This window comes from Lepidochelys kempii, chromosome 13, assembly GCF_965140285.1.
Source record: "Lepidochelys kempii isolate rLepKem1 chromosome 13, rLepKem1.hap1, whole genome shotgun sequence".
NCBI classification, from domain to species: domain Eukaryota; kingdom Metazoa; phylum Chordata; order Testudines; family Cheloniidae; genus Lepidochelys; species Lepidochelys kempii.
The window spans coordinates 16598675-16670402 of NC_136392.1; the positions used below are offsets into that span (position 1 = coordinate 16598675).

General features: G+C 43.3%; 2 protein-coding genes across 4 annotated transcripts in view; both read left to right on the forward strand.

The window, feature by feature from the left end:
* Nucleotides 1-10823: 10823 nt before the first annotated feature.
* PEDS1 (plasmanylethanolamine desaturase 1) lies at nt 10824-43466 on the forward strand. 2 transcript variants are annotated; one of them, XM_073309437.2, is made up of 6 exons: nt 10824-11208; nt 17531-17650; nt 35601-35692; nt 36420-36564; nt 37385-37597; nt 42263-43466. In XM_073309437.2, exons 1-6 carry the CDS (start codon nt 11046-11048, stop codon nt 42382-42384), a joined length of 855 nt encoding a protein of 284 aa, XP_073165538.1. In that variant the 5' UTR covers nt 10824-11045; the 3' UTR covers nt 42385-43466. The 2 variants fall into 2 exon arrangements, with proteins under 2 accessions (XP_073165538.1, XP_073165539.1); XM_073309438.2 differs by lacking the exon at nt 42263-43466 and adding an exon at nt 38492-42255.
* Nucleotides 43467-54759: 11293 nt separating this feature from the next.
* The window catches only part of UBE2V1 (ubiquitin conjugating enzyme E2 V1), a 17818-nt gene continuing 849 nt past the window's right edge, over nt 54760-71728 (forward strand). Inside the window, exons 1-5 of one of the 2 annotated variants that reach the window (XM_073309441.1) lie at nt 54801-54868; nt 64720-64767; nt 66367-66515; nt 70300-70425; nt 70789-71728. The exon at nt 70789-71728 is cut by the window's right edge and continues 849 nt beyond it. In XM_073309441.1, the coding sequence (XP_073165542.1) occupies nt 66471-66515; nt 70300-70425; nt 70789-70935 (318 nt within the window). In that variant the 5' untranslated portion in view covers nt 54801-54868; nt 64720-64767; nt 66367-66470 and the 3' untranslated portion in view covers nt 70936-71728. Of the gene's footprint in view, nt 54869-64719; nt 64768-66366; nt 66516-70299; nt 70426-70788 lie in introns of both variants that reach the window. The other variant, XM_073309440.1, reaches the window with a different exon arrangement.

Below are 71728 nucleotides of genomic sequence, written 5' to 3' on the forward strand. Positions count from 1 at the left end.
GTGTCCGTTGGGGCCACACCTGCACTCTTTGCCTCCTCAAGGGCATAAATGGCAGAGTGGCGGCAACATTCCCTCAGGTCCCTCTTACTGCCGGTGGCAGCAAGGTGGAACCTGGTGACTGCCTGGTTTACTTACTAGTCCTTAGGTTTAGCTAATTTTCTTCAGACCCTTCATAAAATTACAAGAACTTTTCTGATTCTCTGCCATATGATCACTGTGAATGATCGTCAACCCATCAGGACTATTTATAGTCAGGCCCCCCGTACAGGGCTTCTCAACATGGGCAGATTTGAAACCTGCAAGCTTCAAGCTCTGCCCATCCCGTGATGAGCTGGTTGCATTGAAAGATGGACACAGCAGGAACCTCTTCTGTTTAGGAAAGTCCCACGTACTGAGCAGACGCTCTGTGTACTTTCATTTTCCACAAGAAGGTGTATGTTGTGGGATATGCAGCTGAAGCTTTATCTCCTGGAGCAATCTTTGAAGGGCTCCTCAGATCCTGGGGCAATGAACTCCAGGGTCCAGACAGCAGACAAGCCAGCTTTATTCAGTACGCCATCTAGCAGGTAAGTGACTCTGAAGTGCTGACCCACCAAGGAAGGTGGAATGGAAACTCCCTAACAAGGGGTACAGCCTACTGAAATTCCCTGATACCAGGGATAAGAACTATGAATCTGGGAGTCAGCTCAAAGCCCCATGTGAGGTTGACAGAGTACTGTTTATAAGACATGTGGTTTACTTTGGAAGGTGTGGGGACTATATATGACCCAGCACCAAACTTCGACCCTGACAGTGATGGAGTGCACATGTCTGGGGCTGCTGAGCCACTTGTCAGCAGGCACATGCATGACGTTGCTTGCCGGACTTCATCTGAGGCCCTTGCAATTGCGGCTGAAGTCTGTGTACTTCCTGTCAAAGTATCCCCTGGCCAAAAGAGTCAGGCTTCTGCCTCAAGTCCTACAACACCTCTGAAACTGGGTCTCTGGGCTCTAGCACTCCTGTTTCCCACACCATGAGCTCCGCCTGGCAAGTCCAACTGAGGTGGACACCTGGTCAGAGACTTTTACGCTTTGCAGGGACCAGTGCACCTCAGTGAGTTTTTGCAGTGACACTTGGCAGCTGTTTCAAAACACAGTAGGTTTAATTAGTCCACTGGAATGCAGCATCAGAAAGTCCTTGCATTGAGAGGCAAAGGTTAAAACACAGTGCATATTGGACAAGCCAGAACTTCCTTGAGCCATGCTGCTATCAAGAAAACATCTTGGTTTCCTCTCTCGGTCTCTGTCCCTTTGTCTCCCAGTCCTAGGTGAGCCCACATGTCTGCCCAAGGGCCAGCTCTTATCCTAGCCTCCTGTTACCTCTTGGTCCATTGTTCTCCTTCATGTTGAGTTCACATGTTCTGTCTGCCAGAATTTCTTACAGATAAGTGTCAATTGTTCAGTTGGTTCTGGAACCTTCATTCACCTGGGTTGATTTCAGCCAGACCTTTAACGACTTGCTCATACCACAACAGACAGTTATGTGACACAAACACCTCATGTCAACTGATCTGCCCCAAGAGCAGCTTTTTAACCCTTTACACTCTGTGCATAGCAATGCAATACACAGAGGGAAATCGAGGCATGTATAGGAATCATAAAACTATTACCAAAATTCCCCATTTGTCACAAGGTTTAATATAGTAAACATGGAGACTTCAAGAGCCTTAATTAATTCCAAAACCAGAGATAATGATTACCTAAAAATCCATCTATTAATAGTTTTTGGTGGGTCTTTGTCCATTTCCCAGTGCAAATCACATCACAAGACCCAACATTACAACTGGTACTTGTCACCAGTCACAGAGGCCATTGGGCCAAGTATTGAATGGGCCATGGAGACTAAACTCCCCTTTCACCACTAGAGGCTATTCCAGTGGTTCTCAGACTTTTGTACTGGTGACCCCTTTCACACAGCAAGCCTCTGAATGTAACCCCCTTATAAATTAAAAACACTTTTAAAATATTTAACCCTATTATAAATGCTGGAGGCAAAGCAGGCCATGGGGTGGAGGCTGACAGCTCGTGACCCCCCACATTATAACCTTGTGACCCCCCTGAGGGGTCATGACCCCCAGTTTGAGAACCACTGGGCTATTCCTTGGGTCAGGTTTGAGGTGAATTGCTGGGGCAGTGTGTGTGGGAAGTGGGCACTGTTAGCACCTATTCTGTAGTCATCTTGTGGATAAATAGAGGACTTTGGTCTCTGGGCTATCAATCACCACCTTCCTCCAGCACTGAAATGGAGGCTTTTCTATTATAAACCAAACAAGGGCCTAATCCTGCTGTCATTTAAGTTAATAGCAACTCACCCCTTGGCTCTAGTGGGAACCTCTGGGATCAGTCCCAAACAAAAAACAAGTCAGAACTCTGACCCTAAGTATAATTCATCAGATATCATTATGAAACATGCAAAAACAAAAAAAAAAAGTCTTTTAGGGAGGGGGCCTTGTATTATTAAGAAGTTAAAGGTGCCTTCAACTTAAAATAATGTAATTATCAACACTGGGATCCAGCAATGAAAAACTGAAGTAAGTCTTGTTGTGGGGCCCAATCGTGCAAGGTGCTAAGTACCCATGGGGAAAGCTGAGGGTCCTTAGCTTGCGCTGATTCACTGTGTTGCAGGATTGAACAGCCACCACAACCTGTGTGAGAATCTGTATAAGATGCAACCTGACCAAAACACACTTGAGAATCTGAATTTATTTCTAACACATACAACACTTTTCCTGTTTAGAATGAGCTTTACAGCACATCAGATCAGTCCTTGAGAACTCATATTCATGTGCTAGGTAACCACCAAGTATGTGTGAATCACTCTTTGGACTAAAGAAAAGGAGTATTTGTGGCACCTTAGAGACTAACCAATTTATTTGAGCATGAGCTTTCGTGAGCTACAGCTCAAAGCTCATGCTCAAATAAATTGGTTAGTCTCTAAGGTGCCACAAGTACTCCTTTTCTTTTTGCGAATACAGACTAACACGGCTGTTACTCTGAACTCTTTGGACTGTCATAGACCAAGTGCGCCACAAGATGGAGTTGCAGTGGATATTGTCACTGGTAATAATGAGGGTGGTACAGCTGTGCACAAAGCTCTGGTTTTGAGCGTAAGAGGTGATTTTTGTCTTTGGCTGTGAGGTTGTTCCCCCTTAGAAGATCTGGCCCCAGAGCCGTACCTAAACATTTTAGCACCCGGGGCAAGCAGTTGTATCTGCGCCCCTTAGAGGTGATGCATAGTGGGGACACACGGGATCACATGCCCACCCCCAGATTTCTGCCTATTTATCAAAGGTTTTCAAACTGTGGGGCTCACCACCTGCCAGGAGCCAGCAGATCAGAAGCTAGTGGGAGCTTCCGAACCCTGTGGTTCTCCGTGCTGTGGGAGCCAGGGCGCTGGCTGGCTGCCTGGCAGCCCTCCCTGCCCTGCTCCCCAAGCCGGCTGCCTTTGCACAGCCGGGCGCTTGTAGTGTAGTAAAGTGCTCTCGGTAGTAATGGGCTACTTACAGTGTACTAAGCATGCTCAGGTTTCAGAGTAGCAGCCGTGTTAGTCTGTACCTGCACAAAGAACAAGAGTACTTGTGGCACCTTAGAGACTAACAAATTTAATGGTCTCTAAGGTGCCACAAGTACTCCTGTTCTTTTTGAGCATGCTCAGTTCATCTGCTGAAGCCACTGCCCTTCAACCCTGCCCTTATTAGCCATAGGATTCTGTGGACTGCTTTTGACAGAGGTTAAAAAGTGGCAAAGGGGGCGAATCGGAGCAGGGTGGGTGGCCAGGGTCTGAGCAGGGGGTGGAAATTTACTGGTCAGGGGGGTCAAGCAGCTGGAGGCAGGATTAGGAGAGGGGCTAAAGGGCAAAATCAGGAATGAGGGGGGGAGGAGGTAGAGTTAAGCCCAGGAGTCAGGCGCTGGCAGAGGGCAAAACCCGGCACAGGCAAGGGCACAGTGGGTAACAGTTACCTCAGTGGGACTGAGACACCAGTGTTTGCAAAAATGGTGGGGGGCAAAGGGGCTTTTTTTATTTCCACTCTCACAGACAGCACCTCTCAGCATCGGCTTCCCAGGGCTGGGTTCTTAAAGGCACAGGCATCCCAATGCCTAGTCAATGCAACTCCTCTTGGTCTGATCTAACCTACTGAGGCTATGTCTACACTACAAAGTTAAAAGCGCTGCTGCGGGTGCCAGTCCTCCTGGTAATCCACCTCGACCAGGGGATTAGCTCTGAGCACTGGGAGCCGAGCCTGTCCACACTAGCGCTTTAAAGCACTCAACCTTGCTGCGCTCGTGGGGGTGGGGGTGTGATTTTTCATACCCCTGAGCCAGCAAGTTAGAGCGCTTTAACTTGCCAGTGTAGATAATCCCTGAGACTTAATTCAGTGACACATTTTACATATATCCCCTCAGAAACAAAGAATCCCTTATCGCTGTATCTGAATGCATAGAGTCTCCTAGCAGTTTCCCAAGTTGTCTTATGTGCTACTGGGATTCCCTGCATTTTTAAATTTAATTTTTTCTTCTCATTTTAGAGCTGACTGAATTTCTGGCCTAGTGTCAAAACTTTGTTTTGAGTCAATCCACTGATGGCGGTTGCATTTTTGCAACTGTTATTTTGCCTCTCAGTCTAGCCCTTAGTGTTTTTCCACATGCCATTGTGTACAACTTGATTCTCAAATATTCAATAAAGGCAGTATACTATCTCCTATAATGTCTTTCTCCCTGGAAAAAAGTCTGTTCTAATTTTTGCAGAAAATTAGAACTGCCATCGTGGGTCAGACCAATAGTCTGCCTAATGTAGTATCCTGTCTTGTGACAGTGTCTTGTGACAGTGGCCAGGTGCTTCTAAGGGAATGATCAGACCAGGCAATGACTCAGTGAACCATCCCATTGTCCACTCCCAGCATCTGGCACTCAAAGGATTATTTAGGGACATGCAGAGCATGGGCCTGCATCCCTGATTATCTTGGCTAATCCAAGATATGTCAGCATAGAGTCACTATGGTTACTATGTCTACCCAACCTTCTAAACCCACCTTGCCTCAGTGGCTACTGCCAGTCATCATCAAGCGCCCACTCACTGGGGCAGAGTGCAGTCTGTCATGGCCACTCATCATTGGCAAGGGGTTAGGACCTGCTGCCTTTGCCTATCCCCGGGCTGCCCTCTGCAGCCCCAGTACTTTTGCATAGGCCTTCATCAAGGCCTGCAGCCTGGGGGTTTACCAGGCTGGAGCTCCCCAGCACTGCTCCACTTCAGGTACTGTGCTCCCCTTCCCACTCCAGAGCTAGAGTGAGACTTCTCCAGCTTCTGGCCCACAGCCCTCTTATCAGGGCCAGTTGGGCCCTAATTGAGCTGGCCACAGCTGTGGCTGCTTCCCCCAGTCAGCCTAGCTTGGCTGCTTTTAACCCCCTGCTTATCAGAGTGGGGAAGCCGTCCCACTACAGGCACAGACACAACTTTTTTTGTGTAGTGATGTGCCCCGTGAGGGTTAATGTGTATACATTAGCTATGTTGGCACCAAGAAGAAAGTCAAGGAAAGTGTGGGCCCCTTACTGAATGAGGGAAGCGACCTAGTGACAGAGGATGTCGAAAAAGCTAATGTACTCAATGCTTTTTTTGCCTCTGTCTTCACAAACAAGGTCAGCTCCCAGACTGCTGCACTGGGCAGCACAGTATGGGGAGGAGGTGACCAGCCCTCTGTGGAGAAAGAAGTGATTTGGGACTATTTAGAAAAGCTGGACAAGCACAAGTCCATGGGGTCGGATGCGCTGCGTCTGAGGGAGCTAAAGGAGTTGGCGGATGTGATTGCAGAGCCATTGGCTATTATCTTTGAAAACTCATGGTGATCAGGGGAGGTCCCGGATGACTGGAAAAAGGCTAATGTAGTGCCCATCCTTAAAAAAGGGAAGAAGGAGAATCCAAGGAACTACAGGCCAGTGAGCTTCACCTCAGTCCCTGGAAAAATCATGGAGCAGGTCCTCAAGGAATCAAATCTGAAGCATTTAGAGGAGAGGAAAGTGATCAGGAACAGTCAGCATGGATTCACCAAGGGCAAGTCATGCCTGACTAACCTAATTGCCTTCTATGACAAGATGACTGGCTCTGTGGATGAGGGGAAAGCAGTGGACGTGTTATTCCTTGACTTTAGCAGAACTTTTTATATGGTCTCCCACATTATTCTTGCCAGCAAGTTAAAGACGTATTGGCTGGATGAATGGACTATAAGGTGGATAGAAAGCTGGCTAGATCATCGGGCTCAACGGGTAGTGATCAATGGCTCCATGTCTAGTTGGCAGCCGGTATCAAGTGGAGTGCCCCAAGGGTCGGTCTTGCGGATGGTTTTGTTCAATATCTTCTTTAATGATCTGGAGGATGGCGTGAACTGCACCCTCAGCAAGTTTGCAGATGACACTAAACTGGGAGGAGAGGTAGATACGCTGGAGGGTAGGGATAGGATACAGAGGGACCTAGACAAATTAGAGGATTGGGCCAAAAGAAATCTGATGAGGTTCAACAAAGACAAGTGCAGAGTCCTGCACTTAGGATGAAAGAATCCCATGCACTGCTACAGACTAGGGACCAAATGGCTAGGCAGCAGTTCTGCAGAAAAAGACCTAGGGGTTACAGTGGATGAGAAGCTGATATGAGTCAACAGTGTGCCCTTGTTGCCAAGAAGGCTAACGGCATTTGGGCTGTATAAGTCAGGGCATTGCCAGCAGACCAAGGGACGTGATCATTCCTCACTATTTGACATTGGTGAGGCCTCATCTGAAGTACTGTGTCCAGTTTTAGGCCCCACACTACAACAAGAATGTGGAAAAATTGGAAAGAGTCCAGCAGAGGGCAACAAAAATGATTAGGGGGCTGGAGCACATGACTTATGAGGAGAGGCTGAGGGAACTGGGATTGTTTAGTCTGCAGAAGAGAAGAATGAGGGGGGATTTGATAGCTGCTTTCAACTACCTGAAAGGGGGTTCCAAAGAGGATGGATCTAGACTGTTCTCAGTGGTAGCAGACGATAGAACAAGGAGTAATGGTCTCAAGTTGCAGTGCGGAAGATTTAGGTTGGATATGAGGAAAAACTTTTTCCCTAGGAGGGTGGTGAAGCACTGGAATGCGTTACCTAGGGAGGTGGTGGAATCTCCTTCCTTAGTGGTTTTTAAGGTCAGGCTTGACAAAGCCCTGGCTGGGATGATTTAGTTGGGGATTGGTCCTACTTTGAGCAGGGGTTGGACTAGATGACCTCCTGAGGTCCCTTCCAACCCTGATATTCTACAATTCAATGATTAGATTCCAGGGCCTTGTACCATCCAGAAACATATGCAGCAGCGACAGGTCCTACTTTGCTAAAAAAGGACATCTGATGTAGCTAATTGCTACAGATAGCAGTCTCACATACCTCCAGTGTGAGAAACTGCTATCTGCAGAAATTAGCTTAATCAGATTGCAGTGTTACAGGTCGCACATCCCTGCAGATTGCACTTTGTACTGTGTGTGTGTGTGTGAAAATGCTATCTGTAGGACCGGGCTACCTGCAGCAGTGACAGGTCCTACTTTGCTAAAAAAAGGATATCTGATGTAGCTAATTCAAGCAGCCTCACATGTAAAACCAAACTGATAGCTTTCTTTAACAGTGTAACAAGCCTTGTGGATGGAGGGGGAAGTGGTTGACATGATCTATCTTGCCTTTAGTAAGGCTTTTGATACTGTCTCCCATGACCTTCTCATAAACAAACTATGGAAATGCAACCTAGATGGAGCTAAAATAAGATGGGTGCAAAACTAGTTGGAAAACAGTTCCGAGAGTAGTTATCAGTGATTCATAGGCTGAAAGGGCTGAGTCAGGCTGAAAGGGCATAATGAGGGGGGTTCTCCAGGGATCAGTTCTGGATACGTTTCTATTCAAAATCTTAATTAATGATTGAGATAATGGCATAGAGAGTACAATTATAAAGTTTGAGAATGATAACAAGCTGCACGCATACAAAATGGGAAATGACTTCCTAGGAAGGAGTACTGCGGAAAGGGATCTGGGGGTCATAGTGGACCACAAGCTGAATATGAGTGAACAATGTAATGCTGCTGCAAAAAATCAGATCACTCTGGGATGTCTGCTCTACTCTTCGCTGATTAGGCCTCAACAGGAGTATTATGTCCAGTGCTGGGCACCACATTTCAGGAAAGATGTGGACAAATTGGAGAGAGTCCAGAGAAGAAAAAAAATTGAGGCCTAGACAACATGACCTATGAGGGAAGTAGCATCTTTTTACAAAAGCTGTTTCTTACAGTCTACACATTTAAATAACTGCTACAGATAGCAGATTTCTACACGTAGCAATTTCACATAAACTACAGTGCAAGAAACTGCTACCCGTAGGCATTTGCTACATCAGGTAGCCATTTACTACAATAGCAGTTTCTTACAATCCATTGTGTATCAATAACTGCTACCAGTAGCACATTCCTATGCGGAGCAGTTTAATACACTACACTGGCGAGCGACACTCCCTAGATCCAGCCCCTGCCCATGGAGCCTGGCTGCCATAAGATACTTCCCGAGGTGTGCCCTGCTGTACTCATCCCCCTTGGGCACGTGCCTCTCAGCTCCCTGGCCATCTGGTCACAGCCTGGAGACCTACCATTGCAGCTGTGTAGCTCTCCCCACACCCCTTATGTGCAGAGCAGAACCGCCCCTTGCTCCCCTTGGCTGCCCTGCCCCAGCCCCATGGCTTCCGGGCTCTTGGTCACACAACCGGAACTCTGAGCTTGGCCATGTGAGCCCAGTGCCCAGCCCAGGCACTGGAGGCAGTTGGCTGCTGGCAGGGTGGACTTGCTCCTGTCAGCTCCAGAAACCAAAGCTGTGAGAACAGAGCAACCCCTAGGGTTGCCATATTTCAAATTCCCAAATAGAGGATACTGCCAGGGAGAGGGGAAGGAGGAGCCAGGCAGGCACTTGAAGGGTTTCAGAGGGGTGTCTGTGTGCTGTGGGGGGTTATTTGGGGCATAGGTGCCGACTCCATGGGTGCTCCGGGCCTGGAGCACCCACGGGGAAAAATTGGTGGGTGCTCTGCACCCACCGGCAGGTCCCCAACCCGCCCCCACACCCCAGCTCACCTCCGCCTCTGCTCCGCCTCCTCCCCTGAGCGCGCTGCTGCGTCCTGCTTCTCCCCACTCCCTCCCAGCACTTGCGCCATAAAACAGCTGTTTTGAGGCGCAAGCGCTGGGAGGGAGGGGGAGGAGGAGGAATGCAGCATGCTTGGGAAGAGGTGGGGCCTGGGTGGGGATTTGGGGAGGGGTCCAATAGGGACAGGGAGGGGGCAGAGTTGGGGCGGGGCAGGGGGCGGGCATGAGCACCCACCAGCGCCAAGGAAAGTTGGCACCTGTGATTTGGGGAGTGCTGGAGGGGATATTTGGATGGCACCTGAGGGTGTACCTGCGGCAGGGATACCGACTGGAGGTGGGCTGCCAGTGCTGGGAAGGATGGGCTGGCTTAACAGGGGAACCCCAGATGCTGCTGCAGAGGGGACACTGCATGTGGCCCCTCCCATTCCCCATCCCCTTCTCTTCCCCATCCCATCCCCCTTTGCCATGGTCTCCTGCCCCATCCCCCTTCCTCTTCCTCATTACTCTATCCCATCCCCCTTCCTGCCCCACTTCTTCTTTCCCCCACCTCACCCCCTTTCCCCCATGGCCCTGGCCCTGCCCTCCCAATGGGCACTCACCCTTGTATAGAAAACAGGATGCTTGCCATATAGCAGGAGTGGCCAAACTGTGGCTTGCGAGCCACATGTGGCTCCTTTACCATTAAAGTGTGGCTTGCAGAGCCCTGCCTGTCCTCTCCACCTACCAGACTGGGGCAGGGATGCTCAGGACCTCTGCTTTGCAGCGGGGTGGTGCAGTAAGGGCTTCTGCTCAGCAGGGAGGGGGAGTCTCGGGGATTCAGCCCTGCGGGGTGCATCTGCGCAGGCTCAGGGCTTCAACAAGAGCGGGGCTGAAGGCCCAAGTCCTGTCAGGTGCACCCTGGGTCTCAAACTTCTGAAGATTGTCATATGTGGCTTAGAGGGTCAGTAAGTTTGGCCAGCCCTGCCATATAGGGTACCCAGCAAACAGAGAAGGGGAAGACAATCGGCACCAGGAGACAGTGTCCAACTGCAAAAGTATTGGCAGGAGAACAAGCAACTCTATACCATCCCCTCCACTGGCCTCTTTATGGGGAGTGAGGGGTGAGGCAATGCCACCCCTGCCCCAAACTACGCCCATTCCATGGACTCTGGCTTATGCTGCTGGGCCCAGTCCTGCGGGGGGGCGGGGGAGGGGCGACGCCACTGGGCCCTATCCTGCGCTGCCCCATTTTTGCACCCCAGACCACTCTGCACCCTGGGCAGCTGCCCCTCTCACCCGTTACAGCCCTGTGCGGCCCCGCTCCTGTTAATACAGCTGGCAGAGGTGCTGCTCCATATACGAAAACCCTCCCCATTAATGCAGCTATGCAATGGTGCAGCTTCTCCAAATGTGCTCCATTCACCCTGTTAGTACAGCTGGGAGAGGGGCTGCTGCAGATGTGAAACCCCTCCCCATCACGGCATCCGGGCAATGGCGCTTCTCCAGATGTGATACTCCCCCCCCCCCCCCCCGCCGTTTATGCAGCGAGCAGAAGATGTACTCCAGATGCGAAGGCCTCTGCTGTCTTGCCATTGGCTGAGGCATAGCAACCGCTGGTTTCCATTGGCCGAAAGGCGGTGCGGGAGCGGAGGTGATTGGACGAGCGGTGCTCCCACCTCTCTGGCCGGCGACTCCGGGCAGGCAAGTAAGTGCGGCTGGCCCCGGCTGGTGTCGATGCTCGTGGCGCTCGCGCTCGCGTCGCGCTGGGCGGTTCCCCCGGCTCTGGAGTCCTGTTGGCGGGGCCGCAGCCCGAAGGCGACGCGCTGCCTCAGGCCGGGGCGCGGGAGCGGGAGCAGCAGCAGGCGGCGGCGGCGGCGGAGCGGAGAGGAGAGGAGAGGAGAGGCCGGGCCATGGCGAGCGGCGGGGCCGAGTGCGCCCGGCTCCAGGCGAACGGGGCGGGCACGGAGCTGGAGGCCGAGGCTGTCTACGCGCAGGAGGAGTCCGAGAGCAGCAGCCGGCGCTGGGGAGCCCAGCACGTCGGGGCGCGGGAGCTGGCGGAGCTCTACTCCCCAGGTGCGCGGGGCGACCGGGCAGGGGCTCTGCCCCGCTGAGTGGGGGGCGCCGTGGGGTGGGGGAACGGGAGGGCATGGGGGGGCGGGGGAGTTGGGGAATGGGGGGGGGCTCTGCTCTGGCGGTTGTATAATGGGAGCGGGGGGGGGAAGCTCTACTCTGGGAGGTGTGGGGAAGGCAGTCCTGGGCTTCCCCAAGTGATGTCCAGGCAGGAAAACTCCCTCCCCCGTGGGGCAAAGCTACAACTTCAAGCCTCCTCCCCTAGGCCAGGCAGATGTTGGAGGGAGCAGCCTCAGTTGTGCCTGCCCCCCACAGAGTTGAGTGGGGGTTTCTTTCCCCCTTGGATCAAGCAGGTCACTATGTATGAACCCTTTGTTCCCTGGGCTAGGGCATAAGCCCCCAGGCTGGTAGCATTCATCTGAAGGGACTTGTCCAAGGGCTCTGACTTCTCAGTTTGAGACCTGAGGAGGAAGCCCTATGGCCTTGATGCCTTTGTAGCCAGACAGGGAATTTTGCTTGACGTGAATCCCGTGGGGATGGGATGTGGGAGGAGGGCCGGGCCTGGCCTGGCCCCTCATGCTCTCTGTGGAGCGGCTGATGATTTGAGCTGAACTTAACATGTCAGGATTGAGGAGTGTGTCTGAGTGGAGGGTGATGCTGAAACCAGGCTGCCACTTGTCAGTTTTCTTGTAATTCACACAGCAGGGTAGCGAAGTATGCTCCAGAGGGGCCATGGCCATGTGGCATACAACTGGTCAAGTCAAACCACAGGTTAGGGCGTTTGGACCAGAAATAGTCCAGTGACTGAGGTCCGTAACCGTTGTGGAATAGACAGTTGGGCGTGTGGGGCAGTAAGCGAGGTAGTCTGGGACCCATGGTGGGAGAAGAACAGATGCTTGTGTAGAGAGGCAGTCTGAGGAAAGTGCAGTAACAGCAACAGGGCCCTTTGAGGAGACCAAGAGGGAGACAGGTAGGAAGGAAAAGTTATTAGGAAGCTGGGTAATGATGAGGGTTTGGGAAGAAAAAGCAAGTGGAAGGGAGGCAACAGAAGACTGCAGAGTCAGGGTGGGAGCCTGAGAGATCCACTTTCCAAAGCTAAGTGAGCTTTAGGCTATTTCCTTACTGCCTGGAAAGGCAAAACATCGCCTTCCTTGGCTCCAGACAGCAAGGCCTGTGCATGCCAAGAGAGGTGCAGGGATGCAGCATGCGGCAAATCAGCTACCTGGCTTAGTTCTCTTCTGTCAGCCTTTTCCCTCTGCAGACCTGGGAGACCCATCCTTTTATTCTTCAGACTACTAGCACAACCCCCCAAACCCCTCAAGATCTAGACATGGAAGTTACTGTGAACTTCCCATATCAAAGGGCTTTTGTGTCATCTTTCTTGGGAACACTGTGACACGGCAATGTCCCACATTTGGTATCTGTGTTCAATGTGATGTGTGTCTTGTGAAGATATCTGGAATGAACTCATCTGAAGCAGAACTGCAATAATATACACTTAATGAGGCACTCCATGGTTTTTCTGTACTCTTTAGATGAATTTTAATTGTTTGAATTTATTATTTTTATCAGTAATATCCAGCACTCACGTATCAGTTTTCAAGCAGAGATTGCAAAGCACTTAAAAAAGATAGTTGGCTATATCCCTATTTTACAGACAGGGAAAGTGAGTTATGGAGAAGTTAAACGACTTGCTGTCTAGGCCAGACAGTTGAGTCAGGCAGACTGGAATCCAGGTCCCCTGACTCCAGCCCAGTGTTCCAGCCCCGAGAGAGTGCAGCCTTCCCTGTTGCCTAGCAAGAGAAACTATTTCCCTTCCCTCGCCCCAGTCTTGTAGTTCAAGTCTTGTTTCTGGGCAAGGCAGTACCAACAGAAATATTCATGGCATTGGCATGTACTAGTGATATAGTGCTTTGAGATTGGGGCGGGAGGGTTAATTTTTTTCATACCCGTTTTCAAACTTTGCTGCACGTCATTATTTTTAGCCCTAACCATCAATGTGCAATCATGCAGTGGAAATAGCTGCAGAAACTCATCCTAATACCCCTTTCTATGAGTGGAAAAATATATTCTTTCTTTGGAATAAAGGGTAGAGAGTAATTTTTGATGCCTTTGTCATTTCCAACCGATTCCTCCTGAGATGAGAGCGTAAATCTTCAGAAAGAGAAAAAATACATATTTCAGCACTTCGTGAAACTGTGCCTATTATTGCTGTTTCCAACAAAACAGCCATTAACGACAGTTCAGCTAAAACAATTTAGCTCACAGATTGGAGGTGGTTAAGAAAAATAAGCTTCACATACAGGCAGAACATGAATATCAGTGAATGCATTTAAGTTGCTTAGCTTTTCAGTTTTCTGGATTGTTTATTTCAAGTGACATACCCACTTGAACTTGTTTCTGTACATTGGTCACACCACAGCTGTGCTGAAAGATCAGGTATCTGTCAGGTATTTGTAATACCATCAATCCAAGTATGCTAACCTAACCCCAGCAATGACTGCCTAGGCTTCAAAGAAAGGTGGTCAATAATTTACCTTGCTGACTTTGTCATGATTTATAGCAGAATAACTTCTTCCTTACCTCTCTAGTGGTCTGTTTACTCTCTGAAGTATGAGACTGCTACCTTTACCTTCAGCTACAGATAAAAACTAGGGAGCAGTGCATATTGTGGATTTTGTAGGGGGTTTTATACCAATAACTCACTAATGCTAGTAGGAATTAAATGTGTGAACCCTTTATGCACTGGTGGGAACACACTGCAAGTTCCATAAGTAAGCATATTCTGATACTTCAGGGGTCCAAATATGAAGCTAGAGTAATGACTTTATGGGAGAATGACAGATTGTCTACATGGAGAAACTTACTCGTGTAACTATACTGTTATAACTTCACAAGTAGACATTTTTATTCTGGAATAAGAGTGCCTTTTTCCAGTACAGTGTATGTCACTTTGGCTTATTTCCATAATCCTTTTTCAAAATAGTATTTTGTATTTTGTTGATCCTCTCTGTTTGGCAACTGTTAAAGTTCAAGTGTTCCATAAATATCAGGTGATCAGTGCTGACTTGCACTCTTGCAGTTGATTGACCAGTCTGGCTAAGATTAGGGCCATATTCCTGGTTTCAGATGTCAATATGAAGAAAGTGGTCTCAGTATCCCTGATATGCAGAGTTACAGGGTTCTATTCACACACCCTGGGACATGAGTAGAAGTGCCTTGGTGTTTCCCGCATTATCAACTAATTGCTCCTTGTGGACCTCTCAAGTTAGCTCTTCTAATCAGGGTGCTGCTTCTCCTTGCAGAATGTGGGTGTTAATTAACTTTAACTTTGGGTACCTTGGAGGCCTTTTTAGAGCAGCCTACCATATTGTTGCCTTCTGCCTCTTTGAAAACCTGTTCTTTTTGGTGTTCCTTTAATCACTTTTGCTCTTCTTACAAAGTCATCTGCTATCCCAGGATCCAGCTATACAATTTAGATGTGTCCAGCCTTCTCAGAACAAAATTCTGCATTGGTGAGATTAGAACATGTTTACCTCTTAAAATTCTTATTCCTATCCAGTTCTATGTCTGACTTACTAAAGCAATGCTTTCTGGGCATGCTATGTTACTCAGCCTACTGGAGAATAACAAAATGCCCTGCTATTGTACCAGACCCTTGATCACCATGATTTTCTTTCGCTCCTCCATATACAGCTCGGCAAGGTTTTCCTTAACACTTGGAAACAGGTATTCAACATATGTTAGCACTGATTGACTGTCTTCTACGCTACAAAAAGTATCCCTTACTGGTGGTTGATATCTGAAACATTTGAACTGGTGCTGAACATGATTTAACTGTAAAAGTAGTTAGTGGCTAACCATGTTCAGCACCTTTTCAGAAAAGAGTTAACTTCTGATAACTCGTACTTGACAATGCTTACAGTTAAACTGTGTTCAGCACCAGATCAGCTCTGTTGCTGCTGACACCTGTTCTCATCAGTGAGAGAGGGAGTTGCTAGAGCAGATGAAATCTAAGAAGGGGGAGTGATTGGGACTTCTCACATCTGATAGAAAATTCATGACCAGTAACCTCATCAACTGTTGTTCTTACTGGCCATTTTAAAAGATTGTAAATTCACTTTTTTATTTTGTCTGAGGAAGGAAAGGCATGTCAGTGTCTCACTGTATTAAACATAAGTATTTCTTGATTAGCTAGTAGTGGATGCTTTCTAGGTCTTGATTGCCCACGAATCAGAACCTTCCTAGAGTGTAAGTCTATCCTGAAACACATGCTTCCTCTTTGTAAAGGCAAGGAGTGAGCATTTGTTGTAATGTGAAGAACTGTAGCAAGATTCAAATGAAATGACTGATTTTTAGACCGCATTTTCATGTGTCTTCACAAGTGTCTGAGTATCTTGTCACAGCTGTATGCACTGTTATTTCACAGTACAGTAGAACCTTAGAGTTATGAACATCCGGAGAGTGGAGGTTGTTCATAACTGAAATGTTCGTAACTCTGAACAAAACATTATGGTTGTTCTTTCAAAAGTTTACAACTGAAGGTTGACTTAATACAGCTTTGAAACTTTACTATGCAGAAGAAAAATTCTGCTTTCCCTTTGTTTTTTAGTAGTTTACATTTAACACAGTACTGTACTTTGCTTTTTTTTTTTTTTCCTGTCTCTGCTGCTGCTGCCTGATTGTGTACTTCCAGCCAGTGATGAGCTGCCAAAATCTTAACAACCGGTTCCCTCCTCACCCCACGAGGGGGTCGTTGCCCATCCCCACCTCCCGAGACTCCTGCCCCATCCACCCACCTCCCCTGTCCCCTGACTGCCCCCAGAACCGGGTTACCTGCTGTGGTGTGGGTGGCTGTCCTCACGACCCCCTCCCCCTGCCGCCCCAGCTCACCCCCGCCTCCCTGGGCCTGAGTGTGAAGCTGCTGCCTGCTTCTCAGCCCACCCTGGCTTCCCGCGCGAACAGCTGATTCATGGGAAGCTGGGGGCGGGGGGGAGAAGCAGAGCGTGGCGGTTTGTTCAGGGGAGGAAGCGGAGCGGAGGTGAGCTGGGGCCGGGGGCAGGGTGGAAGCTGCCGGTGGGTGCTACCAAATTTTCCCCTTGGGTGCTCCCTTATAACCGGTTCTATAAGGGCTTCTAAATTTAACAACCGGTTTGTGCGAACCGGCTCCAGCTCACCACTGCTTCCAGCTCCAAATGAGGTGTGTGGTTGACTGTTTGTAACTCTGAGGTTCTACTGTATACAAAGTTCTGCATGCAACTGGGAGTCAAGATTCCTGGGCTCTATTCCCAGCTCTGTCACAGACCCACCTTGGTTAAGCAATTTAACCTGTCTAACACTCTGAGGATTATCATACCTCACAGGCATTCACTTGTGGGGGGGGGGGGGGGGAAGGGTGTTCTTAATTTGAGATGGCTAACTTGAGGTAAAATCCTAAGGAAGATTAGGCAATTTGTCATTTTCACACAAGTTAGCAGGCTGAGTTAAAGGTTGTCAGGGAGAGTAGTCAGTATTGTTTTCACACAAGTTAGCAAGTAATATTAAACTCCCTTGTTTTAACTAACTCAAGTTAAGGTTTTTTTTTCCTAGTAAAGATAAGACCTTGAAGGCTTGGGGGGTTAATGCCTAAAGAGCTTTGAGAGCCACATAAAGATGTTATGAAAGCAGCTCTGAGGGGACACAGGAATACCAGAGAACACATTTTCTTTTTCACTCATGTACTTGTTTGAATATGCTGAATTAAACATATAAAAACATTTTTTGTTCATTTCCCTAATACAATGGAAGCTTTTCATGATCAGTTTTAAAATCGCCTCTGTACCTGGATATGGGGGACAAAGGGTACTTCAGTCACTATATCTGAGACTCATAAGACTGAAAGGTAAGAAGCCTGCTGAAGGAAAATCAGCACTTTGAGGTTGAACTTCACTCCTGCTGACAATAGTGAAAATGTGCCATTATCAGTGAAGTGGCATGCTGCTTCCTGTTGCTGCATAGAAAAGGTATGGCAGCTACAAAAGCAAGACCAAAGCTGCTGAAGGGCATGACAGTGAATACTGCAAGAAGGAAACTGAAATCTGTGCTAAAAGATGTTTTTTCTGTCTTTGATTTTTTTTTAAATAATGGTGCATAGCAGAGGAGTGTCTCTGACATGAGACAAAATATACTGTTCCCACCACTAAATAAGTTTCTGCCTCATTATTTCTAAACAACATGAAAGAGGAGAAACTGAGCAAATCATACAGGCAATAGATTACTTTCGTACCTTGGCTTTTAATACTAAGTGTTTCAAAAATTACTGTTTGTGCCCTCTTTTATTCAACAGGGAAAAGACTGCAAGAATGGATCAGTGTCATCTTATGCTTCTGTCTGATCTCTTTCAACTTCTACAATCTCCTCTCCTACTTGAGCCTGGACCATACTCTCTCAGTTATTGTTGGGATATGTAAGTAGAAGCTATTAACAAGATAGTAATTGAATTGTAATAACATAAGTGTTCATCTTTCCCTGGTTAACGAAATTCATTTTGTGAAGCTGGAAGTATATGCATGATCATAAGCATTTGTTCAGATGCTTGTCTCATAATTTGAGGAAATGAGTAATGAGTATCTGCAACTAAATACTCAGTGTAGGGTGCAACTTCAAATTTGAAGTTCATCACTCTTCTGGCTGTCGTTCCAACCATTTCTGTGCTCTTGTCTCATAGATAAAATGGCTTTGCTTTGTAGAATAATGCTCACTTCTGTATGTGCTTTTCATCAGTGGACCTCAAAGAATTTTACAAAGGAGGTCAGAAGGATCACTAATTGTTCTGATATTTTTCCCCTGGTTTTTTAATTCCTTTGAAATAATTACATGAGAATTGTTCAAAAGATAAATAGGTGAGTTACAAAATTGTTATGGAAATGTGTCCATTAAATAAATGCCTGCTATAGAAAGTCTTTAGGATTGCACCGTAAGGGTGAGTACAAAGAAAGATCTTGGTTCTGAATTATCAGACATCTGTATAATTTGGGCTTTTGGAGACATACGCTCTTCCTTAGTATGTCTGATAATATTACAAATGTCTTTATTTCCACATGTCAGGAGTATCAGAATCTGACCTGGCCTTCACCTTCAAAATGTTAACTCTGTCATTTAACTGAGATTGCAGGTCTTTTCTGCTATCTCCTTGTTGTAAGTAATCCATAAAGAAGTGACTTTTGATCAGTTATTAGTCTGTTGGGCTGGAAACCAATAAATGCAAATTGGAAAGATAAAGTAAACAGCTCAGATTGCCAGACAAAATCTGTTCTCTTCCCAATTTGCATTTATGGGTTTCCAGATTGCCAGGGACAGTCTGATCCCTTTGCCTCACTCTGATGGTACAAAGGGGTTGAAAGCTGCCTCGATTGCTTGAGCAGAGAGGTGCTTCTGCTTGAGGGAATGCATAGCAGGCTCCTACTCTGTTCCCTTGTCCCTGCACTGAAATGGGGGTAAGTGTTGGGAGAGAAGGCTTGTGGCTGAAGCGTTGTTGCATCCTGATATTATCAGCAGAAATGGAGGGTTCTTTGGCTGCTCTGAATTATACTGGAGCCTGAAAATCAGGGAGCCAAATTCTTTCATCCTGTGGCGCGCTCCTCCCACAGGCATCACTGCAGAGAATCTGGCCTAATCACTTTCTGTACCTATTGTGGATTAGTTCAGGAATTTCTGGGGAAAATTTGTGTTTGGAACTACTAATTGCCTTTTTTCCAGACTTTCATCATTCACATTTTATCACATGATGTTACACAAGTGACAGTGATGCTTATCCCCCTTACTAAAGTGCTCTGAGATCTACTGGCAAAACTTGTACACTTTGTTTTATTTTCTGTTACAATTATCAATACAATTTTACTGATAAATAGTGGAGCGATTCAAAGGGGAAAAGGAATTATGAAAAAACCCACTATTCATAGATACTAAGGTCAGAAGGGACCATTATGATCATCTAGTCCGCCTCCTGCACAACGCAGGCCACAGACTCTCACCCACCCACTCCTGCGAAAAACCTCTCACTTATGTCTGAGATATTGAAGTCCTCAAATTGTGGTTTTAAAGACTTCAAGGAGCAGAGAATCCTCCAGCAAGTGACCCATGCTCCATGCTACAGAGGAAGGCGAAAAACCTCCAGGGCGTCTTCCAATCTGCCCTGGAGGAAAATTCCTTCCTGACCCAAATATGACGATCAGCTAAACCCTGAGCATATGGGCAAGATTCACCAGCCAGATACCCAGGAGGGAATTTTCTGTAGTAACTCGGATCCCACCCCATCTAACATCCCATCACAGGCCATTAGGCCTATTTACCATGAATATTTAAGTGTGAATCCTCAAATTGGGGGGAAAAACTACCAAATTAGTTACTAAAAATAGTAGGGAAAGAGAATACAGTATGGAAGGGTGTAAAATGTGTTATCAGCACAGGCTATATACTGTGCTACTTCACTATCTCTTTTCAGGGTTCATAGTATACAGGATTTATGAATCTGAATAGCAATTATTTTTAATATCTGATGTGTTGGAAGCTGTTTATAGTGAACTCCTGCTATAGTAATTCTGTCTATCGAGAAGTAGAACAAGAAGTCAAGTATTTCAATCTCATAATCTTATTTATGGCAACCCTCAATTTATAGGACAGATTCAACCTTAAATTATACCATATTAACCCCATAGATAGAATGTATGTTGTGTGGATTTAACAGAACACACAACTGAGTTGAAGGTGGTTCTGGAATATTCATAGAATTGGGCTCCATGTAACAAGTTGCACTCTTAACAACTTGAAATGCTGCCCAATGTACAGAGGGCAAAAAGCATCCCCAGGTGCCAAATATATCTGCTTTGAAGAGTCAGCATTCTAGTGTAATGACAGTGCTTCAAAAGAACGTCACTGATTCTGTGTTGTTCTGAGACTGTAATGGGAATCGGCTTAGAAAGGATTAGAGAGCATGCCTGCTTGGCTTAGATTGTATGTTCTCCTAACTATCTGACAAATTGTAGGTTAAATTCTGGTTTCTCAACAAAGCATGATGCTAACGAACATCCCTAAAATGCTAACTTTCTGCCTCCTCTAGTGTGTGAATTTTGTACCATGTATTAACGATGAATAGTAAGGAAAATATAAACATGGGCTTTACAGTAACTGCTTCATTAAGTTAATAGAAAAGAGCATATTTGCAGATAAATACCCTAAACTCTTCTCAGTTGCTGTGCTTTCTAATATGCTTGTTCTCGGAGAAGGAGCCTTGAATAAATGTAACGTGAGGTTTCACATTGTTTCTGAGGGTGGCGGATGGTAATCTATATCCCTGTTCAGTGTGAGCAGTATGACTTTTATTACAGGATACCAAGCAAGTACAACAGTGACAGCTATTGGATATTGCTTGCCTGAGCTTGCTCCTTGAACCTGAGCAGTGAATCTGCTTGGCAGTGGCTCTTAAACTTGTGTTTTGCTCATTTGGGTGGTTTGTTTTTTTTGTCCCGTTCTCCCCCTCCGTCACTATAAATTGTTCCACCTGATTTACTTGAATTTTAGAATGTTGTCCCCTCTTCCCTTCTGTTTCCCATGTATGTATGGGATGGGGGTGAAGAGAGAATGACATCTTGCATGGGAATTATCCCATGATCAAGAGAATATAGATAGGGGAAGAAGTCAGCAATTTTGTTTAACCAGGGTGGATAAAAATCAAAGTTTTTTTTTTTTAATTTAAAAAATTAAATTTTTTTTAAATTTAAATTGGACTCGTTTGATAAAATGCTTTTTGAGGAAAAAAACCTATCTGAAGATATCTTTGAGCTATAGTTTTAATTAAGATACATTATCTCATCATGGAATAGGGATTATAAATTCTAATTCTATAGTATGACACAATATATTCATGTAATGTTTAAGAAAAGTTTTGTAAATGAGTTCCAGTAGTTCATAGATTAGGGACCCAATTTTATGGGGTTCCAGGGGCTTCTGTATAGATTATTTAGGTTAATCTTTCTATCTACCCAGTGGGATTCAGTCTAGAAGATACCATCAGAGATGCTTAGTTTTGGAGTGCTCAGACTGTGGATTTGTGTCTCCAGACATAACATGCTTGTTAACAGCAAAAATATTTTTAAATAAATAATATATAGAGGTGAGAAATAACAGACCTCAACCCTATTGTTCCTCTGCAAATTTGTGTACACAGAATCAATCCCTTACCTCTCTCTAAAAGTGCAAAGTTTCAAAAAGTTCAATAAATAGAAGATTGTTGGGGCAGACTAGATCTGGACAAGGAGAAGAAGTCTGGAGATAAATGTGAGAAGGGAGGGACAGGCAGTAGAAATAGAAGTGAAACTGTTTGAGCAGCATATTCCAGAAGTCTTGAGGTCTTTCTGAGTGTAGCCTCATTGATTTGAGATCTACCATACCATTCTCTCAATAGAAGGGAAAACCTATAATGGCAGCAGGCCATAAGAGATCCAGTTTGGGAATAAGAACCATTCAAGAAATATGTTTGCTGATGATGTTTTAAGGAAAGTCACAACAGTGAACTGGTGGAAGTCACCTAAGCACTTGGATTCAGAGACTGTTGAAGTGATAACCTCACTTTTAACAGCAGTAGCTGCTTCTGCTGGTGTAGAAAGAATATTTTCTTCCTTTGGACTAATTCATTCCAAATTGAGAAATCGTTTGGGACCTGGAAAAGCAGAAAAGCTTGTTTTTCTTTGCCAGATTGTGAACAAACAGGAAAATGAGGGTGAAAATGACTGAGTTAGCTGCAGAAGCCATATTTTAAATTTTCTCATGTTGACCTGGATGACCTAGTCAATTTAATTTTTTTTAATATTTCATTTAACTATTTTAGTTTAAAACAATTTTAACAAAAACAAACCTGATTTTAAAAAATGTTTAACTAAATTCAAAAATTCATATGCTTGTTTTGTTAAAATATTATATTTTGAAGAGAAAAATCCAGAATACATAACATTTTTGTTTTAGTAAAATAAAACAATTTAAATGTCTGTCTGATGTTCTCCTAATATAGCATGGCAAGAAAATCCTCCAAATATTAATGATTAACCTGTTGAATTGGAGATAGTTCACCTCCCAATGACTTCATAAATATCTGCTTCAATTACCTTTGGTAAATAAAGGATTTTGTCCTATCCTGTAAGGCACTGACAGAAAGGGAGTGTAATGTGGCCATTTAAAGTATGTCTGCACTGCAGCTGGGAGCATGCCTCCCCAGCCTGGGTAGACAGACATTGGCTAGGGCGCATGAGCTAGAGCGCCAAAGCGTGGATACTGTGTCTCAGACTACCCAAACAGTCTTTCATTTTCTGATATAGCTGTAAAACTAATCTGAAAAGTTTTCAAAATAAATCACTTTAAAAATGTATAGTGTGTACCTTCTAAAAATGAAAGCTACATCTATCAAAGTTGTGAAGAATATGTATTAAGGTTATAACAATCAACAAGAATACACTTTTATGTAGAAATCCATGATTAAATAGTCTTCCTGACTAGTGATTTAAATTGTGATTTAAATCAATTTGATTTAAATCAGATTCACCCCGTGTTTAACCCATAGTATCTGTTCCCAGCTGGCTTTCTTCTCAGAGGGGACAGTGATGAAAGCCTGAGCTGTCTGTTGTTCCAGTTACAAGCTTAACTGATAAGGTAGCCAATTCACTGATAATACTATTTAAATAGCAGTGAATGATTAAAGTAGCAGAATTTGGATTCTGTGTAAATATAGTAGTGTGGAAACCGCTGATAAACAATTAAAAAATGAGTGCAATAAAGTAATATAAATGTCACATAGCAACAAACAAGACACTATGCTCTAATATTGTTCCTCTGGAGAGGGAGATAATACCAGTGTTTCATTTGGTCCAAGGTTATTTAATTTTCCTCATATGCTTTTGCCAGCCTTGTCTTTTTAAAAAAACATTAAACAACTAAGGCCAAATTCAGCCCTACAGTAAACAGGTGTATCTTATATTGACATAAATGAGTGCACCTGCTGATTCGGAGGTTGCTTTTGGTCCATAGTCAAGGATTCTTTGATTTTTTAATTCTGAATAATGCTATTCTGAGTATGGGAATATACAGAAATATTCATCCTTGCACAAATGGCCGGTCTGCGACCCCCTGAGTGCCTGAATCCCTGCCTTAGATGATCTCTGTCCCTGCTAAAGGGTTACCCCAGAGATCATTTTGGCAAAACCCAAAGGGCTTTGAGCTGAAGAGCAGGCATTATCGCATTCTCTTACTGCAGAAGATGGCATGTACTGGTGTGAGTGTTAATGTTATGAACCTGCTGGTGTGTTTAAAAGTTTTTTTTTAATTTAAAGCTCTATATTCTTTATTTTTTTAATGATTGAAGCAACTAGTAACAATGGAAAGCTGCATTATTACTGTGGTGTCACTGGAGGTCCTGAATGTTTAATTGAGAATCCTGAGCTAGATTCAATATTACCTGTCAGTTGTTCGAATCCAGCACTGATCAGTAGAGATCATTGTTCTTTGCCACCTGTCTAGCCTGAGAAATGAATTGTGGGGTCTCAGTCCATTTCTAGTAGATGAACGTTGCATTACAGCATCCACTGTGTTATCTGCCTCCTTTCTTGTTAGTGAAATTGCCTGGGTTTGGAGATAGGGAGAGTCTTTCAAAGGTGATGAATTGATTGACTGTGTGGGGAAGCAGGTAGTGCTGCTTCCTATGCTGTATCTGTTTTATGGGTAAACTGAAGTTCCGGCTGAAGATTCCATTCACTAGCGTTAAATTTTTTTCAATGTAAAAACAAAAGAAGTGGGAGGAGTTATTCCCTGTGAAGGTGAAAACATGGGAGACTAGCAAAAACCTGTTTATCTAAAATATTAAAGATCCAGAACAGCTTCTGAAGTAGTAACTAATAGTTTTCTTGTTGTTAGTTTTCTGGTGCCCCTTCTTCGGGCTCCTTTGCAAAGTGTGTATTTGAGCTTGAGGTTCAGAGTGCCTGGAGATAAGACAGACATGCAAACAGCACGCCAAAAATAGCAGTGTGGACGTTGCAGCACTGACAGTGGTTTAGGCTGACCACCCAAGTCCAAGCCTGTTCAGCTCCTGGGTCTGAGCTCAGGTGGGTAGCCTGACACACAGTATCCATGCTTTGGCACTCTAGCTCATGTGCAGCTAGCTAGTGTCTGTCTACCCAGGCTGGGAGGCATGCTTCCAGCTGCAGTGCAGACACACTTTAAATGGCCACATTACACTCCCTTTCTGTCAGTGCCTTACAGGATAGGACAAAATCCTTTTTTTTTTTTTTTTTTTTTTACTGTTGAATGTATTTAAAATGTATTTAGTGACATTCAGTGATTCCAAAAACACTTCCAACTCTAGAGGCCTGGATCCTGTGTGTGCAGGCTGTCACAAAGGCAGTCATTTGCCTGGGCCATGTGAGCAGAGTCTTTTATTAGATATCATCTGATTTGGCATGTTGTAATGGGCTGTGCCAAATCATATGCTATATGAGTCTCATGCAGGGAGAGAGGCTGACCAAGAACTTTGTTTGGTTTCAGAACGATTTCTGAATTAAAGATTCTGTATTTGTTTGCTCAAAGGTGACCTGGAGAGGAAAGGAGAAATTGGGAATGTGCCTAAAATTGGCCTTTCCTGATGTGCAAAGATGGCCTGAGAGGCTTGTATTATTATTTTTTTTTAAAGGGGTGGGTGGGTTGTGTGTATGGGCTTCTGCTTGCTTTTATGTTAGAAGTTCAGGTCTTGTTTGCTGTAGATCTCTCTCTAGTGACTGGAGAGCTGTGGAAAGTCTCATCGTGAGACAAAGCTGAGCCGTTTGAAGGGGAAGTGGTTTTGAGTAAGACTGTTTAAAACTCTGAGGTTTTTAACACTTTTATTTAACTCCATTGCATACTTGCATGGATGTCTTTGCCAAATACTTAATACACGTGCCCTCTCTGGGTATGAAAATTAGAAAAATTTAGAAAAATAAGTTAACCAGGGAGAGGAGGCGGCTGAGCTCTAGTTGCCAGGCTTTCTTGTCAATTTCACAGCTCCTGCCATGGAATTGACAAGACAGTTAACTGCCAATGTAAGGGACGCAGTGTCTACACAGACACTGCATTGCCTTAACTACACCAACATAAGCCTTGCACCTCTCATGCAGATGGAGTTATTGTGTTGGTGTAGCAGGGCACTTACGTCGGCAGGAGGAAGACTGTAGTGTAGAAACTGAATCATTAGATCGATGTAAGCTGCATTATGTCTACCTAACTGTGTAGTGTAGACCAGTCCTCAGTTAAAGTGAGACCTTGGACTACATTATGAGATAGTAGCTCCCCTCTCTACCTCCTCCCCCCCCACCCATTCTCCATGTAAGATGCCTTACTGCAAAACTAGAGAAGACAAGACTTGCCAGTCTTGACATTTCAAGTGTAGTTTCTCCTTTGCTTTTCAGGCCTTCAGTATATGTCATAAAGCAGCAACCCCCCCCCCCCAAAAAAAACAAAACAAACCCCCCCCCCCCAACAAATGCAGATGAAACTTAAAATCTTTTGTACCTTTAGGGCTGACTTGTGGTATCTGGTGTTCTCTTTTATGTGTTTTAGAGGTTTATTAATTAGGATATTAATTGTCATCCGACTGCAACTTGACAGATAAACTGAATCCAAATTGATAGTTTTTCTCCATTTTTTTTCCTCTGTGCAGAAATAAGTGATTGGCTGCTTTGTTGTAAAAGTTGATTTTTATCTTTAAAAAAGGTTGCTTAACTGTTATGTTACCTAAGCATCAGGTATGGAATATGTTGACTCTAGAACAAGTTCAAAGTCTGGCAGGATCAAGAGAAATTAATGTATTTATTTTTATTTTTTTTAGAATATAAGGTGCTTGGCTATCCAAGGGACGAGCGTAATATAAATCTTGGTAGACAGGAAATTTATCCCTTCATCTTTTTGAGGTAGATGGATGGAATTCCATGCTGAACCAAGTACATTAACTCAATTAGAGCTAACGCAAGTGTGTCTACCCAAGCTGGGAATTGCACCAGTGTAAACATATGTACGTAGCCTATTCTGAAAGAATAGATGTCTTGGTTAGAAAATCTCACATTCAGTACTATTGCGGCTGCATTGCAGAAGGGTGCAATGATTCTGGTTAGTATGTAGCTGATTGCTCTGGGATCCTTCAAAGTGAAAGGTACTCTAGAAATGTAAGTTGTTTTATAAAACTGGGCCCTTTAACTTGAGCCCTAAACATACTGCACTGTTGAAATGCTGCCACCTTTGGGGTGGAGGTGCTAGCTAGTGCTGCTGGAGGGAGTGTTGAACAGCCACACTAGGGGCAGACCTGGACCTTGCACAAAGTGCACCATAGGATCCTTAAGGTATCTGCAGGTATATTTGAGTATTATTATGTTATCCTCCAAAAGGGACCTCCAGAGTAAACTGTGTGGTACTGCAAAGGGCTGCATTGACCCTGCTTGATTGCAACCAGAGACTTCAGAGAGTGTCAGTGTTTGGCAAGAGGATTTGCTCCCTAAGCCACCCAGAAGGTGAACTGCTGTGAGGGAGAGGGTCTTTTAGCAAAAGACCAAGTCTTCCTTTTGGTTCTCCTGCAGCATCTTCTACTGTACCAGCCTCCTCTGGGGTCCGCGTGCTGCCGTTGTATTTCTGAAGAGACAGTAGAATAGAAGAGTTCCTATGTGAATATCCTCTGTATAACCATCCAGTTTTCAGTTCTAAACAGAATTCTAGACTAGTGTGATAGGAAGAAAGTCTTATACACTGCAATCCTGTCTGGCTGTCCAGCTAGCTGGGTGCATCCAAAGCCAGCTAGTTTTGTTGCTGGGTTTTTTTCTTTAGTTGACACTTTGTTCTTTAGTTTGCTGAATTGGGGATGGATTGTTTTGCTCAAATCTTCTATCTGATAGATGTTTGCTTAAGAGCCAATTCCTGTGGCCTATCCGTGTGTTTAGTGTCTGGCTTCCCAGCTGATTTTGCTGGCAGCTTCTGGCTGTAACTCAAGCAACAGTGTCTGACAGGCTGTTTTCCATTCTTCTGGGCACTTCTTCCTTTTGGTACCTTCTTAGATGTAACTCTTGTGTATTGGGGAATTTAGAAATGCCTTCAGAGATAAAACTTTAAGGTAGCCAACTTCTGTTGGTTAGTTCCTCTCTAAGGGAACAGAGAGCATCTCAAAAGATGTTTCCATCCCTCTAGTACTTTTTGAATCTTTTTGACTGAACTGAATGCGACTCCCAATGTGTAAGGCTACCCAGCACAGGTTTCCGAGAACTGTGAGAGGCCAGTTGAGTCATCCATTTCCTTAGTTTAACAGATGGGCTGTCTGAGGAGAGCCTGACAAACTATCATGTTTACTTTGAATTGCTGCTGCTATTTTACATCTAACTCTCTTCCCCTCACACTTTGGCAGTCTAACCAAAAGAACCTATTAGTTTGTTTCTCCCATAAGCATATAACCTTCAGGTGTTAAGTAGTGCAGGAGTCTCAGCCGTCTTTCTCCTCTAGGCCTCACGCTGTTTCTGGCTTTTTGGTGGATTCTTACATTGTGCTCAGATGTGTGCTACAATAGTGGGAGGCCAGGCAAGAGATACTGCTGTATTCTAATAAAGCGTTTCTGAAAGAAGTGTAATACAGTGACTAGACAGCATGTGGTTAGGAAACCAGGAGACCTGTGTTCCATCTCAGGCGTTGCCACTGACTTGCCATGTGACCTTGGGTGAGGTGGTTAACAACTGTTCCTCACTCTCCTCCTCTTGCCTCACAGGAATACTTGTGGCTTAAATTTGTAAAGTGATTTGAGATCTTTGCCCGAGAGGTGCTGTAGAATGGCAAAATAGTAGTAGTAATTACACTTGGCAGAATAGTCATTCAGTGCCTTAATAGTCAAATGCATCGACCAATGTTTGTTTCAGGTTTTTCTATTTAAATTTTCAGACAATACTGTACATAAGTAGATTTTATCATTAAACTATACCCACTTTTGAGTAAACTTTGTACACTGTTTTGGGGACAGTGCAGCCACGGTTGACATGTTTAGCAGGCTGTTGCGACTTGAGACTGTCACAAATTGTCTTGTCACCACACCCTCTGTCCTGCACCAACTACACCTGATGAGCACATGACAAGTAGCGACAAAGTTTGTCATTGTCTTGTGCTTGCTTAACCTTCGTTTGTGATGTTCCCTGTAGCTTAGATCGGTTCTTGCCAACCTGTGTGACACATGTTGTGGCAAAAGGAAAAAACCTTCAGCTTCTTCTAGCTAAATCCTTTAGGGATCACCTTTCTACCAGCCATTGGGACTCTGCTGTCTGATACGGTTAGCTCCTTGTCTATGCATATAGCTCCAAACTTGACGGCTTTACTTTGTATTTATCTGTAATGGCCATATATGTGACAGAGCTAAAATGAGTGACTCTTAATTTTTTTTTTAATTGCAGGAAACATAAAATGTTGCAGGTTTCCTCCCTTTACTGCTAATTGTTTTCTAAAACATCGATGTCATTAGTCCTTATTTGTCATGTAAATAATTTTTGACAAAAGTGAGGGAGCGACAAATTTGTATGGAATGTAGATAGGTGTTACTGTTATGGGAATACCTAAAACAAGCTGCTTCTAGGAGTAAAGATGTGTTAGCAGTAAACATCTATCTGTTTTGGGAATGTAGCTTGAGTTTTTTCCCTTCTAACCCCCTCCACTTGCAAATGTTCAGTCATTCACTTTAAACAGCAATTGTGGTTAAGCACACAGCCTAGGGAAAAATACAACACTTCAGTACATGAGACACTCATCAATCCAACAGACCTATTCCCAAAAATCTCCTGAGTAGGAACTCTGAGTAGGAGTGAAACTTCACTTATTCCAGTATAAGACTGCTCTGTTGGTGGAATTCACTTGCAAATCACAACCAAGGGAAGGTAGTTATATTTAACATGACATTGGAGTTATCCCCATTAATGTGTCTGATTTGTCACAAAGCCAAAAAGAAAAGAGAACTTTATCTGTGGAACTCCCAGGCATATGAGGTGCACTGCTCTCTAGCTCCTTCCTGTAGAGTTTGGGAGTTTAACTTGCTCTAATGTGACAATTTTTGGTTTTCCGTGCCCGCTCCTGCCTGCCATCTATTGCTAAACAGCCCAGATGCTGCCATTCCCTAGGCTTCTGCTTGTATTGATGCATGGTATAAAAGTTCCAACACGTCGTCTTAACACGTCTCAATTCTTTTAAGGGTCAGTCACATTCGCTGACTGTATCTCACCTGTATAACTAGAAACTCTTTCCTGAGCAACATTGTGGAGAACTCATTTTGTAACAGTAACCACCTGCTCAAGATCTTTCTCCATTAGCCATCACACCTTTGCCTCTGCCAAGGTCCCTTGCGGCCTCTTGTTTCTGTACCTCAAGACCCTGTATGTATCTGAGGGCAAAACCAGCCACAACCTTTCTGGCAAAAACCAGTGCCTAGCCTCTTACTTTAATAAAACTTCCTCCCTCGCATGCCAATGATATGAGGGTTATGCCTCTGCATATTGAAAGCACCTCTGTTACTGTTCTTTGCTCTAGTTAAAATGCCTGATAAATTCTTTGCCTGTGAACTCTGGTTTCACCTTCTGTTGAGGCCTGTCAGGTTTTTTATTCACTTCATGATCAGTCAGCTGTTTTTAAAATAACTCTTCCCCTCCCGCCCCCCCATGTGTACCAGGCCTCTGCTTCCACTTCTTCTTTTCAGCTGAATGATGTTCTGCATTAATAGTCTAAAGTCACTTAAAAAGTAGCCCAAAACTAGCCAAATATTTTTATTGGGCTTCTAGCCCAAAAGTAGCCCAATCCATTTATTGAAATGACGTGTTTTTTTTTATTAACACGTTGGTCTATATATCAAGTTCAGAACTGATTTTTTTTAAAAAAACATTAATCAAAACATTTTAAAACAACATTATTATATATTTCAAATTGACTACCATCATTGAATGTAATGTCCATTATTCTTGGGCATGATATTTTCTGAGCTCTTTCTAATCCATCATGAAAGAATTGTTCAGAGTTCCTATTGATTGGATTGAATAAGATCAAGTTCAGCAAAAGTCCCTTTCTCTGCTGTTCTACAGTGGCCTTGCTTCTGATCAGCATGAGACTCATGCATCCCTGAATCACAAACTCTGGACTTCCATCTTTACTGGATATGTGACTGGCCCTCCCTAATGTTATCACTCACAGTTGGGCTATGTTTTTCTCTCCAGACCTTGCTACATCTCACTCAGTCAGAAAGGAAGGATGTTCTTTATAGTCACACAGGCCTAGGAGTCCAGAGACCTTAGTTCTATCCCATGTGTTGCTATAGGCTTCCTGTGTGACTTTAAACAAGTCACTTAACGTCTGTGCCTCCATTTTTCCTCATTTAAAATGGGAGAATGCCTGTGTCGTAGGAAAATGAGGCTAAATTCATTAATGTTTGTAAGGTGCTTTGAGATCCTTGAATCCAAGTGTTATAAAGTGCAAAGCATTATCCCCACCACCAGTGCCAGGTATAATCCCACATCCTCTTACCATACTCTCTTTCTGCCAGAATTACCGAGCTGTGAATTGGCTAGGTTGTAAGGGAAACCTACCTACCAATGTTGTTTGCTAGAAAGTGGCTTCTAGGACTTGCTGAGATTTCAAACAGCCTTAGAATAAGACACGTCTTAGCAAACTCTTCACTCTTCCCCTGATCTTGGTGTTTGATAGTGACTGCTCCTGAAACGCTGTGTAAAATAGTCTCCCAGACCCTTCCACAGAGACTTTTTTCAGCTTTCCTTCTCTTCTTTTTGCAGTTAGCTTCAAAGTTTCAAAACCACATGATGCTCACAGAACATACTTCAGTCTGTGAGGTCAGGTGAGCGAATTGAGTACACAGCTACTACAACCTCCGTATTCATGGTAGTTGAGGCTATGGCTACACTACAGATTAACAGGTATCGGAGGGGTAGCCATGTTAGTCTGTATCAGCAAAAACAGTGAGGAGTCTTGTGGCACCTTAGAGACTAACACATTTATTTGGGTATAAGCTTTCGTGGGCTAAAACCCGCTTCATCAGATACATGGAGTGGAAAATACAGAGGCAGGTATAAATACACAGCACACGAAAAGATGGGAGTTGCTTTACCAAGTGGGGGTTCAGTGCTCACAAGCCAATTCAATTAAGGTGAAAGTGGGCTATTCTCAACAGTTGACAAGAAGGGGTGAATACCAAGGGAGGAAAAATCATTTTTGTAGTGCTAATGAGGCCACTTTAATCAAGGTGGCCCATTTCAAACAGTTGACAAGAAGGTGTAAGTATCAGCAGGGGGAAATTAGATTAAGTTGACTAGGTTATGTTGCTCAGGGATGTGAATTAGCCACCTCCCTGATCTGACATAAGTGCTGGTGTGGACAGCACTGGGTTGGTGGGAGAGCTTTTCCTGCCGACATAGCTACCGCTGCTCGCGGGGGCTGGAGTAATTAAGCCGACGGGACAGCTCGCTCCTGTCAGCTTAGAGCAGCTACACAAAGAGCTTATAGCGGTGCAGCTGTAAGCTCTCTAGTGTAGCCATAGCCCAGGTTTTTAAAATAAACCCCACCTATTCCTTTTCCCCTTTAAGTAGAAGCCCCACATTCTTTCAGATTCATGATGTGGGGTGATCCCAAAGGCTGAGTGCTGTCCCACACTGGCTAGCATTATCTCTAATATATCCATCTATCTTAGAACAAGACAGTCTTACAGGGGTGTCTTGTTCTAAAATGTATTAATCAGGGGGGTTTTTTAATGGTAGTACCTAAAGACTAGCCAAATCAGGGCTTCATTGTGACAGGCACTGTACAAAAACAGCAGTGGACAGTTCTTGCTCTGAAGAGCCTACAGTCTAAATTGTCAAGGCAAGACAAAGGACAGAGAAAAGGCATGTTAGTTTCATTATTATTGTTCGGGGCAGAGGGACATATGTCTGGGATTAGCTAAACAAAGACAAAGGGAAGGGCAGAGAGTGAGGGGGACCCTCAAAATGTACTTTGAGGGGGGTAGTGGGTGAGCTGCACTACCTCTGTACCACATGCAGATGAAGAGAATTCCTGCAGTACTTTGCAGTATTAATAAAAATAGACTACTCTTATCTTGTTTCATAAAAGTATCTGCACTTTGGCAATCCTGCTAATGTCAAACAAAATCTTGTTAACAGGCCCAAGACAGCTGATCTAAGCATCCTGATTGCAACAGGATGTGTGGCTCCATAACCCCATAGTAAAAAGCATGTCCACATCAACTCATGACTAGGAGAAATCCAACCTGTCTCACTTCTAGATAAAAATGCAGAGGTAATTTACTAAAGTGATGCATCCTGGAAGGAAGTTTTTGAGGCTCTCTTTAGAGCAGCAGTGAGATGGCATAGGCAGGCAAACTAACAACGGAACCATTAATTTCTGGTTTGGGTCACAAGTAGTGACATGGGTCTGCTTGTCTCTGCCTAAATCCTAGCAGACCCACATGACAAAAGCACCACCTCCTGTGACTGGGGAGCTGAGGTGGAGAAGAAGTCTAAAGGTATGTCTACACTGCAACTAGACACCCGTTTACTGGCACATGCCAGTTGGCTTGGGCTGCAGGACTGTTTGATTGCAATGTAGACTTCTGGGCTCAGGCTGGAGACCAGGCTCTAGGACCCTGCGAGTTGGGAGGGTCCCCAAGCTCGGGCTGCAGCCTAAGCCAGAATGTCAACCCCACAGTTAATTAGGCCTGAGCTCATGAACCCAAGTCAGCTGGCTTGGGCCTGCCATGGGTATCTAATTGCAGTGTAGACATACCCTAAGGCATCTGGAAGAGAAGATGCTTGCCTGCTGAGTAGAAATCCAGGAGCCCCCTGCTTTCTTGGAGTGGCAGACCAAGGTCCCAGGGAGAATCGGTGAGACAGTTTGGGTATTTCCGTCCAGTTATATACAGCAAAAATAAAATTCTGTTCTTACCTTGTTTTTAAAAACTAGCTGGTGTTTCTAGAGTTAAAAAGTCAAGAGTATGTCTGACAGCTGTTGTTTGTGTAATTCATTAATGTGAATGTAAAAAATGGAGAACTAAAAAAATTTCCAGTAACTAACTCTGTGACCGTGGCTATATGGCTAGTTCTATTATGTGGCTTTCTATGAGCAGTTAACCAGCTCCTCAAATATAGCATGCACCCGCCTTTAGTACACACATTGCTAGATTACTAGCCCCTGCCTTGTAAAATACATTCCAAGGGTCAGATATGAATGGTGTGTTTCATTAGGTTTTATACTGGTTGCTAGCCAATCCCTTTACTGAAATGTGTTACACACACACCCCTCATTTATTTACTTCTCTGATCCCAAGGTGCCCTTTTGACAATGGATTGAAAGATCAATGTGATGCTTAGCTTGGCAGGAGTTGTGTAAAGTTTCCATGTAACTCCCTCCAGGATAAAACACCTAATCAGTTTCCAGGTATATCTTCTTTGCATATTACATTTCGCAGACATGGAAATTTAGGTCAGTGTCTACTGAATGGCTTTAAATAGAGCTGCAGAAGGAGGGGGTGAGGGAGAGGAGAGTACTGCTGTTTTTGACAGTTTAAGTGCAGTTATACACTGAGAAACTAATGCACCTTTTACTCAATACAGTTCTTCTCTGTGGCTGAATTCAGCAGATAAGTCTTTAAATGCACAGAAAGACTGTAATTCTATTATACCTGCAGAGCCAACACAGCTCCACAAGGGAGTTGGATTCTATTCCTGCTTATGTATCAACAAAATTGTCACCAAATCCTGCCCTTGGTGACACTTCAGAAACCCCATTCAGAGCAATAAGGGTAAAGTTGGATCTGTAGAATCTATTACTAATAATTTTTTTGTACCTGTTGCTGGCCATGTAATGGTCACAGTGTTAGGTTTTGACCTATAAGGCCCTAAATTCCTTGGGACTTGCCTGCTTGAGAGACCGTGTCTCTCCCTATGCCATGCTCCCACAGCTGTGGTCAGCAGACACCTTTGAGCTTGACTGCCCTCTTTCCCCCCATCTTGCCGCTATAAAGTGGCTGCTGGCAGAGCTTTCTCTCTAAGGACTTTCCTGCTAATTATCTGCCCATAATGGGTGACATTCTGGGCATGCTGTAAATCCTTGTCTGGTGAAGAGCTGAGGTAGCTGATGGTAGAATTTCAATGTAGTGAGGAAGTATGATAGGGTCATCTTAAGATGCATTGGTCACACAACTGATGTCTGACGGGAAGATGTGCTGTTGCTTCAATCAGTTTTTATTGGTCTTTAAATGTGCCAAAGTTGCCCTGAGCTTTTTGTGAAGAGTATGTATAAAACCAAAATCTAAATAAATCTACTTATCTGCAAGAACAGAAGAACACTTAAATTTTAAATTGCATACTTAGTGCACATGGCTGGCAGTTTAAAAAAAAAATATTCTTATTCACAAACTGTCCATGTTTGTCTACAGATTTAGACACATTCTTTTACATCTGCCATGCCACTTTAATAACTCTTCAGTATAGAAGACTTTCTCCAGGGAATCATCAATATGGACTCTGATGCTCCTCATTGCATTATTGTAGGTGGCTCCACCCCCTAGCTGGCTGCTAGGCTTTCAACCTTACTTTGTAAACAGCCTTGCTGTAAAGAGCCATGTCTGGAAGCCCCTTCCAGGTATTAAAGTGTGCATCGGTAGCTGGTATTATTTAGTAGTAAGCTGAGAGAGTTCTCTGTGGTTCATGCTTAGAAAGCATTGGCGAGGTCCAAGAGTGTGTGGTGGTAGCGGGGGTCGGCTGGTAGGAGAGTCTCTGCTGAGTGCAAAAGGAATAACAACCATGTTGTGGGTAGTGCTACTCACTAACACTATGAATATCTATGCAGATCTCGACAAGGGTGGTCTAAACAGAGTACGTACTAGGTAAAAAGAAACTGTCCCTTTACATTGGATGTTAGGTGTGTGAATTAGATCTACCAGCTATACATCTAGCCATTTGTGGGAGGATCATGTTCAGTGTAAATATACGTTTAAGTAATTGGTTTCACTGATTTGACTATTGTTATAAATTAATTTCTGACAAATCTAGATTTACTGGTATGGAAATTATTATTTGATGATGATAGGATTATAGATCAGATCCAAGATCTTATTGTCAGCTAAGAGAAGACTTAATCTTTTAATGGCCCCTGTTATGATCACCCACTTTTCATTGAAGGTTGACCTTTCTGCATTCAGAGTGGCCAGATCGCTCTTGTGTTTGGGAGTGTGTATCTGTCCAGAAAATAGTAGTGTTGATATTTTTTTTTTCTCGGGGGGCGGGGCAAAATGTGGACATTAAAGCAATACTTCTGGATTCCTAACTCTGTTTTTCTTAAAGTTGCAGGAGTTATTACTGCTGACTTTCTGTCGGGATTAGTGCACTGGGGAGCAGACACCTGGGGATCTGTGGAGCTGCCCATAGTTGGAAAGGTTTGAGACTCTGAATTTTTAAAATTTCAAATAAAATCACTTTGGGGGAAGCTGCCATCACCTTAAATGTGCTATGCACTGTATAGGAACTTGTCTCTTTCTGTCTTGTCTTGTCTCTCCTCCTGGTTTGGCCGACTTGTTGTCCTCCTCACCCTCTCTTTATCCTATGCTAATTGGTCTGGTATATTGGCGGTAGAGCTGACATACAGTGTTAAACTTCTTCTAGACTGATAAAAGCCAGGAAGTTTGAGGTGACTGTCTTTCTAATGTGCTCTGTTCCGATTGGGAGTATTAACAAGCAGAAGTAACAGTAGGCTAAGAATAAGTATCTCTGTTCCCAGATCTGCTGTTGCCTAGCTATGTGACCTTTAACAAGTCATTTAACTTCTGTGCTTCTCCCCCATCTGTAAAATTGTGATAATGTATATCCACCCTTATAAAGCACTTTGAGATGAAAACTGCTAGGTATGTGTTAACAATATTAATACATTGCTTAAAAATGCAAAAACTGGGCTGAAATATAAGCATTGTATGAAGACTTGCAAGTGTAAAGCAACAGATGGATGAATTATTTCAAATGCTACTTCTAAAAGCTTGAACCTTAATTCCTAGGTTCATGGTAGTATGGAAGCCCTTGTATCACTCTTTGGTTTGATGCTTTCATTCTGTTTCTGATCCATTCATTCTTAGGAGTAATGGCCTGGCACTTCTGGCTTTGTTCTTTCAGGCTTTCATCAGACCTTTTAGAGAACATCACATTGACCCCACAGCAATTACTAGACATGATTTTATAGAGACCAATGGAGATAACTGCATGATGACACTACTGCCATTGGCAAACATGGCCTACAAGTTTGTTTCTCTTTCCCCAGGTAAGCTATTAGCAGTGACTATGCATATGGATTTAGAATCTTCATCACTGGATAAATTGAATAAGTGCTTGTCCTTGTGTGGGGAAGGGATTAAAAATTGAATCGGTGATGCATGTCAACAGCTCTAAGTTTTGTTTGAAGTAGATGTTTGGAGGAGAGGGGAAAAAAATTTCCACTATTTGATAATGGGTGATTAACCTCTCCCATGCCAAGGATCTCCCATTTCCAGGAAAGTGTCCTACTGAAGAGTTCAGTAAAGAAACCTTAGAATATAAATTCTGCAGCAGAACTAGCATCTCAGTCTTTCCCAAAGGACTTTTAAACTCAGGCAATTAAGGAAGAAAGTTTAAGATTAAAAACCAGTGAAATTTTCTATTTTGCAGAAGTAGTTCAGTAAATGTAAAGACTAATAATGCAGCATTACATTCTCCTATTTAATTGTACAACAGTCAGTAAATCCATAGCTCAGGTTCCCACTATCCATTAGACTGAATTTATTTTGCCTAATTTGGTGTGGTGCATATTAGTCTTGCAACCCTATTACTTTGTGGCATTTCAGAATGTCATATGGGATGAGTTGTTCATGACTCAGCCGCTCTGCTGTCACAATCTATTGCTGAAGCAATTTGGTCATGGGCCTTGTTAACATCTGAAGTGTCAGCAACTGCTAGAATAGTGTCAGAATTGAGGGGCAACTTCTAAATAGGGCAGGTATGATTAGAAACTGTCTGGTAGGAATCTGCTTCAATAAAATGAAAGAGAGAGTCTGGTTTTTTTATGCTTTTTCATTTATTTGTTTGTTTAATTTATTTATTTGCAGAAGCACTGTACCAAACATGCCCTTGGGAGTGTTATGTCTTTGCCCTAGCTATCTTTGTAACCTTGACAAACCAAATTCACAAATGGTCTCATACGTACTTTGGTCTTCCTTGCTGGGTCATCTTTCTGCAGGACTGGCATGTTATCCTGCCACGGAAACACCATCGAATCCATCATGTGTCTCCCCATGAGACTTATTTTTGTATTACCACAGGTAAAGTAACTATATATTCCTGGACTGAGCTTTTTTTCACTGAACCAGAAAGCATACATGTGGCAAGAATGTAGTCTGATTGCATATATATTACTGTTTAGCAGTCTATAAAATGTGGATGATGTTACATGCCACAACTTGCAGTATGTTTAGCTTTTACTGTACAATTCAACTGAGGCTCTTCACTTGGTATTGTTACATAAATAAGAAAAATCCCAATCCCACAAAGAAGAATCAGGCTTCTGATTGGCTGAAAATCAGTAACTTTCTATAGTTGACTTCAGGTCAGTGATGCTGGGGCTTGGGAAAGGTCAAGCAATTTGATCTCGCATGCAAATTGGTGCATCTTTATTTAGTGCAGTGAATTCTGTGAAAGCTTCTATTCTCATACAAAGGGAATGATTTTATTTTCTTAATCTGCACTGGCTCTCTCCTTGAATGTTAGTTTCCAAAACAAGTTTTTAGACTTCTGAAATTCATGGCCATAATGAGAGAATTTCCAAATGCTTCTAACAAAGGCATTCAGAACATGTGTAACTTCTTTATCAAGGTTTTTTTTTTTTTTTTTTTGGCTTCTGATTCCCTTGGATCATGATATTCACCTCAACTAAAGTCATTCTGGTTATGTCCATTTTGCAGATGGGCAAGCTAAACCACAGAGTGCTCATAACTTGCTAAAGGTCACACAGTGAGCGATAGCACTGCTGGAAATAAAATTCTAGATTCCTGACTCCATCTCCTGCTCTGACAAATGGACTGTGAAATAAATAAAGATCTATAGATTTTGTATTAGTCATGCAGTACTGTGTGCCCTGTGTAAAGCTTTATAACTTGTTCCTGTCACCTGTCAGAAAACCATCTCCTATGCTAGCATTTGTTTCATTTCTATTTCAGCTTCTTTAGCCCGCTCCCTGGTACTTTAGGTACGACTATGCTGCTAGCTGAGTCTTCTTTTGATCTATCTGGCCTTTCGTACTTACACTGAAGTCTGGATTTCACCTAACATCAAAATGTGAAGCAAAGCAAATGGTTTGCTCCTAATCATTGTCAGAACGAAATGCAGTGCGACTGAGACAGTATGGTAGGGTGACAAGAACAGAGGATTGGGAGTTAGGATTGAGCTAGTCACTTGACTGACTGTGCCTCCAACAGCAAGCTTCTGTGAAGAACTTTGAGCTGTTCATATGGAAAGCTCTAAATGAACAAAAACCATGATAAAAAGTATTAATCCCATTCCCTCTTCTCCAGCCCACTTTGATTTCACATCAAGGTAATACGATGGATTGCTTCACTGAATAAAGTGTAGGTATGCAAGGGCTTTTGGATCCCTAACCACAGTGGTCTTAGTTCAGAATAATGGGGAAACCCCCAGCCTTTGCGATGTAAAGCTGTGTGTGTGAAGTGCTAATAGACACTGAGGCATGAACTGCACTTTAAAAGCAGCCTTGCTTGTTAGTGTCATTGGGCAAGACTTCAAATCCTGAGAGCGTACACTGCTTCAGAGCTGACCCCATGTACATAAGTGTCTGCCCTTGTATCTTGCCAGGAGTGTGTCAGATAACTGAGCACACAGACTCTTAATGGAACTCCTAATGCTAAAGCTTCCAGGCTGACTATTGGGATTCCTTCCGAGACTTTTTCCACTTGGCTTACCAGAGCATGTCATCCAGTTCTGAGAGAACACTTTATCCAGTTCTCTGGAATCCAAAAAATTGGTTTGAATCCAGACTTATCACTGAGGTCTCTTTGTTGGCATTTCATACAGTTATACCTGAGGTGATCAGGTTTAGGTGAGGGGGATGGGCTAAGATGCACCACAACTCCCATGTACATAATTATAAATCAGATTATATACCTATTCTAAAACAGACTAACACGTGTGCATTACATTCTGCATTGTATCACATGCTTTGATTGACCTCCTAATTTTGTGAACCAATCCCTGTATTGATCTTAAGCTATCCATATACTATAAAGTATGCATTTTTCACACCATGCATTGTCAACCTGTGGAACTCCTTGCCAGAGAATGTTGTGAAGGCCAAGACTATAACAGGGCTCAAAAAAGAAATAGATAAATTCATGGAGGATAGGTCCATCAATGGCTATTAGCTAGGATGGTCAGGGGTGGTGTCCCTAGCTTCCGTTTGCCAGAAGCTGGGAATGGGTGACAGGGGATGGATCACTTGATGATTACCTGCTCTGTTCGTTCCCTCTGGAGCACCTGGTATTGGCCACTGTCGGAAGACAGGATACTGGGCTAGATGGACCTTTAGTCTGACCCAGTATGGCCGTTCTTATGCTAGGAAGCAAAGCTGCAAGTTTATCACCTATTACTATTATTTTTTATCTACTAGCTACATATTATTTACAAGGCCACTTGTGAATTCATGCTGTCTGTTTCTGTTTTGTTACATTGTTCATGCAAAGCCTTCAACTGTCACATTTAGAAGTTTGGGAAGGATGGGTCCATTTCCAGAGGGTGCTGGCAGCATTGCTCTGATGAGACTTTACTTGCCTTCCAGAAGGGATGAGGTGTACAGAGAGGGAGGGTTGCTAGCAGGAGACCTAGTAAATGCTGACCGCTGGGTACAGGTTCTGGATCATTAGCCTGCAGACTGACTTGGTGGGCGAGAGACCTGCTTGGTAGGGAGGAGATGGTGCACCAGTGCCCCGTGCTGAAGTGACCCTGAAAGTGTCCTTGTCTTATTTTGGGATCAACAGGTGCCACTTTAATGTTTGAATCCTGTGATGGGCATATACACAGCATGAAAATCTCACCAGCCTGAATCGGTTTGCTCTTATGTACCACATCTATAGGAATGCTTTGCCCTGACCTGACAAAGCTGGCTGTGGGGCAGCTCCTCTGGAAGCCTCTCAGTTCCTCTCCTCATCCTGCCTCCCATCCAGCTCACTTTTTGCATTCTCACCAGCCTGTCCTGCTTGCTCTGTCTGTCCCAATAGCCCTTGCATGTCCACGCACCTGTGCTTCTCTTGGGTTTCCTCCTCTCTGCCTGCTGCTGCTTTCCCTGCACTCATCAACTCCTGGGGGAAGAAAATTTGAGAGTGAGTATTCCGTCTGGTGGGTGCAATATTATGTACTTGAGCCAGTTTTCAGAAGCATGGATTCACTGGCGTGACTAACCTAAATACCTCTGTGCAGGAAAAGATGGATTTAAGGTTTTCAGAGCTGTTCTCAATTGGTAGTATGTGGGTTGGTTTAAAGTACAGTATCAGGAAAGAATTGTAACTATCCTGATTAAGATTATGAAGGTGACATACCAAGTGCTCTTGAGTCTTGCATGTTGCATGCTAAACAAAGTCTGAACTGCTGTTTTAGAATTTAAACTTTATACTGAGCACTGCATGTTATTTTACTAAGCACATCCAAGGCATTCCAATACTTTACTCTAGGTGAAATACTTCAAGTGCTCTAATCTCCTGAGTGTATGCGGAGGACATTAATATTACTTAATTTATTGCAACTCTGGGCTCTTAAGATTAAGCTATTTCTCTACACCTTTTAAAATTAGACATACGGTTGCCTAACAAATCTACCATTGAGCAAGTCTCGTGATAAAAGCATAATCCCAAATGAAACTCATTATAGTCTAACCAAATATCTGGAAGCAAAGGTGTGCTACAAGCCCCTCCCTTTTAAATCAAGAGGAGCACAGCTCAAACATTCTTGATTGCATCTGTGGCAGTATTGCATGAGGAGAGGCAGGGTCTGAGATAGCCAAGATCCGCGCTACTTACTGCTATAGACTAATACCAACACTTTGACCATTGCCTGGAAACTTTTTGATGGCTACTTCAGATACTGGAACACTGGAGTTAGGTGCTCCCTTTGTGATGCTTTTCTTAGTAAACACAGTGGTCCCATGCTGTTAGCTTCAGTTTCCAAATAATGTCAACATGTATCCCATCTAGAACACACAACAGTATCTAATAACAAGGTGACAAAAGCACAGATAATAGGACATAGTGTACAGTGTGATTAGAATTTATTTTCTGAGTTACCATGTTTAGACAGATATGAGTTAATGTGTTTTAAAAGCTGGAGCTGCCCTAGTTAAGCATGCAGTTTTCCCTACCCCTCCCCTGGCTGTGCCACTGAAAACTAGGAATTAATATAAAGCCTATTTAGCTATGGCTGGGGCAACATATACTGGATCTTACAAAATCTGATGAGTTAATAAATCTGTCTAAATGTCAGTGACCAGTTATCTTGTTTGATTTGAATATTCTCTTGCACAGCTTGCAAATGAGGCATTGCAACCGTGTGCTAGTGCGCAGGAACCAGAAAGGGAAACCATCTGAGCAAAAAGTGAAACTGATGGGTCTGAATGAAGGGCCATTTGTAATCTATATAACTAGCTAGGCATTTTAAAACAGAAATATCTAAATTCAAAGTGTTTTTTCTCTCTTTTGCCCTAATAGGGTCTCCTTTAGCTTTGTGTAGTGGCCATTCTTCACTGTTTGCCCATAACACGCTACCGCTGAACTTTTCTATAACACACTTTTGTTTGATATTTAAAGTGAATAACACTTTTAAGTAGGGAAGAAAAGCAATGCAAACTTGCATTTCTACTGCTATGGTTTAAGCTAATGCTCGATACTTTTTTTTTTTCCCCCCCACCCCTCCCCCCCGGGGTCTTTCAGGTTGGCTGAACTATCCATTAGAGAAGATTGGATTTTGGAGATGCTTGGAGAATATTATCCAAGGAGTGACTGGGCAAAAGCCTAGAGCAGATGACATGAAGTGGGCCCAGAAAGTTAAATAAAACTCTTACCAGCCTTCTACAGTTCTTATCTTTGTTGCCAACCTTTAAAAAAAAAAAAAAAAAAAAAGCCATCAGCCAAATGCAAGACTTGCAAAGAAATAACAGACTAAAGCACAAGCTAAAAAGTGCTAACATCGACTGCAATTAAAAACTCATTCTTCTTCAAACAATACTTGAAATGCGAATGGTTACTTTTCCGTTTGTACTGAGCACCTTTCTTTAGCCATGTCTGCTGATGTCTTAGAAAATATTTCATCACTGAGTCTCATAAAAACCGTCAGGTGAGCCAGAGAGGAAGACGATGCACCATCACTTCTAATACATTGGTGGCACAGTAAACATGTGTTGTATCAACATTATTTAACTTTTAAAAGTAGCTTGTTGTCTAAGACCAATATGGAGAATCGTGAAGATAACGTGTCACGGCATTTCAAGAAATCCCATCCAGATATGCTGCATGAAAACAGCATGTCAGAGTGATGGAAGCCAATAAAATTGTCACAGTTTGTGCGTTTAGTGGTTGATAAATCTGTCAATTCCATCTTTGCTATTGTGTTAAGTCTTGTTAACGTGGTGTGGAGCAGACTTTGAAATCTTGACTTGATCAATGGGCAAAGAATTCTTAAGTGTTTTCAGTTTCCCTTAAAATAAATCTGTTCAAATTTTTATGAGGAATTTGAACCAACCATTTATGTATAAGCATTCAATTTTACATGAATAAATGTCTGAGTATCTGGAGGGCACGTTGTATATGTGTACCCCACATGCTTGCATTAATTGATTCAGAGTGCTCACTGATGGGATCTTGCCGGTATGTGTTTCCTGTTCCAATAATCAATGTTTAAAGTAGGTGTAGCATTGAGCACATCTGCAAATTGTTGTCTTTTGAGAGCAAAAGACATCAGATTTTGTGTCTTTAGCACGGAAATGTTAATGGTGTTTTTTTAAGGTGCTTGTTGGTTTCTGTAAATAATATAAAGCCTTAATCTATTCTGGTGTAACATGGAAGAATATTTTAACGTGATGTTCTAAATGTATATAATTTATAACAGCAGTTGGATAATACTAATCACATTTGTTAAGTCTTGTTTCAGTTCATTTATTTGATGGTATAAAATCACACTTCGTCCTCAACACTTAGTCTGAAATATCTAGCATTCACAGGATTAATGCATGAGTCCCTCAGCAGCCGGGGGGGTGGTGGTGGTGATTGTAAACCTGGCCTTTCCTTTGCTTATACTATAGCAGTGTATTTTACTCTTTCAGTATATAAGCATCTGGCACTATAACAAAGGACTATTCCAGTTTCTACCACCCTACAGAACCTACAGTGAGCTCTACGTAGGGCAGGGGTGAGCAAACTTTTTGGCCTGAGGGCCACATCTGGGTATGGAAATTATATGGCGGGCTTATGTAATTGAGGGTTGGGGTGTGGGAGGGGGTGAGGGCTCTTGGGTGGGGTTGGGGATGAGGGATTGGGAGTGTAGTAGGGTGTTCCAGGCTGGGACCGAGGGGTAGGCTGGGACCGAGGGGTTTGGAAGGTGGTAGGGGGATCAGGGCTGGAGCAGGGGGTTGGGGCATGGGAGGGGAGTCAGGGGTGCAGGCTCTGGGATGCGCTTACCTCAAGCAGCTCCTAGAAGCAGTGGCATGTCCCCCCTCTGGCTCCTATTTGGAGGAGTGGCCAGGCAGCTCTGTGCACTGCCCCGTCTGCATGCATCACCCCTGCAGCTCCCATTGGCCACAGTTCCTGGCCAATGGAAGCTGCGGGGACAGCATTTGGAGTGGGGACAGCGTGTGGAGCCCCCTGGTTGCCACTACACACAGAAGTCAGACGGGGGGATATGCCACTGTTTCCAGGAGCTGCACGGAGTGGGGCAAGCCCATGATCCTGCTCCCTAGCTGGAGCGGGGCAAGCCCCAGACCCTACGCTCCAGCGGGAGCTCAAGGGCCGGATTAAAACATCTGGAGGGCTGGATGCAACCCCTGGGCCGTAGCTTGCCCACCCCGACATAGGGAGGACCCCTACCCCTGGGCTGAATGCTTGAGAGAAATGCCCTTAAATTGCTACGTTTCTGTTCCTAGCAGTCCCTCACTCAAGTGAAGCAGATTAGCATAGTAGCTATTTTTTCCCTTTCTTCCAGGGGTTCTCAAATTGGGGGTTGGGGCCCCTCAGGGGGTCATGAGGTTATTACATAGGGGAGGTCGCAAGTTGTCAACCTGCACCCCAAACCCCACTTGCCTCCGGCATTTATAATGGTGGTAGATATTTTTAAAAGTGTGTTTAATTTATTAGGGGGAGTTGCACTCAAAGGCTTGCTGTGTGAAAGGGGTCTCCAGTAAAAAAAAGTTTGAGACCCACTGCTTTCATTCAACAAATGAACTGCTGTGAAATAGATTGAGTGTTTTGATTCTTTTCTTTCCCAGTTGTAAACTCTCTGTACCTCAATGTAAAATTGGTACACTTAATTTTGGGGTGGTAAATAAGTTGCATTGGCTTTAAAGTTTGTCACTTTAATAGGAAGGTACATTTTCAAGGTTAAGTACTAGGTCATGTGTAAATCGTGGTGTATGCATAGCCTTGGTCTGAGAATTCTGGCCATGTTTTGATTTTGAGTCTAAATTTTTGAATATCATGACCTATGCTTTTCAAAATGGCTCAGGATGTGGCAGTTCCCTTCTGTTCTCAATGAGAGGTGCTGAGCTCTGAAAATGTGGTCCTAGAGATTCGTGTTGCAGTCGGTGCCTTGTTTTTAAGCTTTTCAGGTCCTGTATTCTAACAAGCTAAAGAAAACCTGTCTTTCCCCCTCCGCCTCCATAAAATGCAATTATCTGCTTGCTCCAAATTCTTCAGTCAGTGTAACCATGCAAAAGTGTGGGTCTTATTTAAAAAGACTTGGGTGAGAACACCCCCACACTTTGGCTCCTTTACTCCTGATAGAAGGGCCAGAACAGTGTAAAAAGGCCCTAAAAGACCAGCATCCAGACTGGGGGAGGTTCCCCCAGTACAGGCACTGTGGAAGGCAGCATTATGAGCACACTCTGTGTAGGGTGTTCTGGAGCAAGGATCGAGAAGGGGATGGGAGAGGCCTGTTGAAGCCTGGCTTAAGCACAGCACTGGGAGATGCTGGTCAGCCAAGGGAGGCTGCCATAATTTAGCAGCCCCCCAGTGCTGTCTTAAGTTATGCCAGGAGCCTAGAGGGATGATTTCTCTACAATAGTTTTAACCATCAGTGTGTTTGTTATGGTTGGGTTGCTGCCTCTAACTTTATTGACTCTAATAGTACCAGGGGCAATACCCTTCAGGAAATCAGTTCCTTCCATCTGTTCTACTGAAACAGGAACACTTACATTGGAGTGGAATTGAAACAGTCCTTGTGTTACAGGTAAAATATGCTGTGAAGTTTTCTGGAGTTTAAATATATACACCTTGGGTATGTAAATACAAACGTTGCTTCCTGAATAGAAGCCAGTTACTGTGTGATACTTTGCATGTTGATAGCATCTTTCTTCGGGATTTCTCAACTTTACAAACATCATGACTCATGCCTTCCTCTACCGTGTGGCTCATGAGTTTATATTCTTTTTACAGACCTTATGTGCTTGGTTTAGCTTACTTTTCCAGGGTCACTAACTTGTGGCTATAGACCCCAGGAACCTGACTCCCAGGCTATCCATTGCATAACACTTCTTCCCTCTTAAATAATAAACCTCTTTTGAGGCAGATGCCTCTAACAGAAATCTCCTTTATTGAGAATGGACATTGAAAATGTATGAAAAGAGCATTTGGGCTGACTTATATAAACAAGCAGAAGTTGCTGGTATTGTCTGCAGCATCATCTCTTGCCACCTGCTCCCAATCATATTTCAGCAACTTACATTCCACTTAAAGACCATCAGTGTGTCTTTCAGAGAAGAGCAGCACTGTCCACTGTTACTACCTATCCTCCACTTTCCTTCTGCTTAGAATATAAAAAACAGAGGGACAAAGTTAGGCTCTGGCTGTAGCATCCAGGCAGCACATGTTGACATACTCCTAAACCGTACATTCGTGGGCTACAATTGTGTTCAATTGTTGATGCAACTCACAGATAAGTGTCACTCTAGCATGTTTGGGGGATGTTACTGATGTCTGAATGTTTGTAGGACCATGATAACTCAACTTGCAGAGGAAGAGGCAGTGTGAGGAAAGTGGGAGGCATGGCCAGCGAGCCCTGAGCTTTTCGTTATTGTAGTCCTTGTTCTTCCCCTGATTGCTGTGTGATCTTGGACAAGTTTATTAACCTCTGTGCCTCTTTGGTAATGAGGATGCTTACCAGTTTCTCCGGATAAATGCGTGAAAAGCACTACATAAGTTACTCCTAGGGGAATTCTGAGCCACTGTACAATGCAGAATTTTGCAGAAATTAATAGGTTTGCAGAACTTCCTTTCCCCCACAGAAATGGGCTGCAGTGCTGCTAGCTGCCATTAGGGGCCACTGGACTCGGTAGAGCCCAGCTTGCACATAGAAGACACTGCTGGGGAGAGGGAGCTAGAGCAGAGGTTTTTTTATTTTTATTTTTTCTGGCAACCCAGTTAAAGAAAATTGTTGATGCCTGCAACTCAACAGAGCTGGGGATGAGGGGTTCGGGGGGGGGCTCTGGGCTGGGGCAGGGGGTTGGGGGGGCAGGGGATGTCAGGGTTCTGGGCTGGGGTGGGGCTCGGGATGAGGGGGTTGAGGTGCAGGAAGGGGCTCTGGGTTTGAGGGTGGGGCTCAGGGCTGAGGCAGGGGATTAGGGCACAGGGTTGGGGTGCGGACTTACCTCTGGCAGCTCCCGGTCAGCAGTGCAGCCAGGGTGCAGAGGCAGGTTTCCCACCCATCCTGTCACTGTGGACCATGCTGCCAGGCACCGCCCCCCGAGCCTCCATTGGATGGTGCTCATAGGTCCCCTTCTCCCCCACCTAGGAGCAGGACCTGCTGCTGGCTGCTTCCCGGGCGCAGCCCAGTGTCAGAACAGGTAGGGACTAGCCTGCCTTATCCAGGCAGCACCGCTGATGGGAGTTTTAACAGCCTGGTCGGCAGTGCTGACCAGAGCCGCTGTGACCCAGTACTAGGTCATGACCTACAGTTTGAAAACCACAGAGCTACAGGGGTCCTGGCAGCTGCAGTTACCAGCATGCTGTGAGGGAAGGAGAGGGCATTGTGCAGGAAACTGTGCAAGCCTGGGACCGAGGATCAGGCTGTTTCTCCCTCTGGATCCCTAGGATCTGAGGTGGGAAGGGATGTGGGTATGTGGGCTTGGGGGGGCCTTGGCTAGGTTCTGGGGAGGAAGGCGGTTGGGTGTATTGGCTGGGGGGATCCCATAAGTGGGCCCTGAGGGAGGAGTTAGGGGTGTCAGCCCCCCACCCCCAGCTTGGCTCTGGGTTGGGTGGGGAGGAAGGGGGTAGAGAAACAGGAACTGGGTTGTCATAGGGGTTTCTTTAACTCTGCTCCCGGGGGAAATTTTGTGTGTCTCTGTATTGTTACAGACCTACTTGCTGATACGTATTTTGAAATAAATTACCAAAATAATTGAAACTGGCATGACTGACAAAATTTGTAGAATTTTTAAATGTGTGCAGAATTTTTAATTTTTTGGTGCAAAATGCCCCCAGGAGTAATAAGTGCAGAGTAAAGTAGTGATGTCCGGTGGTATGCCACTCCCTACATGTTAGTTGTTAAATGGGTTCTGTTCTTAAGTCCCTCTTCTTTCCTTTTGGCCTGTCTACACATGGTCGCACTAGTTTAAATACACCTGTTTAAAAATCAATTTAGTTACACTAGTGCAAAATGAGGCTGTATGGGTGCTCCTAAATCAATATAAATAGCTTATTGGTTTATCTTAAATTGATTAGAAACAGGATAAAGCTGAATTGGAAGAAGCCACTCCGTTTAAATCAATACAAACCTTGGTATAGATTCACTTCTTTCAGTTTAACTGAATCAGTTAAAAAAGCTATTTAAATTAAACCGAAGAGAGAGTTGTGTATTACAGACATGAGCTCCATCACATCCTGCTCCCACACACGCTCATGTGAGCAGAAATGAGCCCTAAAACTTTTCCAAGTCTTCCTGGCTTTTTTTCTCTGCTCTTTCCTGTAGTAGTGAGTCTGAATCCGACATGGAACCAAATCTCTAAAAGGGGCTTTGAATGAGGCAAGGATTCTAATCCCAGTTCAAATGTGGTGGGACTGAGGTTCTTTTCTGACAAGTCTTTACCAGCTAGAAATGTTCTGTTCCACAGCAATTTAACATAAAAGTAGGGCGGGGTGTATTTGTGTTCATAGGCTTAAGTAGGTGGGTAACAGGAACAAAACCTGTTTGTCCTTTTCCTCTGAAGTTAAGTAGTTCAAACTAACAATTGCGGATGACTTTCAAGATTTAGACACACACTTTGCTTGATGGCTAGACATGACTGGAATATACCATTTTCCCCCATCTCTTGAACTGCACACAGTGTCTCTGTTATAAAATAATGGCAGTGAACAAGTCCCAGTGGAATTCAGTAACCCATAGACAGTTGTGGGATTTTCATTTGGTATGCGTTGTTGTGGGTATATGTGCTCATAGGGATGGCAACAACAAAATCCTTCTGTTAGAATAGGATGAAATTTCTAGGGAGCAGTTCCTCAGCTGGTGTAAATTTGTCATAGGTCCATCGAAACCAATATAAAAATGACTTCAGCGGAGGTATGACAGTTTACACCAGCTGAAGATCTTACCCCTAAAAATGCTAGAGGACTTTGCTAACTTTTTTTTTCTGCCTTTGCAGAGCAGTAAAGACTGCACCAGCTAGCAATTGTTTGACCTATGTGAAATGAGTTGGTACTTTTAGATCACAAAAAGCATAATCAAATTTGCTACCTTATGCTTATAATAGAAATGTAGGACTCAAGAGGTCATCAAGTCCAGCCCCCTGTGCTGAGGCAGAACCAAGTAAACCTACTATCCCACACAGGTGTTTGTCTAACCTGTTTTTAAAACTCCCCCGTGACACTGATTCCACAACATCCCTTGGAAGCCTATTCCAGAACTTAACTACCCTTCTAGTTAGCGTTTCTTAATATCTAACCAAATTGCACTTGCTGCAGATTCAGCCCATTACTTCTTGTTCTACCTTCAGTGGATGTGAAGAACAACTGATCACCATTCTCTTTATAACAGCTCTTAACATATTTGAAGGCTGTTATCAGGTCCCCCTCAGTCATCTCTTCTCAAGACTAAACATGCCCAGTGTTTTTAACCTTTCCTCCTAGGTCAAGTTTTCTAAACTTACCATTTTTGTTGGTCTCCTCCGGACATTCTCCAATTTTCCACATCTTTCCTAAAGTATGGGGCCCCAAATTGGACATAGTTCTCCAGCTGAGGCCTCACCAGTGCCAAGTAGGGTGAGAGAGTTACCTCTGGTGTCTTACATTTGGCACTCCTATTAATACACCCCAGCATATTAACCTTTTTCACAACTGCAGCACAATGTTGGCTCACATTCAATTTGTGATAATCTATAATGCCCAGATACTTTTCAGCAGTACTAATGCCTACCCAATTATTCCCATTTTGAAGTTGTACATTTTGGTTTTTCCTTCCGAAGTGTAGTACTTTGCAAAAGTCTTGATTGAATTGCATCTTGCTGATTTCAGAACAATTCTTCAATCTGTCAAGGTCATTTTGAATTCTAATCCTGTTCTCCAAAATGCTTGCAACCCCTCCCAGTGTGGTATTGGCTGCAACTTACAAGTATATTCTCACTTCATTAGCCAAGTAATTAATGAAAACATTGAATAGTACTGAACACAAGACTGATCCCTACAGGACCCTGCTAGATACCCTCTCCCAGGGCTTGGCTACACTTACATTTTATAGCGCTCTAACTTGCTGGCTTAGGGGTGTGAAAATCACCCCTCTGAGCGCAGCAAGTCAGAGTGCTTTAAAGCACTAGTGTAAACAGGCTCTGAGCCTGAGGAGCAGTTCCTCAGCTGGTGTAAATTGTCATAGCTCCATTGAAACCAATTTAAAAATGACTTCAGTGGAGCTATGACAGTTTACACCAGTTGCAGTGTAACTAATCTAATCTAACCGGTGGTCTCACAAAGGTTGAGGTGTTTAATACCGGTTTTGCTTCAGTCTTCACTAAAAAGGTTAATGGTAACCCGACACTCACCGTTAATATTAACAACAAGGAAGAAGAAACACAAGCCAAAGTAGAGAGAGAGTAGCTGACAATATTTAGATAAGTTAGATGTATTTAAGTCAGCAGGGCTGGATAAAATTCATCATACTGGCTGTATCATTAGTGCCCATGTGGATAAGCAGCATAGACGGTAATGGTCAGAGGGATGGATAAGTACCTCCCCTGTCCTTGACATGTCCAATAGTGAATTCCTCATCTATTCATCTCAATTGCATTATACAATATATGAGCAAGACTTTAAAATCAATGATAATTACTGCTAAGTACCTAAAGCCATTCTATGTTGCTGCAAGTACTTTGATCCTAAGCCATTGTGTTGTGTAGTCTGAACTAGCTAAGGCCTGTATTCTGCTGCCCTCTACGGGATGGAATTGCAGTTGTGTGTCCATGCTGGGCCTGTGCTCTTGGAGCAGTTTGGATCAGAGTTTCATCCCTGCTGCTCTTACTGTGAAGTTACAAGTTGTGAAGATGTACAGTGTGCTGGCGTCAATGAAATCCTAGCTATCTCTAGATTTATTTCTTTATTTATTCACTTCTCTAGCAGTGAGGCAAGGTCTAACCTGAAGAAGAGCTTGGTGTAGCTTGAAAGCTTGTCTTTTATAGCAGCAGAAGTTGGTCTAATAAAAGACATTATCCTCATCTACCCTCTCTACAATCCTGGGCCAAACACAGGCTACAGCTCCATCAACACGGCAAACTTCTATAGCACTTTTATCTGATGATTTCAAAGCACTTTACAGACAATGAACTGAGCCTCCCCATACCTCTGTGAGTGTTACATATGTTTACAAATAGTTATTGAGGTGTATTAAGGTTAAATGGCCTCCATAAGGTCTTGAAGTGGCAGTACTAGTGTGTTATTTTCTGGAATAGAAACACACATTCTCTCACACATCCCTTCTAAAATTAGTGTGTTTTCTGAGTAATGTAAAAGCTAGTGATGGCTTTTGGCCAGTAAACCCTAGAGAAAGCAGAGTCCAGTTTTCACCTAAATCCCCCTGTTCAGTGGTGGTAAGCTCATCCACAGCTGTTGGCTGCTCTGTGCTACACCAGCAGTGCAATCTAGCTAGAGAGAGGGCATAACTGACCCCAGGGTGCTAGCCCAGAGCTTGTCTGCCAAGGGGCATAGAGCCAGAGGTTCTCAAGTATTTTACCATCATGCTCCACTTTTATAATGAAGGCAAACGAGCCCAGGGTCCAATTTCCTGGGTGCTGGAGACCATATTCATGTATACGGACTGTCAGTGAAATGCTAGAATACCAAAGCAGGTGAGAGTATAAGTAACCTTTCCTTGACACATTGCAGTGAAAAGGATGAGCTTGGGGTAGCTGGGGCATGGGATACTGGAGCCTTGGAGAACATTTGTTTGGGGCACCCTGGAGCAGTCTTATGTCTCCAGCCTAGCTTTCCACCCCTTGAGGCCCCTGGTTCTCCCCCAGCACATTACTGTCTGTAGTCCCCCTTAGTCTGTTCCACTATGAGCCCCTGGTCAACCTTCAGCTCAACCCCTATGGTGCCCTGTCCAAGCATATTCTCTCCGTGCCATTGAGGCAAGTAGGTAGCAAGTATGGTGCTGGCAGCTCCAGGCAAGCTGCGTAAGGCAGATGGGGGAAAGCAGTAAGGGCAGAGGAGAAGGCCGTGTCCCTGGCCTGCGTGCTAGAGTCCTAGTGGCTGGAAGAGTCACTGGAAGGACGTGCTCAGTGGCTGCAGGCTGTCAGAAAGGCTGTTGGAGGAACCACTGATGGAAATTCCAGGCAGCCAGAGGCATTTTTTATTTTTTGATGTAAATAAAAAAAATTAAAGCCAGAGTTTTCTGCACCCACCCAGACCCTGTCCTGCTGCCAGTCTGAGAAGGGCTGGTGTAGAGCTGCTGGTGGGCTTGCTCACGCTACACATCTTCCCTGCTACTAGATACATAGATATTAAGGTCAGAAGGGACCATTATGATCATCTAGTCTGACTTCCTGCACAATGCAGGCCACAGAATCTCACCCACCCACTCCTGTGATAAACCTCTCACCTATGTCTGAGCTTATCGAAGTCCTCAAATCATGGTTTAAAGACTTCAAGGAGCAGAGAATCCTCCAGCAACTGACCCGTGCCCCATGCTACAGAGGAAGGCGAAAAACCTCCAGGGTCTCTTCCAATCTGCCCTGGAGGAAAATTCCTTCCCGACCCCAAATATGGTGATCAGCTGAACCCTGAGCATATGGGCAACATTCACCAGCCAGATACCTAGGAAAGAATTCTCTGTAGTAACTCAGATCCCACCCCATCTAACATCCCATCACAGGCCATTGGGCCTATTTACCATAAATATTTAAAGATCAATTAATTGCCAGAATCATGTTATCCCATCATACCATCTCCATAAACTTAACGAGTTTAATCTTAGAGCCAGATAGGTCATTTGCCCCTACTGCTTCCCTTGGAAGGCTATTCCAAAACTTCACTCCTCTGATGGTTAGAAACCTTCATCTAATTTCAAGTCTAAACTTCCCGATGACCAGTTTATATCCATTTGTTCTTGTGTCCACATTGGTACTAAGCTTAAATAATTCCTCTCCCTCTCTGGTATTTATCCCTAGCATAAAAGGGAAAAGGGGTCACAGCCCAGACTCCCCTGCATCATGCTGGCCCTCAGCTGTCTTCAGTTCCTTGTGCCCTTTGCAGCCCAGTGTACGTTAGAACTGCCTTCAAGCTGCTCTGAACAATGCAAGAATGACCATGAAGAAAGCAGCAACAAGACCAGACCAGGGCAGAGTAATGCTTTAAGTCATGTTTATAAGACCTTCCTGACATTCACTCTAGGTGTTTTGCCTAGGAACTGGTCCTGAATGTGAATCATGAAACATATGGGGAGCTGTGTATTTCCATAGATGTGTGAAAAAAGAAAAGGAGGACTTGTGGCACCTTAGAGACTAACAAATTTATTTGAGCATGAGCTTTCGTGAGCTACAGCTCATTTCATCGAATGCATGAAGTGAGCTGTAGCTCACGAAAGCTTATGCTCAAATAAATTTGTTGGTCTCTAAGGTGCCACAAGTCCTCCTTTTCTTTTTGCGGATACAGACTAACACAGCTGCTACTCTGAAACCTGTCATAGATGTGTGGTGTCCCCTGCTGGAAAAGATGTGTATTGAAGAAACCATGGTGGGTGGGTGGAGGAGTGTGTGACATCAAAGTTCAATTTTGCTGAAACTTTTCAGAATCATTCACCTTGGGGTAGAGACCAAGCATGGACAATATCCGCCCAAAAGGCACAATATTGCAGCAGTTATGAAAGTAAGGAAACAGGCATTATAATAGAAATTTGTTTTGCATCGTTGAATATAGTGTAATTCTAAAATACATGCTCCAATAGATTCCAAATGGTCATTAGAGACACTAACATATTCTTCCTCTATATTTTTCCTCTAGATCAGCTTTAGCTCCTCCTCCCGAGGTGCTGTAACTTCTCTTTCTTTTACCCTCTAAGGTCCCTGCTGCCCTACAGAAGATGTGTGGCCTGCGCATCTCTCATATTTGGCTTTCAGATACCAGCATTGTTCCTATATGAAGTGCATCATGTATGTGCACCTGGCTTACCTGACTAACCAAATCCTTTCAACGGTGACACCTGTTTTCTGCCCTGTTATTTTGTTACTTCCGCCTGTGCTGTGTCATGTCTGAAATTCGGTTGTAAGCACTTTGGGACAGGGAGCCTGTGTTTTTAAACCCTCTTATAGGCACATAGGACACATTGGGGGGGCTGCAAAATAATACATAACATATTTGGTGTTTGTTATTACTACTGCAACCCCGGGGTGCATTAGCACCCCTAGTTCCGGCACCATGGCCTACAGATGCCACTATGGGTACTATTTCCATCCCTAGTATACTGATGTGGTAATGTCATCTCCCCTATAGATTCTATGCTTGCTCCCCTATGTAGCCTCCAGGCTCTTCGTACTAGTTATTGCTCTCATCTCCTCCTCTCTTCCTCTTCTAACGTCCATTGTTCTGAAACCCACATACGACCCATCCGCCCGCCCACGGGTCTAATTTCCCACACAAGATAACTGCATCTAGAAATCTCTCTGTCTAGGTCCTTCTGGTCAGCCCCGCCCCTCCACGCCTCCAGGCCCTTTCTTAGTGCGCCCGCCTGCACTGCGTCCCTTCAGCCAGCCCCCGGACTTGCTTACCGCCGCACTTCCCGCGTTAAGGTGACGTAGGCGGCAGGGCCGGGCGAGTCGGAGCGACAGCGGCGCAAGATGGCGGCCACCACGGGCTCGGGTAAGCGGGGCTTGGGTAGCCGAGGCCGGGCCGGGGAGGAGGGACTCGGCGCCGCAGGGTGGGGCAGCTTCTACCGGAGGGCGCGGGGGTGACCGGCTGCGGCCCAGCGGGCTCCCGGGAGCGGGGGTTCGTCGGCGGGGCGTGTCTGGGGCTTGAGGGGCGGCGGCGGCTAGGGGCGCTAGGCCGGGGGCCCCAGCGTGAGGGGGCTGCTGCTGGAGGCCCCAGTCCTGGCGGGCGAGGTTCCGGGGGGAGGGGCTTAAGGGGAAGGAGGCGCTTGGAGGGGTGTAGGGGTATCAGGGTGGAGGAGGGACTGCCGTCTGTGTCCCTGGGGGGAAGGGCGTTCTGGGGTGCCAGGCTGGAGGAAGGGCTGCCTTGTGTACCAGGATGGGGTGTCCCTGGGGGGAAGGGCGTTCTGGGGTGCCAGGCTGGAGGAAGGGCTGCCTTGTGTACCAGGATGGGGTGTCCCTGGGGGGAAGGGCATTCTGAGGGGGGGTATCAGGGTGGAGGAGGGGCTGCCTTGTGTGCCAGAATGGGTGTCTTTGGGGGAGTAAGGTTCTGGGGATACCAGGCTGGGGGATGGCAAGATGGTATGTCCTTGGTAAAACCAGGCTGGAGGAGAACGAGGATACCTTGTTCCAAGCTGTAAGGATGTTCTTGGCTGCTTCTCCTTTATCCTCAACATGATTTCTCTTAAGCATTCAACCCCACTCGTTTATCACTCCTGAGTATGATATTGTTTCCTGATTAACAGGGCTATTAGAGTAAATCTGAAGTTACTAAGGGCGGGTATACATTGGGAATTTATATTGGCATAGCTACATCAATCAGGGTGTAAAAAATCCATATCCCCAAGAGACCTAGCTATGCTGACCAAGCCCCCTGTGTAGACCGTGCTAGGTTGACAGAAGAATTCTTCTGTCAGCCTAGCTACCACCTCTTGAGGAGGTGGATTACCTACACTCATGGGAGAGCATCTCCTGTTGACGTAGGTAGTTTCTACACTGGGGACTTGTCTACACTTAAGATTCTACAGTGTCACAGCTGTTCCCCTATAGTGCTTCAGTGTAGACACTACCTACACCGATTGGAGGGATTCTCCCATTGGCGGAGTTAATCCACCTTTCCAAGAGACAGTAGCTATGTCAACAGAAGAATTCTTCCATCAACTTAGCATGGTCTATATGAGGACGTAAGTCGATTTAACTATGCCACTCAGCGGTGTGGAGTTTTCCCACCCCTGACGGACGTAGCTAAACTGAGCTAATGTTTTAGTGTAGAGTAGGCCTGCAGCACTACAGCAGCGTAGCCACAGTGGTTTAAGTATAAATATACTTTGAGACATGACAAATTACAGCACAGGAGGGGGTGGGAGAAATGGAGGAAGGGAGATAGAATCTGTTTCCAAAAGGTGTTGTGTGTTGGCTGAAATGAACTGAACCCTGTGTATCTGGGTGCAGTAAGAACAACCATGAGTGAGACCAGATCGACACTAGGAAATTAGGTCGGTATAACTACGTTGCTTAGGGATGTAAAAAATCCACATGCTTGAGTGACGTAGCTAAACTGACATAATCCCCAGTGTAGACAGTGCTATGTGGACAGGAGGGCTTCTCCCCTCAACATAGGTGGTACTCCTCATGGAGGAGGAGTACCTATGTGGCATAGGTAGCACCTTCACTGAAGTGCTATATTGGTGCTGCTGCAGCATTTTAAGGTAGCTCAGCCCTTGGATTCACAGAAGCTACATAAATTGACTTGGCGGAGAACGTTGAGTCAGCTGAAATGTCTGGGAAACTCAAAAAGACATCTCTTTAGCAGTTCATAAAGGAAAAGCTGTCTATATTGTCATTGCTTGTGCCTACCAGAATAATGCATCTCTCCTAAGGTTGCGCCTTAGACCTCCTTTGTCTGTTTCACTTATCAGGTATTTATTTATCTGAATTCTGGGGTAAAAGTTTAAAATCAGATTTCAGACAATGGCAACTGGATAAAATAACAATGTGAGTTGGGCTTTGCTTTTGCTTTGTTAATGAAGCAGTGACTTGCAGGTGTTACATATTTGAATTTTTTTTTCTGGCTAATGCTGTGTAGTGAGACCTGAAAACTCCCAAAATCATTTTGGTCACTTATTGGGCTAACATTGGTATTGTCTAGATGAAGTTAGCTGTCTTTGTATTCACTTTTGCAGCATATAGCTCTTCACAGGGAGGGCTTGACATAACGTCCTTTACAGGACTAATATATTTCAAAGACTGAGGATTTTGTGGCTTTTAATTTTGTTGTTGTTCTAATTTGAAAGGCTAAACAAACGCTACTAGCATAATCTCTTATTGTAAATAAGCTTCTTTACATCCGTAACTAAATGCTTTAGGTTAAAACTGAAAGAATATTCAAAATCTAGTTACGGATTCTACAGGCATTGTCTACTTCATTTCTTCAAGTTGTATAATAGTCAGTTTCACTTTCAGGTTCTTGCCCCAGTGTTTGGATTTCAAATGTTGCATGAGAATAGTTATTTTAAAATCTCTGTTGAAATGTAAAATTACACATCCATCCATCAATCATAGGACATTCCTCTTTGAAGTAGGAAATGAGCAAATCTTAAGGTCTTTCTCTTGGGGTAGCCTATTTTCAAAGACAGTTTAAAGTTTAGAAGAACAATGGTTGTAGAGAATAAAGATTTAAAGGGGGAAAACCCTGATGTTATAGCAGCGCAGTGGCTACTGCCATAAAGCTTGTATTTTATGGAGCTATATATAAAAGTTCTCATAATCCTGATATCATCTCTGTTCTGCCACAAATGTGCTGTATATTTTAGGAGACCAAATGAAACTGTGACATGACCTCATCAAGCTGTCATGTCACTTCATTCTGGCAGCCATATTTTCCCAATAATCCTTTGCAGCTGCTGACTTTTCAATTTGTTTGTCTGGAAGAATAAGGCAAGTGGCTTTCTTTTGAAGCCAGTTCAGATCCATAAATTCACTGTCTGGGTGGACATGAGGGGATGTGCATGAAGAGATGCAGTAGGAGCTATGCAACCAACATTTCATGGAGACAAAGTCTAAAACTTTTCTTGGTACCTGGTTTCCACATGGCATTGCATTGTAGGCCAGACCTGAACAATCTTAACTAACCAGTAAAATGTGTTTTGATAATGGGTATTTTGCTTCTTCTGGGTCACATTCTATCTCCATGTAATTCTAAAACAGGGTTAGGCAAACTTTTTGGCCCGAGAGCCATATCTGGGTTTGGAAACTGTGTGGTGGGTCATGAATGCTCATGAAATTGGGGTATGTGAGGGGGTGCGGGCTCTGGGGTGGGATCAGAAATGAGGAGTTCAGGGTGCGGGATGGGGCTCTGGTTTGGGGCAGGAGCGGTGGGGGCTCCAGCTGGGGGTGCAGGCTCTGGGGTGGGGATGGGGGTTTTGGGGTTCTCTGTGCTGGGACCTAGGGGTTCGGAGGGCAGCAGGGGGATCAGGGCTGGGGCAGGGGGTTGAGGCATGGGGGGATGGCTTGGGGTGTAGGCTCCGGGCGGTGCTTACCTCAAGCAGCTCCCGGAAGCAGCAGCATGTCCCTCCTCCAGCTCCTACACGGAGGTGCAGCCAGGTGGCTCTGCTGTGTGCTGCCCAGTCCGCAGGTGCCGCCTCTGCAGCTCCCAATTGTCATGAGTCCCGGCCAATGGGAGCTGCGGGGGTAGCATGTGGAGCAGAGCCCCCTGGCTGCTCCTACGTGTAAGAGCCGGAGGAGGGACATGCTGCTGCTTCCGAGAGCCGCGTGAAGCGGTCCCCGACCCTGCTCATCGGCTGGAGCGCCGGAGCAGGGCAAGCCCCAGACTCCGCTCTCCAGCAGGAACTCAAGGGCCGTATTAAAAGGGCTGGAGGGGCGGGTAGTTTGCTCACCCTTGTTCTAAAAGCTCTGCTTTATTGGCTCTTCTAGTGTTGAAAGTAGAGCGCTTGTACTTGAGGTAATATATGGCTAGAGGGGGAAAAAATGGTGCAGGAACTTTGCATGTCAGTAAAGAGCATGTTCTAATAGTTATGTTCAAGTTTAAATTGCTGCTGGTAGGATGTTGTGTACCTTAACTACTTTTGGCAAAAACTCTTAAAATTGGTATGTAACTTTTTTTAACATGGTATGGGAATCCTGAGACTTGCCCCTAACCTCTAATTGTGGAACCTTAGAATATAGGCCAACAACTTAATTTAAATATAACTTAGGGCTTTGTTCAGTTGGTAAATGAAGCAACTGTTTGTTACTGGTAATAGATCCTGCCATGTGGCCAACAATGCAGTTTTTAGACTGTTCTGCTAGAGAGAACAGTGGTGTTCACTCATTTTCAGCAATGTTACAGTGACAACTGTGATGCTGTTGGTAATGTACACCATTGATACCGGAAGCTTCATAAGTGTAATCTTATGGGTACAACAAGGACCTAGGAAATGAGTCTCTTGGGGTTTTCTGTTTGTTTGTTTGTTTGTTTGTGTTTTTTTCCTTTTGATTTACTGTGGGGCTTTGGACAAGCAACTTATATCTTATTAGTAAAGTAGATTTTGATAATACTTGTTTCACAAAATCCTTGTGAGGCATGTTTATTTGTAAAGCACTTGGATATCTTTAAATGATATCTGTAGCATATAGTGCTGCAATAAAGGAACTTAGGAGCCCAGCCACTTCCTCTTTACCAAAATTCCCAATTTCTCATCTAAAAACAGCACTGTTCCAGAGGATTGGATGGTAGCAGTTGTACCTATATTTTAAAAAGGCTCCAGGGGTGATTGAGAGAATTCTAGACCACTGAGCTTTACATCTACATCTAAGAAATAGGTTGAAACAATAATTAAAACTTGAATAATGTTTCTGAAATATCTTGATATGATACAGTCTAACCAGTACAGTTTCTGCAAAGGAAGACACTCTTTTATATATCAGAATTTTTTTAAATGGGTGAATAAAGAATAACCGGTTGAACTTCTTATTTTTAGACTTTCAAAAGGCCTCTGACAAGGTCCCTCATGAGAGACTACAGAAAAATCTAAGGAGTCATGAGGAGAACAGCAAAGTGTTATAATGGATCAAAAACCAGCGATTAGACAGAAAATACTGGGATTAAATGGTCAATTTTCATTGTAGCAAAAATTTAACAGCAAGATACCTCAAGGTTCCATCTTAGGTCCAGTGTCATGTAGTAAACTTATTAATGAGATGAGAAAGGTAACAATCTGCAGATAATAGTGAGTTACCTAGTCTAGTCTACTCTGAAACCTGTCATTAGTCTATTCAAGATCAGAGAGGACTGTGCAGCACTTCAGAGGGAGCTAACCAGACTAGGTGAATGGGCACCAAGATTGCATTTGAAGTTCAGCATTGCTAAATGCAAAATAATACACACTGGGGTGGGGGGGAACTACTCATACACCTTACAAAGTTCTGATTTTTCCAGAGTTAATACAGTTCAGGATTCTAAGCTTCATTGCAGATGAGTTAAGGCAGTTAAGATCTCTGCCTAATATGCAGCTATAGTTAAAATCAAAGTGTGAGGATGCATAAGGAATAGGATGGAGAATAATATTGAAAATACTATGCTATCATGTAAATCAGTGGTGTGGTCTCATCTGGAGTACTGTGTGATGGTATTTATCTTTTTTTTTGAAGGTGGAAGTTTGTGAGGGAATGTTGAACTCAGCTTCACCAATATTCTTGTCACGTATAATAACAGATTTTTATCTCATAAGAGTTGGTGTAAATATTTTCCCCAAAATATTAGTTTTGAATGCCTTCCTTAGTAAAATAAATTGTAGTTGATGTAGCTGTTATGGCTTGTTTCACAACTTAAATACTAAGAAACAATGTTGACGTTGCAACTGTCTAATTTGTACTGCAAAGTTTTCTTTAGTTTGAGAGTTCTTTAATGGAAATACAAGTCTCTGTCAGGCATTTTAGGGCTTGTGTGCACTACAGGTTATTTCGGTATAACTTATGGTCGCTCGGGGGTGTCAGTAAGCCATCCGCCAAATGACGTAAGCTACACCAACCCAAGTGCCAGGTGTGAACAGCACTATGTCAGCGGGCTAGTGCCTTTCAGGCAGGTGCTTTTATTATGCCGCCGGGAGAGCTGTCTTCTGTTGGCAGAGAGCGTCTTCATCAGACATGCTACAGCGGCGCAACTGCACCACTGTAGCACTTCTAGTGTGGATTAGCCCTTAGTATAATTTATAAGGAATGCACTTTAGTATAAAAGTATGCAACTAGCACTTTATCTTATTCAGAAGTATTTCATAGGGTTTGGGGGCTGGTTAAGTATCTCAGTAAAAGTCAGTTTCTGTTGCCTTGTTTGAGTACAATGACATGTAAGGGCAACATATGAACTTTAAATTTCCTGGCTTCTTACAGTTTGTGTCATAACCAAAAGCCTTTCATTAAACGGTAAATATTACATCACTTCAAAACTATTCTGAGGACAAACTTCTGCATCTAAAAGAGTACTTATAATTGTGTAATTGTTGGAAAACCTAGCATTTAAAAATTGTTCCATTACAGTACTCTCAGCAAAAGAATACTTGGAGCAGATATAATTAAGGCTGTAATATCAAACATAACATGGAAAGTATTTTAAAACTTTTTTTTGCTAGCTGTTTTGTGTATTTAGGTACAAAAGATAACTTATGGTTGAAAGACGTGATTTCACTTATGCTAGTTAAATCTGGAGTAATTACTGATGTCAAAATTAAAATTGGTATGAGAGATCAGAATCTGATGTTTCCTCTTTAAATTAGTTATGGAAAATTATCCTTGACAGAACAAGAACTTCTTTTTGTTAGAGTTCCTAATTACTGAAATGTATTAGCCATAAATTCTTGTGCCTTATCCCTTGCAGTTGAGACAAATCCATATGTGCCAAAAGATAAATGCTTGTATCTTAACTCCTCTGTAGAAAGAAAAGCTGCAGATGTAATCTTTCATTGTCATGCCAATGTAAAACTCTTTACTCTGAAGGTTTGATTCTGTGCATATTGAAATCAATGGTAAAACTCCCTTTGACTTTCATGGTGCAGCATCTGACCGTCAAAGTATTTTGACCATTTCATTGTATCAGAACCTACTAGCACTGCTAAAGTACTTTGGTGCTTCCAAAATGGATCCAATTTCTGAGAAGTCTTTACCTCTGTAAAACATGCTGTGTGCTTCAGTTTGGTCATACAAGTTCTGAATCTGATATTTAAATTCTATAACTGAAATTTCTTAAGTTGGAAAAGCTCAGAAAAGCAGAGTAATGGACTTTGCTTTTTTTGCCTCATCATAAACTAATATAAATTTGTGTGACTTAGATGAACTACTTTAAGTGTTTTTAATTAGACTAAAAACACTTAAGTATCAAGGCTTTCTGTGCAAGATGCAAGAGGTCTAAGAGTTAACATATGCCCTGTTAAGTTTTGTACTTTAGTGATTTGATAAGAGTTTCACTTTGGAATGTTTTAAGACCAACTAGGACTTCCGTATATCTGCCTGGAAGTATATTTTTCTTTCTTAATACAAAAATTATCTTTGATTCTGACAAAGCAAAAAATCCTGTCAATCTTCTGCATCCTTAATTCACTGGATCTGGCAGGGCATTGGTGGAAGACAACTTAAAATCTGAGATGACTTGATAGATAATTACTTACCAATAATCAATTTTAATCTGCTGCTGCTGCTTGGTGAAATTCTGAGGAGCAAAGACTCATGAAGAGGGCACTGTATCACTTGGAATGCTATCTTCATAACCATAAGGCTAGCAACTTCTTTAGGACCTTGAGTTCTGTAGGAATAAGGTTTCTCCACTTATGACTGGCAAGTGGATTTTTTTTTTTTCCAATCCCCACCGTAAAACTAAATGTCCTTCATGGGGTTTGTCAGACCTAGTAAACAAAAGTCTAAGATTGAGGCCTAGTGTGTATAAATTTACTCAAGACTTAAAATTTTTATCCAATTTATAAACTTGTGAAATTGGAGATATAACATTGTCAGTGCTGCTATAGTTAAGTCTTTAGCAGGTTCATTATGGTAATCTTTCTACTTTTGCTCTGAAGTTTATAATATAATATATTTCTCTCTGGAATATTTCCATGAGGTCTGCAGGCAGTGAACTAAGATGATGTAGATATTTTCCTACCTTTTGTGTCATAATTTAAATGAAGTTTGCAGCTGCTGCTCAGAATATTCTGGATTCATAAAGAATTGGCTAAATTAAATTTTATAGTCTGATGCCTGTTTTGGCGATGTAGTAGTTAAAACTCGAAGTGAACTACTTATTTCTTCTGTATTCTGTTTTTGTATTGAAGGACTCTTAAAGCAAACAGGTTTGTTTTGTTGTTGTGTTGGCAGTCTCCATAACTACACTTAATAAGAAAGTTATGCAGGTATTTGCCATATGTGGAAAATGTAGTTGACTCACTCTTGAGCCAGCTGATGTAAGAATACTCTTCTGTCATAAAAAGAAAAGGAGTACTCGTGGCACCTTAGAGACTAACCAATTTATTTGAGCATAAGTTTTCGTGAGCTACAGCTCACTTCATCGGATGCAATGCATCTGATGAAGTGAGCTTATGCTCAAATAAATTGGTTAGTCTCTAAGGTGCCACGAGTACTCCTTTTCTTTTTGCGAATACAGACTTACACGGCTGCTACTCTGAAACCTGTCTTCTGTCATTGAACTTGCCCTGGGGTTAGCTTGCAAAAGTAACTTGGCAAATACTGAATATCCACAGAACAGATAAGAACATATTTTAGGATATATGATTGGATAACTAACAGTTTTTTCTTCTTCCTACTCTTTCCTCCTCCCCTCATTAAATTCACAAATTGATCTTATCAATTTGTATGTTTTTTTTAACTTCATTCAAGTACCAGGTTAGGACCAAACTTACACATGATACTTTATGCTTTAGCATGCAGGTAGAAGATGCCCTTATACCGGCTGCACTAGGGTCATACACTGATTCCCTGCCCTCCCTCTCGCCCCCCACCCCCTCAAAAAAAAACACCCCCAGGGGATTTCCAGTTTTTTTATATAGTGTGAAATCAACATTTTGATAGTGCCTCATGGACCCACCACTTTGCAGTTGTCTACCATACCTGTGACACTTTCAATTAAAAAATTTCTGTAGCAGTAATATTAAGTGTTTATTTTTAGCTTTTTTTATGTGATATAGCAGTTAGGAACAAGGAAACCATGTGACCAACCAGCTCTCTGTGGACCACCAGCAATCCACAGACTCGTTTAATTGATATTCTACAATCTCTTATTTCTAGGACCCTTGCTATTCATTGCTTTGACTCATTCTGAATCAGAGTGTTTGGAAGGGCCCTAAAACAGCGTTGCCTTCTGTTCCCATAAGAACTTGTATTAATATTACACACACTCTTCCCTGTACCTGATTAAGGTTCCAGAGTCTAACACACTCAGGTTAGGAAATGACAGAGTTAATGTTAGGTTTCAGAGTAACAGCCGTTTTAGTCTGTATTCACAAAAAGAAAAGGAGTACTTGTGGCACCTTAGAGACTAACCAATTTATTTGAGTATAAGCTTTCGTGAGCTACAGCTCACTTCATCGGATGCATACTGTGGAAAGTGTAGAAGATCTTTTTATATACACACAGCATGAAAAAATACCTTCTCCCACCCCACTCTCCTGCTGGTAATAGCTTATCTAAAGTGATGACTCTCCTTACAATGTGTATGATCATCAAGTTGGGCCATTTCCAGCACAAATCCAGGTTTATGTTGCCGTTTGAACTTTAGTTTGGCTTCCCTGTGCATTTACATTATGGTAGTCTTTAATCAAATGATCACATACTGCTTTCTTCCCACAGGACTCCTGCCTTATTCAGTGCACAGAATTGATGGTGCTCACTGACTGGGTAGCTATTTAATATTTCCTTTTATCCTTGTCAGTATGTGGCTCCATGCCTTACCACAAACCATCCAACCCTTGCACTGAATAGAGAACTAACTTCATCTTAGGCTCTTCTGTGGTACCTACGTATCTTAATGAATTATTTTCGTAGCACCTGATGAGATGAGGTGGTGGTATTATCCCTGCTTTACAGATGGCGAGTTGAGGTGGAATGATATTAAGGCCAAATTTGTCAAGTGTCATAATTTTAGATGCCCAGTTTGAGACAACTGACTTTTTTTTTTGGTGTCCAGATTACTGGGTATTCTTATGTAAGTTCATGGGTTTGGAGATATATATATTTTAATGTATATTGTAGTGTTTGAGGATTAGAACTTTGATTCCACAACAAAATCAGAATTGGCGTTCAATCCCTTTTAGGTCTCTAAAAGACACTTGAGGGAGACTTTAAAGACACTAAAGTTGTCATATTCTAAGCACTGTCACATTGCATATGAGAACCCTTCCAGGTTCTCAAGCAGTGAAAGGGGATATTTTCAAGGCTCTTGCTTTGCCTCGTCCCTGGTGTCATGTACTAGAGATGTTTCTTGAGCCCTAGATGAGCGTAGTCTCATAAACAGAATGTCTGTGTTTCTTCTATGCGAACAAATAGGTGAGGCTGGACAAGGGGACTAGGCAGTCTCTTCAGTTATACTGCATGTGATGCAACTATTCAATACGTAATTAACCTTTTGGTATTTCTGTGAACAAAATTTTCTTTAGAAGGTCATGTGAAAAAGAACTCCATTGGCATTCTATGTCCTATTAATGCACCTTTGTTTCTCTTAGAACTGTTCTTAGGCATGTACTGTGAGCAAATAAAAGAATATGACACAGATTAGGATTTATTCAGGATTCTTAATGGCTTTGGCTTGGTCTTAGAGGGAAAGTGACTTAGCCTTTCTGTGTCTCAGTTCCCTATCTGTAAAATGGCGCTGATAATGCCTCACAAGGATGTTGTGGCATAAGTTTGTTAAAGATTGTGAGATGCTCAGATATTACATAATGGGGGCCCACATAAGTGCTTTAGTTAGATCTTGCACTGATGAAGTCCACTGAAATTAATTTCAAATTAACTTGTTTATGTTACAAAACAGATTGATTTGCTACTTTTAAAAATCTCTGGAAAGATTCATAGATGTCCAGCCTTTTACCAAATGATGTAGCTTCTACCTTTTATCTTAAATCAAATGGACATAAAGTAGAAAGACAGACTGTAAGGAAGCAGGAAGTAAATATGCTGCTTGCTTCTTTGAATACACAGAGGTCCTTTTCCTCCTCCTGGCTGTATGCACTAATGCAGAGCCTAGCTGCCATGGCTCACTAGTATTATTTTTTTTTTTAAATGCAAACTACTCCTTGTTTCCACTTACTTTTATATTTGACATCTGAGCTTGTATCTTCCTCACACCATGAAAATACTGCCACTCAGAAATATTGCTGTTTCTCAGTGTTTTGGTCTAAATGTTTTGACATCAGATTACCAAAAGTAGCAGTCCAATTATCCAGTCTTGTATCACTGCCAGATAGTCTCAGTTCAAAGTTTCTTTCTGATTCTTTTTAGGAGTAAAAGTTCCTCGTAATTTTCGACTGTTGGAAGAACTTGAAGAAGGTCAGAAAGGAGTAGGAGATGGTACAGTTAGCTGGGGTCTTGAAGATGATGAAGATATGACACTTACAAGATGGACAGGAATGATTATTGGGCCTCCAAGAGTAAGCATCAACTTACAGATCTAAATGCCAGTGTCACTCAAAATTCTGCTTTCCTGTCCCTTTTTTCCCCCTGCAGACATTCTCATGCATGTATCTGAGTGGGTACGTGTATGCAACCAGGTTTACTTGGCATATAAATTGGGGTTGATATGTCAGTATATCTTTCTGCTTATGACTTTAAACAATGCTAATACCTTTTAATTGATTAGCTCTGTTACACAAATGACATTCACATTTACAGATTAATTTACACAGTAATTTTCTAGTGTTCTGTAACCCTGAATTACAGCAAAGTCTCAAAGCCTGTAAGAGTTCAATATGGAGCTAATACTGGTAATATCTCACTAGCCAGTCCTCATCTATTAACATATTCTGCCTTAGTTCAGTTCAGTTGTTTTTGGTCATCACTTTAGGGAGTTTCTTGAGGATGTGGGGGTTGTGGTATTTTTATTGCAGCAAAACTGGCTTGCTCCTTTAAAGTTTCAGCTAACTCAGATTAGAATTTGGTTCTAGCCATAAACTAAATTTTGCTTTTGACTTTCTTGTCACCTGTCTCCCAATCTGTGTATTTAATATGCCTCAGAATGGCTTTTTATAACGCTACCATGCTCTTTACGGTAATACTGCAGCTGGAGAGTATCTGTCCTGTTTAGAGAGGTTAGTAAAAAGGACATCTTGATGATAGGCTTAGTGTTTCCATAGCACTTGATATTTCCAAAGTACCTTATGTACCAACCTCATGGTCTTGTAGTCTGAAACCTACAGTGGTGACAAGCTTAGTATCTCATAGCTAGTTTAAAACATGGCTGGTATGATGGTTCTTCAGAGCTATGGTCCATGTGATTACGCTCTGGCTGTAGTGGACAGATTGGACTAATTTATTTGGGCAGCAACTTTGTTGATGTCTCTACAGTGGGGTGAGCCCCTTAGGCCCTACCATCTATGGAATGTCCCCATAGATGACTCCTGATCAGTTAGTGATTGGCTTCTGCCATGTCTTATGAGGTTTTATCCCTACTTTTTAACAATATAGAAGGGATAATCTAACTCTATGTTCTCATCCATATGTCAGATCCCTTTTTTAATCTGATTAGGCCTCTACTTTGCAGTAGTAAATTCCACATGTCACTTATGCATTGTGTGTATCTTAAAACAAAAACACACACACAAACCTTCCTCACACAAACCTTCCTCATCGCTCTTAAATTGACATGTGGCCTTCCAATTTCACTGACTATCCCCTTGCTCTTTTACTATGGAAGGATAAATGTGAGTGCCTATTACCTTCACTATACCGTTGCATTGTGATGTATATCTCATGTCTGATCTGTTTCCTCTCTAAGTTATCCCAGTGTTTTCAACCTATCATTATATGGAAGCCTTCAGATGCTCTCATTGCCCATATCTGCACCTTTCTTTCTGTTTGTAGCCATTTCTGAGATAGGGTGACTGTCACTGAACATAGTACTCCAGGTGAGGCTTTACCATTCATTTATTATTTAACAGCATTACACTTTCAATATTTTCTCTCATTCTTTGTTCAACTTAACTTTTTTTGCTCTTTGACTGCCACTGTAAATACCTCCTTAAATATGAACAATGACAAGTCTGGTGGCACCTTATAAGGGTCTTGTATTAAACAAATATTTAAAAAGAGACTGAAATCTGCACACACTCGTGTGGTTTTACCATAGAAGTGTTGTCATGGGAGCAAAGTACAGCTAAGTGATTCTGATGTCAGAATTGTGTAGGATAATCCAATCTGTCTAGAGGTGACAACTTTTTGCTTCAGTTCACAACTATCTTCTGTTTTTCACCTTTCCTGTCTGATACCTTTTTAAAAGATCTCTCCTACCAAAGTCATTAGAAAATCCTGCTCTGCATAACTGACCACTGGATGTCACTGTTGCATAGAAAGACAGCTGCAAATGTATTTGTGTGTGTATTTGTCTATGAATATCGTGACTCTTACTTGAGTTTCAAACTGGCACGTTCTGGTTTATTAGTATCAGATATATATGCATCTGTGTCTTTGCTCTAAATCTTGTAATAGATCACATCCCAGTGCTTGCTGGCCGCTTTCTCAGTCTGTCCTTAGTCAAATTGCGCCATAATTGTGAAAAGATTACACTTAAGCGTGTGTTTACATTGAGGAGAGCTCTCTCAATGTAAAATCGTAGCGGAGACAAGGCATAAGTATTTTTTACCTCAATGTAGCTACATAAGAATGACCATACTGGGTCAAACCAATGGTCCATCTAGCCCAGTCTCCTGTCTTCCATCAGTGGCCAATACCAGATTCTTCAAAGGGAGTGAACAGAACAGGACAATCATGAAGTGATCCATACCCTGTTGTCCAGTCCCAGCAACTGGCAGTCAGAGACTTAGGGACACCGTGAGCATGGGGTTGCATCCCTGACCATGGCTATTGATGGACCTGTCCTCCATGAACTTATCTAATTCTTTTTTTAATCCATTTGTAGTTTTGGCCTTCACAACATCCTCTGGCAGCAAGCGCCACAGCCTGACTGTGCATTGCGTGAAGTAGTTCTTCCTTTTGTTTGTACATCAAGGTTATCCCAAAGGGGGGGGGGGGGGAATACAGTTGATTTCGGTTAGCGGTGTTAAAGTAAAAACTGCCTGTAGCTTATCTCCAGTAGGATTTTACATAGAGAGCTCTCTGTGTAAAAAAAACACAGCATTATGTTTCTGAGCGCCCGTATGCTTGCATGACGACAGAACTTGTAGTTTTTGAGCAATTCCCATCTTTTGGCATTCAGAGTTGTGTTGACTCTGCAGGAATCTGTGCTCAGATTTCCCAGTCTGGAGACTTACTGCTCTATCCAGGCCTCCCCGCTTTGTGGCCTTCTGTCATGCTCCCTTCATTGTTGCCTGTTACAGCTGGAATCCCTCCCAGACCCAGTCTATCATGTGGACACTTAAAACTCCTGTTGTTTCTGGTTAGCTTCCCTTCCCACCCCCAGCACTCCGTTAGTTGTCCTAATTCCTCTCCCTACTGTCTTAAATCGTCTTTAAAAATTGCAAAACAACAAGATATGTTCTTCAGTCCCTGTACATTTTGTTGTCCTCCTTTCCCTATGTTTAGCTAGATTGTAAGCTCCTCAGGGTAGGGACTGTCTTACACTGTGTTACGTGCCTTACAGACATAATTGCTATGAAAAATAATAATCCTTTGACTCCTTCTGAGGATGGGGAGTGACCTGTGAATGTGTTGTGTTTTGGAGCATTCTCCTTATCTCCCCACAACTCTATCTCTTCAGTGAGTTATGAATATGGCAAAAAAAATCAAGGTCTACCTATCGTATTTACAGTTAAATGTTTCTGATAAAATTTAAAAAATGACAGGCTTTTGGGGTAAATTGGGTTTAAATAGCTGGCTAATATAAAGCATTGGTTTCATTTCTGAGGTAGTCTAGCCCATTGAACCTACAATTCAAAACTGCATATGCCTTTGAATTGCCTGGTATGAAACTGAAGTCTATGGAGAGATATTGGATTACTTTACTCTAAATTAATCTCCAAGCAGGGATGTCAGTTATATTCCATAATGTGATAAATAGATGATAGTTTAAATATTGGTGTGCAGTGTGACAAGCTTTGTCTATGTTGGGCACTAAGTGAATTTTTCTTGCAATTTTCAGAGTGTAGCTTAACAAGCGTGGAAACGTCCGCCATGTGTGTCGCACTCAAACTTTGTGTCCCTGATGATTATTGTAATTAAGTGATTCTAATACTGCCTGACACAGATGTTCCTCTCTTCCAGACAATTTATGAAAACAGAATATACAGCCTTAAAATAGAATGTGGGCCCAAATATCCAGAAGCACCTCCATTTGTAAGATTTGTAACAAAAATTAATATGAATGGAGTAAATAGTTCTAATGGAGTGGTAAGTTTTTTTGTTTGTTTTGTTCGGTTTGTTAACACAGTTTAAGCTTTGAACGTTAATTTGAACCTACATTTTTACTCAGATGTTTCTTAACAAAATACTTTGCTTTCTTTTTGAGTAGTGGAAGTAGGGGAGGGATAAGGTAATTGTAAGATATTGCTAACGACTCCTCTCTTTCGCCTTAGCAACACTCATGTTGTTACACAATAGAAGCATTTATTAAGCTTGAAAGAAAACTAAACATATGTTAAGTTTTTCAAGCTTGCTGGCAGGTAACTTGATTAAAAACCACCGTATCTGATAGGCAGCTATATTTTTTGGACTCGGAGGACTGACAGGAGTGGTGTTTTTGTCTGTTTTTAGGTGGATCCCAGAGCCATATCAGTCCTAGCAAAATGGCAGAATTCTTATAGTATCAAAGTTGTTCTGCAAGAACTTCGGCGTCTAATGATGTCTAAAGAAAATATGAAACTTCCTCAGCCACCTGAAGGACAATGTTACAGCAATTAATTTAAAAAACAACAACAACAAATCATGCCCCTTTATTCAATTTAAGCTGTCTTCATTTTCCACAGTAGTAAATTTTCTAGATGCATCTTGTAGACCTCAAAGTACTGGAAAGGAAGTTCCCGTTCAAAGGAAGTTTATCTTGAGATACTGTAAATGATACTAATTTTTCATTTGAAATATAAGTTGTGCTATAACAATTAATCTTGTCATGTGTAACCACTGTCCACATAGTTGAACTTCTGGTATCAAGAAAAGTCTATTTAAATTTATTACTGTCAAGACCAGTGTGGCACATTTAATTCAACTGTGAAAACATATATCACACAATCACCTTGCTGTGTGTTTGGCCTGGGTTGTTGGGTTTTTTTCTTTCTCTGTCTTTTGCAATAGAGTTGAAGCTCAGGGCTATTTATTAGAATAGACACAAAGGTTTTAGCTTCCAGGACTATGCTGGGCTTTGTGGACTACTAATGGGGATGTGTGCTAACCTCAATCATCCCTCCCTTTGTGCTATCTCTAGTAAAGGCTGAATGTGACTGTGGTTGGTTTTATTTTTTAAGTCCTAGTAATCTAGGGCAGGCTTTCCTTCTTCCCTTTGGCCAAGGCACAGATTGTATTTCTCCTCCTGCCCCTCTCCTCCTCCCCGAATAACATGGGCCTTGGATGAGGGATTCAGGGTTTTTTCAATCTTTCCTCTCCCCCATCTTCCTAGAGGGGGTGCTGCTTTATTTTTGCCCCTTTTGTGAGTCTTCTCCTTACCCCTGGCCAGTGGCCAGCAGGAGAAAGTGTTTGG

Coding starts and splice junctions, on each gene's coding strand:
- PEDS1 (XM_073309437.2), top strand. CDS start 11,046: ATGGCGAGCGGCGGGGCCGAGTGCGCCCGGCTCCAGGCGAACGGGGCG. Junction 11,209..17,530: donor GGCGGAGCTCTACTCCCCAG/GTGCGCGGGGCG, acceptor TTTATTCAACAG/GGAAAAGACTGCAAGAATGG. Junction 37,598..42,262: donor TTATTTTTGTATTACCACAG/GTAAAGTAACTA, acceptor GGGGTCTTTCAG/GTTGGCTGAACTATCCATTA.